Source organism: Eschrichtius robustus, chromosome 11 (genome assembly GCF_028021215.1).
Source record: "Eschrichtius robustus isolate mEscRob2 chromosome 11, mEscRob2.pri, whole genome shotgun sequence".
In the NCBI taxonomy this organism is placed as follows: Eukaryota; Metazoa; Chordata; class Mammalia; order Artiodactyla; family Eschrichtiidae; genus Eschrichtius; species Eschrichtius robustus.
The window spans coordinates 106,819,002-106,879,409 of record NC_090834.1 but is presented as its reverse complement, the minus strand read 5'-3'; the positions used below and the strand labels follow the sequence as shown (position 1 = coordinate 106,879,409).

At 54.4% G+C, this 60,408-nt stretch overlaps 4 protein-coding genes across 18 annotated transcripts; all 4 read left to right on the top strand.

Annotated features, from left to right (window-relative positions):
* Positions 1 to 2,703: 2,703 nt before the first annotated feature.
* Positions 2,704 to 9,016, top strand: MEN1 (menin 1). Of its 2 annotated transcripts, none has more exons than XM_068555929.1 (10): positions 2,704 to 2,774; positions 3,161 to 3,621; positions 4,603 to 4,811; positions 5,001 to 5,129; positions 5,416 to 5,456; positions 5,532 to 5,619; positions 6,182 to 6,318; positions 6,740 to 6,875; positions 7,327 to 7,491; positions 7,712 to 9,016. In XM_068555929.1, the coding sequence occupies exons 2-10, from the start codon at positions 3,177 to 3,179 to the stop codon at positions 8,192 to 8,194; spliced, it is 1,833 nt and encodes a 610-aa protein (XP_068412030.1). In that variant the 5' UTR covers positions 2,704 to 2,774; positions 3,161 to 3,176; the 3' UTR covers positions 8,195 to 9,016. The 2 variants fall into 2 exon arrangements, with proteins under 2 accessions (XP_068412030.1, XP_068412029.1); XM_068555928.1 differs by having other exon boundaries at positions 2,731 to 2,762.
* A 356-nt stretch (positions 9,017 to 9,372) lies between these two features.
* On the top strand, positions 9,373 to 21,577 carry MAP4K2 (mitogen-activated protein kinase kinase kinase kinase 2). 2 transcript variants are annotated; one of them, XM_068555522.1, is made up of 32 exons: positions 9,373 to 9,492; positions 9,616 to 9,673; positions 9,899 to 9,989; positions 10,075 to 10,139; positions 10,444 to 10,499; positions 10,818 to 10,865; positions 10,952 to 10,994; positions 11,395 to 11,467; positions 11,546 to 11,677; positions 11,753 to 11,815; positions 12,183 to 12,264; positions 12,356 to 12,463; positions 12,897 to 12,975; positions 13,095 to 13,153; positions 13,793 to 13,836; positions 13,922 to 13,960; positions 14,055 to 14,088; positions 14,215 to 14,320; positions 14,411 to 14,499; positions 14,576 to 14,617; positions 14,732 to 14,816; positions 14,911 to 14,990; positions 15,077 to 15,137; positions 15,226 to 15,343; positions 18,961 to 19,019; positions 19,099 to 19,202; positions 19,291 to 19,468; positions 20,218 to 20,286; positions 20,405 to 20,491; positions 20,738 to 20,808; positions 20,908 to 20,963; positions 21,067 to 21,577. In XM_068555522.1, the coding sequence occupies exons 1-32, from the start codon at positions 9,397 to 9,399 to the stop codon at positions 21,152 to 21,154; spliced, it is 2,463 nt and encodes an 820-aa protein (XP_068411623.1). In that variant the 5' UTR covers positions 9,373 to 9,396; the 3' UTR covers positions 21,155 to 21,577. The 2 variants fall into 2 exon arrangements, with proteins under 2 accessions (XP_068411623.1, XP_068411624.1); XM_068555523.1 differs by lacking the exons at positions 10,444 to 10,499; positions 10,818 to 10,865; positions 10,952 to 10,994.
* Positions 21,578 to 30,028: 8,451 nt separating this feature from the next.
* On the top strand, positions 30,029 to 43,998 carry SF1 (splicing factor 1). 11 transcript variants are annotated; one of them, XM_068554079.1, is made up of 14 exons: positions 30,029 to 30,806; positions 32,162 to 32,290; positions 35,034 to 35,109; positions 38,170 to 38,322; positions 38,524 to 38,613; positions 38,967 to 39,150; positions 39,239 to 39,354; positions 39,459 to 39,566; positions 40,292 to 40,472; positions 40,732 to 41,005; positions 41,340 to 41,399; positions 41,524 to 41,703; positions 42,451 to 42,655; positions 43,089 to 43,998. In XM_068554079.1, the coding sequence occupies exons 1-14, from the start codon at positions 30,422 to 30,424 to the stop codon at positions 43,216 to 43,218; spliced, it is 2,271 nt and encodes a 756-aa protein (XP_068410180.1). In that variant the 5' UTR covers positions 30,029 to 30,421; the 3' UTR covers positions 43,219 to 43,998. The 11 variants fall into 11 exon arrangements, with proteins under 11 accessions (XP_068410180.1, XP_068410170.1, XP_068410171.1 ...); XM_068554080.1 differs by having other exon boundaries at positions 30,033 to 30,452; XM_068554069.1 differs by having other exon boundaries at positions 42,451 to 43,133.
* Positions 43,999 to 48,902: 4,904 nt separating this feature from the next.
* Positions 48,903 to 60,085, top strand: PYGM (glycogen phosphorylase, muscle associated). Of its 3 annotated transcripts, XM_068554532.1 has the most exons (20): positions 48,903 to 49,145; positions 50,207 to 50,308; positions 50,397 to 50,475; positions 50,560 to 50,663; positions 51,040 to 51,171; positions 52,459 to 52,570; positions 52,657 to 52,739; positions 53,143 to 53,286; positions 53,621 to 53,713; positions 53,960 to 54,106; positions 54,267 to 54,430; positions 54,727 to 54,841; positions 55,400 to 55,501; positions 55,843 to 55,990; positions 56,292 to 56,350; positions 56,478 to 56,619; positions 57,062 to 57,269; positions 59,206 to 59,340; positions 59,551 to 59,617; positions 59,721 to 60,085. In XM_068554532.1, the coding sequence occupies exons 1-20, from the start codon at positions 48,903 to 48,905 to the stop codon at positions 59,868 to 59,870; spliced, it is 2,529 nt and encodes an 842-aa protein (XP_068410633.1). In that variant the 3' UTR covers positions 59,871 to 60,085. The 3 variants fall into 3 exon arrangements, with proteins under 3 accessions (XP_068410633.1, XP_068410634.1, XP_068410636.1); XM_068554533.1 differs by lacking the exon at positions 50,207 to 50,308; XM_068554535.1 differs by lacking the exons at positions 50,207 to 50,308; positions 50,397 to 50,475 and having other exon boundaries at positions 50,643 to 50,663.
* Positions 60,086 to 60,408: the final 323 nt, after the last annotated feature.

Below are 60,408 nucleotides of genomic sequence, written 5' to 3'. Positions count from 1 at the left end.
ACAAAACAGACACATTCCCTGTCCTCGTGGAGCTTATATTTTGATGGTAGGAGAGAAATAATAGACAAATAAGTAAATTATATTAGATGCTGGAATAGTGGTTCTCAACCGGGAGCAATTTTGCCCCCCAGGGACATTTGGCAATGTCCGGAGACATTTCTATTGTCACAACAGGGGGAGGGGCATCTAGAAGGGGTAGAAGCCAGGGTTGCTGCCAAGCATCCTACAGGGCACAAAACAGCCCCCAACTACAAAGAATTATCCAGCCCCAAATGTCAATAGTGCCTAGGTTGAGAATCCCTGTTCTAGAAGGTGTTAATGCTTTAGAAAGAAAAAAAAAAAAAAAAGTAGAGTGGGGTGGAGGGACTGAAAGAGGAATTTGGGTTGGAGAGTGTGATTTTAAGTAGGCTGGTCAGGTCTGGGTCAGCCTCATTGAGAAGGTGGCATTTGGGAAGGAGACCAACTGGGCTTCCTATTTCATTGAGAAAATGAAAGTACCCATGTATTCTGCCTTCTCTCCAATTATTATTATTATTTTTAAACTTTTTTTTTTTTGGCTGCGTTATGTCTTCGTTGCTGCGCGGGCTTTCTCTAGTTGTTGCGAGCGGGGGCTACTCTTCGTCGTGGGGCGTGGGCTCCTCATTGCGGTGGCTTCTCTTGTTGTGGAGAACAGGCTCTACGTGCGCAGGCTTCAGTAGTTGTGGCACACAGGCTCAGCAGTTGTGGCTCGTGGACTCTAGAACACAGGCTCAGTAGTTGTGGTGCACGGGCTTAGTTGCTCCGCGGCATGTGGGATCTTCCCGGACTAGGGATCGAACCTGTGTCCCCTGTATTGGCAGGCGGATTCTTAACCCCTGCACCACCAGGGAAGTCCCCTTCTCTCCAATTATTATGGCTAGACTGTGTTCACGCTCCTAGCAAAGTACAAGCCTGTCACTCAGGAACTCCCATCCTCTCTACTCGTTCAAGGTCATCAATCCTGCATTCTCTCCTATTAAACAACAGCCACAACACCATGACTTCCTTTGACCCTCTTCCCCCTCCAGCTGCCATCTTGATTTTTTTCCTTCCCTTTGCTGCAAAGCTCACTGAAAGAGTTGTGTATTATCACTGTCTCCAATTTCTTTCCTCTCATTTTTCTTGAGCCCAAGAACTCTGGGCTTTTGGTCTCAAACTGCTCCTAAGGTGGTCACCAGGGGTTCTCACAGAGCTAAATGCAGTCAGTCCTTGGTGCTCAGCTTGCTGACCTGTGGGCAGCACCCGACACTGTTGATCACCCCTCTGCCTTGGTCTTCTGAACCAGATGCCCATCTGGTTTTCCTCCTATCTCTCTGGCTGATCCCTCTCAGAATCCTTTTCTGGTTCCTCCTGGTCTCCCAACCTCTACATGAAGGGGTATCCTAGAACTCAGTCCTTGGTGATCTCATTTCCATATACCCCTCACTCAATTTCCCCTAATGTTAACATCTTACACAACATGGTACATTTATTAAAACTTACTGATGAAAACTATAAACGAAGCTACAGGTTTTATTTGAATTTCATAAGTAGGGCTCACAGTTGCCCAAGACTTGACTGGTTTAGTTTTAAAACTGAAAGTCCCGTTCCCCTGAAGTCCCCTCAGACTTGGGCAAGCTGGGACAGTCAGCCACCCTATTCACCAGTTTTTCCACTAATGTCCTTTTTTTCTGGTCCAGGATTCAACCCAGAACACCACGTTGCATTTAGTGGTCCTGCCTCCTTAGTGTCTTCTAATCTGCAACAGTTTCTCAGTCTTTCCTTGTCTTTCATGACCTTGACACTTTAGAGGGGAACTGTCAGGTATGAGCAGTCTGAAAGTCCCTCAGTTTGGGTTTGCTGGATGTTTTCTCATGAATAGGCTAGACTTATGGGTTTTTCTGGAAAAAACCCACAGAGGTGAAGTAGGGCAGGAATTTTATCTCTTTTATTCACTGCTACATAGCCAGTGCCTGGGATTGAGTGCTTGGCCCATTATGGGCACCAAAAATCTGTTTGTTAAATGAATAAGTGAATGAATGATTCTGTAGAAATTTAGTATTGTTTTGAAGTTTTAAAATGATAATATAAATACTACCCTATCATACATATCGCTCTGTAGCTTTTTCCCCTCTACAATTTGCCCTGAAGATCCATTTTAGGATGCATAGAGCTACTTTACTCTTCTTGTATACAAATAACTACAATGGTTCTTTAGATGTTCCTCTTTGCACACGTGTTAGATTTTCTCATGGACAGAAAACTAGACATAGAGTAGGCACATTTACGTGTTAATGGATACCGATAAATATCCAACTACAATGGCTGAACACGTTTACAGTACTCCAGCAGTGTTTAAAAGTACCCGTTTTCATCACATCTTGCCGACACGTGATAACCTACGGAAGCTCAGCAAGTGCTGAGGATGCCTGCTCACTCTCCGGACTACAACTCCCAGAATGCACTGCGGTTCCTCTGCCTACCTGGGTCTGCGTGAAATGGAATGACCAATCCCTGAGGACCTCAGGAAGGTGGCGCTGCCTCCGCTCCTCATCTACCTCTGGGTTCTGCAGCGCCCAGAGCAACGGGACTACCACTCCCATAAGCCACCGCGGACTGGCCGGCCCAGCCACCATTTCAAGACTTGGCAGGGACAGGGGCGGGCCCCGGACTCCACTTCCCGGCAGGCAGTGCGGTCCGAGGGGGCGGAACTCCATTTCCCAGCAGGCTCCAGGCGGCGGGCGCCGCTGTGCCTTGTGTGGGATGTAAGCGCGGAGGTGGGCGCGGGGGACCGAGGCCAGGACTCTCCTTGGGACTTGGGGGGCCTGGCCTAGGGGCGCCTTCCGGGCGGACTCTAGGGCCCTGGGGGTATGGGCGCAGAGAGGGGGCGGGGCGGCCATTGGGAGTCCTCAGTGGGGTCCTAGGGGCGCACCCCCATCGGGGCCGGGGCTCCTGGGGTTGTGGGGGACAAGAAGGCCCCGCAGCCTCGGCTGAGGGGTCTCTTCGACGAAAGAGGGGGAGCAGATGAGCGGAGCGTGAAGGGGCGGGGAAACAAGGGATTGTGTCTGTGAGTGTGTAGGGGGGTGTGGAAAGCTAGTCGAGCCTGGGAGGGGGACTCCTGGGCCGTGCCCACCCGACCCTCCCTCCCCACGCTCGCCCGCAGGCCGAGGCCCGCCGCCATGGGGCTGAAGGCCGCCCAGAAGACGCTGTTCCCGCTGCGCTCCATCGACGACGTGGTGCGCCTGTTCGCTGCCGAGCTGGGCCGAGAGGAGCCGGACCTGGTGCTCCTATCCTTGGTACTGGGCTTCGTGGAGCACTTCCTAGCTGTCAACCGCGTCATCCCCACCAACGTGCCCGAGCTCACTTTTCAGCCCAGCCCTGCGCCCGACCCTCCTGGCGGCCTCACCTACTTCCCCGTGGCCGACCTGTCCATCATCGCCGCGCTCTATGCCCGCTTCACCGCCCAGATCCGCGGCGCCGTCGACCTGTCTCTCTACCCGCGAGAGGGGGGCGTCTCCAGCCGCGAGCTGGTAAAGAAGGTCTCCGATGTCATCTGGAACAGCCTCAGCCGCTCCTACTTCAAGGATCGGGCCCACATCCAGTCCCTCTTCAGCTTCATCACAGGTTGGAGCCCGACAGGTGGCAAGGGGCGAGAATCCTGTCTCACGTGTGAACCTTGGCCCACTTTTTCACAACACTGTGTGGTTTACAGAGCCCTTTTGAGACCTGTAAGCCTTGTGAGGTGGGGCAAGTGTTATGTCCCCCTTTGCAGCTAGGGAAACTGAAGCCCAGAGAGGGAAAGTGATCTTCTAAAGTCACACAGAATGGCAAGGCTGGGACTGAACCCCAGTCACTTGACTCCAAATCCATTAGCCCACCCTCTGCCCCCTCAGCACCCCCCTCCCTGCCATTGAGCAGCTACAGGAGTCCTGCAGCCCAGCCTGAGGCACAGAGGGCAGCAGCAGATTTAGGGAGTGAGGAGCCAAAATCGGGCTACATTTGAGCCAATTCCATGAAATATCTATGAACATGTTTTGAAAGTGAACAGACCAGGGCTTCACCTCAAGAAACTGAAGGCTCAGGGCTTGCAAAGAGCTTTCCACTTTGATCCAAGCCCAGCTGACTGGCAGTCAGGTCCTGGAGTGCCATATTGAGAAGGAATCTGAGGCTGCTTCTGAGCTTAGCAGGAAAAGAATACAGAGAGAAATTGGGAGTGTCTGCCAGTGGGTGTGTAAAAAGAGTGTTGGCTAGTGTCCTGTTTTTGCCGTCCCCGGTTATAACCTAATAGGTACAATAAAACGAGGAAATTCTTTAATTAGCAGAAATATATAATACAGTTGCAGAGAAAGAGAAGAGACAGGGTCAAAAGCTGGGTGGAACTACAAAAGATCCAAGGTCTCCTGTTGAGGATGGGGAACGTAAAGGGGGAGGGAGAGTCTCTGAACACGTAGGAGGAAAGGGATAGAGGGAAGACGGGCAGGAGTGCCTGAGGTTTGAGCACAGGCTTGGAGGTGAGTGTGGGAGGGTGCATGGCCCATCACTACCTGGTCCCTTCCCCCAGGCCAGAGCTCAGAGGACCCTCTTTCATTACTTTCCCTTCCACAGGCACCAAACTGGACAGCTCTGGTGTGGCCTTTGCCGTGGTGGGGGCCTGCCAGGCTCTGGGTCTCCGGGATGTCCACCTGGCCTTGTCTGAGGACCATGCCTGGGTAGTGTTTGGGCCCAATGGAGAACAAACAGCTGAGGTCACCTGGCATGGCAAGGGCAACGAGGACCGCAGAGGCCAGACAGTCAACGCGGGTGTGGCTGAGCGGGTACTGCACCCCTCCCCATACTCTCCTAGCCCAAGCCACCCAAGAAGCTCTGCTTTCTTGGGCCATGCTCCCCTCTTCCTATCACCACCTACATATGTCAGGAAGGGGAGGGTCCCCTTCCTGGCTGTCATTCCCTAGAGCAGGCACAGGTAGGCCATCGTGAGACATCTGGTCTTGTCCTCTCCCAAGAGCTGGCTGTACCTGAAAGGATCATACATGCGCTGTGACCGCAAGATGGAGGTGGCATTTATGGTGTGCGCCATCAACCCTTCCATTGACCTGCACACTGACTCCCTGGAGCTGCTGCAGCTGCAGCAGGTGAGGGGTGCCTGTGGGACCCTGGGCCCGGGCGCTTTCCCTTCCTGAGCTTCAGCTCCCCCTTCTGTAATGTGGGTGAATCATTCCTGGCCTGGACTTTCCTCGGGCTCTTGGGAGGGGAGAATTGAGACATGAAAGCGCTTTGACTTCAATAAGGGGCTAGTTCTGAATTCTGGCTTTTCCCACCTGGTGGGAGGTCCCTACTGGTGCTAGACCTCCGTCTGCCTGGTAGACTGAGGACCCCCCTCTCTCCTGCCAGCTCACACTTCTCTCCTTTGGCCCCTAGAAGCTGCTCTGGCTGCTCTATGACCTGGGACATCTGGAAAGGTCAGTAGAGGGAAGTGGCCAGGCTGGGCTTCGGGGTGGGCTGGGGGGCAACTTGGACTCATGAGCCTTTCCCAGGTACCCTATGGCGCTGGGGAACCTGGCAGATCTGGAGGAGCTGGAGCCTACCCCTGGCCGGCCGGACCCACTCACCCTCTACCACAAGGTGGGGACATCTCAGGAGGGTACAGAAGGGAGGTGCAACGATGGCTGGGGTTCCCTTCTATCTGGGGACTGGGAGGGGGCAGGTGAGGTGAGAAGAACTTTGTGTGTATTGGGGGGTACCGCCCATCCAGTCCCCATTTTGTATTTACCGTGTGCATATTCAGGGCAGTCAGGGCTGTCTGAGGAGTGTTCTGGGTTACCTGCCTGGGAGTGGTAGGTCCCGGATTTGTCCCCTCGGCCCTACCTTTTCTACTGCCTATCATTGTCCTTCTTGGAGTATAATGGAGGTCAGACACTGTGAGAGCACTGAGGCGGGGGTGTTAACTTGGTGGGGCTGCGGGTAGGAGGGACATTGGGCTGGGCTTGGAAGGCCAGCCCAATGCAGACCTACAGACCCAGGGAGGAACACCTGGTAGAGAGGATGGCCCGGGGTGAGGTCACGTGGGAGATGAGACTCTCTGGCATCTTCCTATTGCTCCTCCTGGGTGTGATCCAATGGGACATTTGTGCCACCTGGGGCAGCTGGGAGCTGTCTCCCTGAGGCCCCTCTGCTCTATCCCCAGGGCATTGCCTCAGCCAAGACCTACTACCGGGATGAGCACATCTACCCCTACATGTACCTGGCTGGCTACCATTGTCGCAACCGCAATGTGCGTGAAGCCCTGCAGGCCTGGGCCGACACAGCTACTGTCATCCAGGAGTGAGGATCCCCCCACGGGGCCCCAGCCTGGCCTTTCTTCCCCTTCCACCCAATTTCCAAACACCCTCGTCCAGGAGGGAGGCCTGGGTCCCAAGCCCTATCCCCTCTCCATCCAGTCAGCAGGCAGCCAAGGCCACCATCACCCAAGAGGTAGGGACCCCTGATGAGAGCTTCACGCCTTTCCTTCCCTCCCCTCCTCCTAATTTCTAACCACTGTCATCCAGCTGTGGAACCTGCATTCCCCACCCCCCTCCTCACTCTTGCTCTGGGCTGACAGACACCACCATTTTGGAGTGAGGACCCCAACCGTTCACTCAGTCCCTGGATGACCCCGGAAAAGAAACCGGGGCTCCATCCCCTGCCAGGTCCCTGGGGGTACCCACCATGTCTGAGACCCCACAGTGCCCTGCTGCTCTCACAGCTACAACTACTGCCGTGAAGACGAGGAGATCTACAAGGAGTTCTTTGAAGTAGCCAATGATGTCATCCCCAACCTGCTGAAGGAGGCTGCCAGCCTGTTGGAGGCCGGCGAGGAGCGGCCAGGGGAGCAGACCCAGGTGAAGGGCTGGACCTCCAGCCTGTGTACACCTTCCCACCTGAGCAGGGCTCCCAGTCACAGGACGTGGGACTGCTGCATGGGACTGGGGATGGCACAAGACAGGTGGCCCAGCTCAGGCAGACAGCTGTGTTCTCGTATGCAGTAGCTGAGGGCCTGGGCTTGGGTTTGAGGAGTTGAGGTAAATGGGGTGGAAGCCCCTCTCTTTCTCTGTCAGGGTCACTCATTCAGCTGAGGGGATGAGATGGAGGTAAGGGATGGTTCCTTCCTCCTCCCAAGTCCTGGCTAAGGACTGGTTTTATAAAAGGAAGGCGGTTCTAAGAATTCTCTCCATCTATGCTCACATCTGCCAGAGCCAGGGCTCTTTGTCCAGGCGAGAGGTCTCGCCTGTGCCCTCTGATGAGGGGTGAGTAATGGGGTCTGAACTGTGCCCTCCTTTCCCCCTTTCCCAGGGCACCCAGAGCCAGGGTTCTGCCCTCCAGGACCCAGAGTGCTTCGCCCATCTGCTGCGATTCTACGATGGCATCTGCAAATGGGAAGAGGGCAGTCCCACGCCCGTGCTGCACGTGGGCTGGGCCACCTTCCTTGTGCAGTCCCTAGGCCGTTTTGAGGGACAGGTGAGGGACAGCTGTGCAGGGTGGCTGGGGAGGACAGGTGGTGACAGCAGCTACAGCGGAGTCAGAACCTTTGTAGCCCTGAAGGGGATCTGCCCATCCCCTTTGGGTGCGGGTGAGACCGAGGCTCCACGACAGGATGGTCTTGGCCGGGTCTTGGGGTTCCACCCACTGGCCTGCAACCTCTTCCTCCGCTTGCCCCCCCCCCCCAAATCCGGCCCAGGTGCGGCAGAAGGTACGCATAGTGAGCCGAGAGGCAGAGGCGGCCGAGGCAGAAGAGCCGTGGGGCGAGGAAGCCCGAGAAGGCCGGCGGCGGGGCCCGCGGCGGGAATCCAAGCCTGAGGAGCCTCCGCCGCCTAAGAAGCCGGCGCTGGACAAGGGCCCAGGCGCGGGCCAGGGTGCGGTGCCAGGACCCCCCCGGAAGCCCCCAGGCACCGTCCCGAGCACTGCCCGCGGCCCTGAAGGCGGCAGCGCGGCTCCGGCGCTGGCGCCCGCCGCCTCGCCGCCACCGGAGGGTCCGGTGCTCACTTTTCAGAGCGAGAAGATGAAGGGCATGAAGGAGCTGCTTGTGGCCACCAAGATCAATTCGAGCGCCATCAAGCTGCAGCTCACGGCGCAGTCACAAGTGCAGATGAAGAAGCAGAAGGTGTCTACGCCTAGTGACTACACTCTTTCATTCCTCAAGCGGCAGCGCAAGGGCCTCTGAAGTACCCGGGTCTCAGTATCGGCCCACTCGGAGCCCGCCCTCAATCAGGATGAGGCTCCACCCCAGCCCCCCTAGCGAGCCCAGGCTCCGCCCCTGGCCTAGGGGCCTAGGCCCCGCCTCCAGGCCGCACCCCTACCCGGAACTCAGGCTGCAGGTTCCCAGAGTAGGCTACCCAGCGCCCGAATCGAGGGCTCTGCTCAGTCACTGGAATATAGAGCCCATCCCCCAGGATCCCAGCCGGCCAATTGAAACCTTACCCTGAGTCCGTCACCCATCTTTAAAGGTCCAACTACGGGAAGCTCAGGCTCCATCTCAGAACCGAGGCTCCAACCTTCGGCCTAACCAGTGTTGGCTCGGGGTTGCTTCCAGCCCATAGGGCTGTTTCACCCTAAACTCTAGGAGCGCAGGTCCCACCCACAGCCCGGGAACCAAGGACCCCGCTCAGCCTCTAGGAGTACGTTTCCGCACTTCAAAATTCCATTCCTTGGGAATCCAAGCCCCCTACCGCTAAGCACCTAAGTAACGCTTCCAGAACTTGGAAATCCTAGCTTCCTCCCTTCCCTGTCGCGAGTCCGGGACACGAAACTCCGCTCCCGGCGTGTGCGAATCCTGAGCCCCACCCGCTTCCTGACCAAACTGGCCCCAGATCAGAGCAGACCTCTCTTCCGAACCTCTGGGAACCTCCCCGGGGTCCATCCCGTCTCGGGGGACTCTGGAGGAAATCTGCAGGGGTTTGCGAGTGGGTGAGGGGAGCCTGATCGCTTCCTGTTTTGTACATAGATTTATTTTTCAGTTCCAAGGAAGATGAATACATTTTGTAAAAAAAAAGTACTTGTCCGTGTTTCATCTGGGAATTTGGGAGTGGAGCTCCCCCTCTTTCCTCTGCCTTCCGGCCCTCCGGGCTTCGGGCTCCCCACCTGTAGAGCGCGAGGAACCGGTGGCTGGCAGAAGAGCTTCGGCACCATCAGCTCGTCCCGGGCTCGGGACTTTCCCTAGCCGCCGAGGGCCGGTCCCGCGGGCGCCTCCTCCCGGCCGGGCGGCGGGGCATCCCCGGCCTGGCCCCGCCCCGGGCCCCGGCCCCGCCCCCGCGGCCTCGGAGCCACCGGCGCCCGCCTCGGCGGTCCCACCCCGCCCCGCCCCGCCCCGCGCCGCCCCGCGCCGGCTCCGCGGCTCCGCAGCTCGCGCCCGCCCGGCGCCGGGCCATGGCGCTGCTGCAGAATGTGTCGCTGCAGGATCCGCGGGACCGCTTCGAGCTGCTGCAGCGCGTGGGGGCCGGGACCTATGGCGACGTCTACAAGGTGCGCCGGGCGGCGGGACGGGCGGGAGAGAGGAGAGGAGGGTACGCGCTCCGCGCCCTGCTGCGGGATCCGGCCCCCAGCCCCGCCCCTCCTCATCTCGCTTCACCCCCTCCGCCCCTGCAGGCCCGCGATACGGTCACGTCCGAACTGGCCGCGGTCAAGATAGTCAAGCTAGACCCAGGTGAGGGCCCGGAGCCAGGGCCTCAGCTCTGGAGGGAGGGCAGAGGGCCGCAGAGCGGGCGCGGTGTGAGAGTTGACATTTCCGAGACCCCCTGAGAGGCAGGCCCCGGGAGGTACTGTCCGCTGGCACCTGTCTGCCCTGGAGAGGAGAGGCACTCTGTGCCCATTTTGCAGATGGGGGCATTGAGTTAAGGCGGCCCCCTTCATGAAGCCCTGTGTTTCCCAGGGGACGACATCAGCTCCCTTCAGCAGGAAATCACCATCCTGCGTGAGTGCCGCCACCCCAATGTGGTGGCCTATATTGGCAGCTACCTCAGGTGAGGCTGCTTTATCCCCTTGCCTGCCCCCAGGCAGCCCCCATATGGCCCTGCCATGTGCCCACCCCAGCTCTGTGTCACCCAGGAATGACCGCTTGTGGATCTGCATGGAGTTCTGCGGAGGGGGATCCCTGCAGGAGATTTACCACGGTGAGGGCCAGGACTCCAGGCCACAGAGGGTCACAGCCTTCTTCCCATCCCCACCGCAACACAGGGCAAGAGGGGAGAGCTGGGGCCCTGGATTTGGGCCCCTCTCCACTTCTCACTAGCTGTGTGACCTTGAGAGAAATGCTATCCTTTTCTGGGCTGTATATCCCAGCCTATGTCGGGAGGGGATATGGCCAACTCCCCTTTCACCAGTAATGCCTGCTGCTTACCCCACACAGGGTGGAGACTGGGAGGGTCAACATATCCCCCCAGACCCCCCTGCCAGCCCTTACCCCTCCCATTTCAGCCACCGGGCCCCTGGAGGAACGGCAGATTGCCTATGTCTGCCGAGAGGCACTGAAGGTAGCTGGGCCCATAGGGCTACTTACACCCCCAGTCCCCTGGAGCAGGGCAGGGAGCCCAGCTGGCCAGTGTGTGTGTTGGGGGGTGGGGTGGGTGGAGTGCTCAGGCAAAGGTGCCTGAGGGGCTGTGGGTCCTGGGGGGAAGGGGCCCCAGCCGTGTGGCCGGAAGCAGCCCATTTCCCTTTTGGCTCAGTCATTTCCTGTTTGGGGAGAGGGGAGGAGGAAGCAGCTTGGGTGGGGGGCCCCCGTCCTGAGAGGGGGTTCAGGAGAGGTGGGATATACTGGGTAGCTGCTCTCAGGGGCTCCTCTTCGTCCCCAGGGGCTGCACCACTTGCATTCTCAGGGGAAGATCCACAGAGACATCAAGGTAGGGGTCTGGCCAAGGGCATCGTGGGAGGGAGGAGGAGGCTCTCGGGGGCACCAGACGGGATTCTCTCTCCTCCATTCCCACAGGGAGCCAACCTTCTCCTCACCCTCCAGGGAGATGTCAAGCTGGGTCAGTACCCTGGGGACACAATCAGGGTGAGGGTTCTATGGGAGCTCCTGGAGTCTTAGAGCCTACTTTCAAGTGCAGCTTGTCCTTGAGCAAGTCATTTTACCACTTGAGCCTCAGTTTCCCCATTTAGAAAGTGGAACAGTTCTCCCTTCCTGTTAGAAGTTGGATGTGGTTGGGTACGTAGGGAGTCTAACATGGGACCGGGCACGTGGTCATGGAGGGAAGGTGCTTGACCCCTCCCAGGAGGGGACCTGGCCTTGCCTTGTGCCTGTGGCAGTTGTGGCTGAACCTGGGCTGCCTATTTTCTGAGCCCTGCCAGGTGCATCCTGAGCCTGAGCCCTGGACGTGGGTGGGGAGTGGCAGCCAGAGGTCGGGTGAGAGCAGCTCTTTCTCCCTGCAGCTGACTTTGGGGTGTCAGGCGAGCTGACGGCATCTGTGGCGAAGAGGAGATCTTTCATTGGGACTCCATACTGGTGAGGCTGCACCTCTGACTGAGGGGGTGGGGGCCACAGTGGGGCACCCGGCCGTCTCATCTGTGACCCCGCCTCTAGGATGGCCCCGGAGGTGGCCGCCGTGGAGCGCAAAGGTGGCTACAATGAGCTGTGTGACATCTGGGCCCTGGGCATCACCGCCATCGAGCTGGGCGAGCTGCAGCCCCCTCTCTTCCACCTGCACCCCATGAGGTCAGCTGAATACTTGCCCCTTGCCTGACCCCAAGAGCCCTGTGACCCTCGACCCCTGACCTGTGGTCTCCATAGGGCCTTGATGCTGATGTCAAAGAGCAGCTTCCAGCCGCCGAAGCTGAGAGACAAGACTCGCTGGTGAGGGCCCACATCCCTTGCTGGGGCCCCCTTTTCAGCCCAGCCCCATGGGGGCGGAGGAGCCTTCTGCCACCCCCCGGGGTGCAGCCTCAAGGGCCCTGCCCTCTCTGGGCCTCCACAGACCATCCGCAGGAGGGGCCTGGGCCCTGCTTCTGGGCTGGGGACCAGTGTGGACAAAGAAGAAGGGCAGATGGTTGATGACGGAGGCGCTGCCGGGTCGCAATAGCAGTGTTGCTCAGGCCAGCTGCCCTCGGCCTCAGGCTGGCTCCTTCCTGGGCAGGCCCAGCAGACTCCTCTGGAGCAGTGGCAGGATGGCCTGCCTGAGGGCTAACCTGGGCCTGCGGGTGGGGTCTCTTGTACCCACTAGGACCCAGTATTTCCATCACTTCCTCAAGCTTGCCTTGACCAAGAACCCCAAGAAGAGGCCAACAGCAGAGAAACTCCTGCAGGTGGGAGGTAGAGGGGTGGGGCAGGGGGCTCGATGCTCAGAAGCAGGGACCCGGAGGCCAGGGACCAACCTGCACCCCCTCCATCCTCCAGCACCCCTTCACGACCCAGCAGTTGCCTCGGGCTCTCCTCACACAGCTGTTGGACAAGGCCAATGACCCCCACCTGGGAACCCCCTCCCCAGAAGACTGTGACCTGGAGGTAAGTGAGAGCAGCTGGGGACTGGGTCTTGGCCTGGTCTGGTCATAAGGCATGCAGAGATGACAGAAGTCAAGGTCCCTTCAGCTTGTATGTTTCCAGCACATGCAGCTTCAGTCTGGTCGAGCCCACCCGTTAGGAATCTTCCCTGAGCCGGTTTGCCTCCTTGTCGCCCCCCTGTGATAGGTTCTTGCCCTTGGCCCGGCATGACCGTGACCCCAGTTAAGCCATCTTCTGCTTTCTCTGTGATCTTTGGCGAGTTACTTGCCTCTCTGTGCTGGTTTTCTCATCTGTGAAACGAGGGTGCCATTTAATCTCGCAATAATCTCAGGGCGTTTTCGTGAAAACAAACACATCAGTGTGTGTAAAGCAGCTCAAGGAGTACCTGGTGTGAGGTGGGCGTGGACACGTGTCCACTGTCTGTGTTCTCTCGTAGACTTACGACATGTTTCCCGACACCATTCACTCCCGGGGGCAGCATGGCCCAGCCGAGAGAACCCCCTCGGAGATCCAGTGTGAGTCTGCTTTGGCGGGGGGCTGTGTGGATTGGGGGGCTGTGCGTGTGGATTTGGTGTGAGTTTCGGGGTCGGTCCTGAGGCTCTGGCGCCCTAACCCCTGGATCTGGGCCCTCCAGTTCACCAGGTGAAATTTGGTGCCCCACGAAGGAAGGAAACAGACCCACTGAACGAGCCGGTGAGGGGCTGGCGGCGTGGCAGGGTGGGGCGCAGGGCTGGGCTGGGGAGCTGTGCGGGTGACCGAGCACCGCAAACTCAGGAGCCTTGCAGCAGCAGCAGCCTGGCCCTCGGGCCCGGGAGAGCTGTCCAAGCAGGCCTGTCCGCCCAGGGACCCGGAAGCCTGGGGGCTCCTTCCTGGCGCAGGTTGTTTTGGACAGTCGGCTGGGGGTGGCAGGGTGACCACGCCTTTCTAAAACGTGGGCCTGTCACTCGTCTGAGGACGCCCCCGCCCCCTTCGGCACGTCCTTCTCTGCCTCGGTCGCTGTGACTGCTGGGCTGGCTGACTCACCATCTCTGCTCTCTCGCTGTCTCTCCTTATTGGCATCTCTCTTCACCCCCACGATCTCAGTCCCTCCCTGCCCTTCTCTCTCACTGTCTCTCTGTCTCCTTCTCTCTCGTTGTTTGTCTGTTTGGCCCTTTTTCACACTTTCTTGGCATCTTGTTGTCTCTCTCACAGTCTTCTTGCTTGTTACCGATCTCACTTTCCATCTCTGTCTGTCTGCCATCTCTCTCTCCCACAATCTCTCCAGCACTCTCTCATGTTGCCTGTCTGTCTCTCTGCCTCCCTCCCGGTCTTTCTGACTCGGTTTCCCCACAGTGGGAAGAGGAGTGGACGCTGCTGGGAAAGGAGGAGCTGAGCGCGTGAGTGAGGGGGAGGGAAGCTGCGGGGGGTGGGGGGGGCGGCAGGAGGAAAGGCTGACCTCTGATCCCTTCCCCTCCTACCCAGGAGCCTGCTGCAGTCAGTCCAGGAGGCCCTGGAGGAAAGGTGAGGGGCCAGGGCCCGGAGCAGGTGGGGGCCAGCTGGGCTCAGGACCCAGTCACATCTCACACCTCGTCTCCCTCTGATTTGTCCCCGACAGGAGCCTGACCATCCGGCCAGCCTTGGAACTCAAGGTACGGAGAGAAGGGGAACGGGGGATGGGGATGGGGGGCAGTGCGATAGCGGGTGCAGTTGGAGTGGGGGTAAGTTACAGGGTCCCCTGCTAACAGCTGGGCTGGGTCCCCTGACCCTCCTGCCAGGAGCTGGACTCCCCAGATGACACCATAGGAACCATCAAGAGGGCCCCATTCTTGGAGCCATCCCCCACTGCGCCTCCAGCTGAAGACCTTCAATCCAGCCTCCCAGGTGAGCCCCAGGCTCGGGGGACCAGGAGGCAGGCCCTGGGAGGTAGAGGGTGGTCCAGGACCGGAATTCATGGCAAGTCTGTGCCTGCAGGAACCGCACCTCCACCTCTCCCAGGCCCTGACAGCCCCCCACTGCTCTCCACTGCCTGGGCCACCATGAAGCACCGGGAAGATCATGAGGTGAGGCGGTGCTGTAGCGGGGGTCGGGGAGATGGGAGGCTGGGGCTGTGGCCCTGACTCCTTTCTTCCTTCCCAGAGGTCATCCTGCCATGGGCTCCCCCCGACCCCCAAGGTGCACGTAAGTGTTTGCGCATGGCTCCACCTCTGCACCGCCTGCTGCCCCACCGCCTGCGGCTTCCCCCGCCCCGTCCCCCCAACCTAGTGCTTCATCAGCCTCTTGCCTCCTCTCCAGATGGGTGCCTGCTTCTCCAAGGTCTTCAATGGCTGCCCCCTGCGGATCCACGCTGCTGTCACCTGGGTTCACCCTGTCACCCGGGGTAGGCTGGGGGCAGGGAGGAAGCAGGAGCCTGGGAATCCCCAGCTTGGGCCAGGGGACGTGGCTGACCTCTGACCCCATACCCAAACCTGCAGACCAGTTCCTGGTGGTGGGGGCCGAGGAAGGCATCTACACCCTCAACCTGCATGAACTGCATGAGGATACGCTGGAGAAGGTGAGGCCCGGCTGGCGGGGGAGGGCCGAGGGCCTTGGGCGTCTGGGGTGCTGACCCCTGTCCATCTGTGGCTCTGTGGCCTCCAGCTGATTTCGCACCGCTGCGCCTGGCTCTACTGCGTGAACAACGTGCTGCTGTCACTCTCAGGTACAGTTGGGGCAGGCGGGGGCAGGGCCAGCGCCCCACCCACCAACACTCTCTGAGCCCCTCTCCCCTCCGTCCCATCCCTCCGCAGGGAAATCCACGCACATCTGGGCCCACGACCTCCCAGGCTTGTTTGAGCAGCGGCGGCTACAGCAACAGGTCCCCCTCTCCATCCCCACCAATCGCCTCACTCAGCGCATCATCCCCAGGTCAGGGACCCTGGGGAGCCTGGCCCTGCGGGGATGAGGGAGGAGGGAGAGGCAAAGGGACAGAGCCAGGGCTGGAATGCAGCCTTTCCCGGTACTGAGACGGTTGGGATCTGAGACACGTCACTTGGCCTCTCTGAGGCCTGGTTTCCTCATAGGTCAATACAGTTGGTAGCCTCCCCTCCGCCTGCACCCAGGCCTGTCGGGAGGGAAGGAGACAGGGCATGTGAACGTGCCTGGCAAGCTCTGGGAGCTGCGGTGGGTAGGCTGTGGGGCAAATGTTTCCTGAGAACCTACTATGCGCCAGGTCTTAGGCTGGGCTTAGGGATGACAAATCAAATGAGTTCTTGACAGTCAGCTCCTGGGACTGAGGTGCGCCAGAGGGAGAGCTGGAAGGGGTGGGGAGGCCTCAGAGAGGCCAGGCGAGCTCGCGGAGTTTGACAGAGCGTTGGGGGTCTTCCAGGCAGATGAGCTAGGGAACAGCCTTCTAGCAGTGGGAGGAACAAGTGTGAATTCTCGTAGGCGATCGGGGGAGTCGCAAGGTGTTTGGCCCGAGCTAGGAGGGGGAGCAGCCCAAGAGGAAGCTGCACAGGTGGCAGAGCCCTGCCGTTGACGCCAGGCCCAGGATCTGGGCTTTGTCTGCCTGGCAGCGGACCTGGAGCATCTTAGAAGGGTCCCTCTGTACATCAATCAGGTTTCTTCCTGTTGCAGGTGATTCAACTTGCTGGCTTAAGGACAAAAGGGAATTTAACGGCTAGTGTAGGAGTAGGGTCAGCTGCATGCCCAGCTGGATCCAGGCTTAAATGGCATCTTCAGGCATCTTCCTGCATCTCCTGGCTCTATTTTCCTCTTGTCACCTTCATTCTCACTCAGGCTTTCTTGTCCAGTGATGGCTGCCTGCAGGTCCAGGCCAGCGTTCCACTAGCTAACAACCCAGTGGAACTGGAACCTCTGTTTCCAAGTAATCCCCACAAAAGTCCAGGGCCAGTTCTCACTGGCCTAGCTTAGGTCCATGCCTACCCCTGGGCTAGTCACTGTGGAAGGGGATGAGGAGCCAGGGCCCAGGCCTGCGTCCCGTGCCCTCTCCTGGAGCTGGGGGAAGGAGAGGGGGGCCTGCCTGGGCAGATGGAACCAGGAGCGTCTGCTGGCCGCTCTGGTGACAGTGGCAAGGATGAATGGAGGGGGAGGCTGACGAGAGGGCCTGGAAAGGAGGCCGGTGTAGTGACCCCAGGCAGTGTGAGAACTAGATGGACTCCAGCAATATTTAGGAAGTGGGATTGACAGGATTTGGGGACTAATCAGAGTGAGGTGGAGGGAAAGGGAGGGACTGGGAGACCCCCAGAGAGCAGACTGTGTGGTGCGTTTATGGGGCAGTAGAGTCCCTCATTCAGCCATTCAGCACCTAGCGTGCGCCAGGCAGTGTCCTGGGCGTGAGATACACCTGGGAACTGGAGACCCTCATATTCCCCAGACTCTCCTGTTGAGACAGACGACAGTGGACATGAGAAGGAGTCTATGCGGTGGTGACACAGAGGGGAAAGTGCCCGTGGAGAAGAGCAGGGTGGTCAGGAAGGACCTCGCTGAGAAGGTGCTTTTTGAGCAAAGACTCGGAGGGGTTGATAGAGCAAGTCCTGAGGGTATCTGGGGGGCTGGAGCCGGCCTGCCTGTATGAGGAACAGCAAGGAGGCCAGTGAGTCCAGGTGGATGGAGTGAGAGAGAGCTGGCCTCCGAGGGCTCTGTAGCCACAGTGAGGGCTTTGCCCCTGACTCAGAGCAGCCTGAGGGCCACTGCAGAGGAGTGGCGTGACTGAGGTTTTCACGGGTCACTCTGGCTGCTGCGCTGGGAGGAGACTGGAGGGGACGCGGGCGGACGCGGAGACCCGTCAGGAGGCTGTGGCACCATCAGGTGGGACGTGATGGCGGCTTGGGCCAGGGAGGCCGTGAAGGAGGAGAAAAGCGGTCAGAGTCCAGTTTTATTTTGAAAGCTGAACCAACAGGATTTCCGGACAGTTGGTGGATGGAAGAGAAAGAGGAGTCAAGAATGACTCCAAGGTTTTGGCCTAGACAATGGGAAGGATGGCGCTGTCATCAGCTGTGGGTGGAGCAGAATTCAGTGTTGTCACGTGGAGTTTGAAATGTGCAAGTGGGACCTCAGCCCTTGGCGGGGGCTGGGGGGTGGGGGGTGGCGCTGAGTTCTGAGGGGGAAGGTGGGCTGTGGGCTTAGACATCGTCATGACCAGGTGGGTGGTGGAAGCCGGTGGGGAGGGCGGGGGAGGCCGGGCCATGGGCAGATGAGGGGCCCAGGGCCATTATTCAGCGGGCTCGCTTGAGGACCACATCGGGAGCCCCGTGGCCTTGGGGCTTCCTGACCTCAGTCCCAAGCCAACGTCTGCTTTGGCCCAGGACCTGCAGGAAACAGGCCCATTACAGGCCCAAGTCACAGGCAGCTTTGGGCGTGTGTTTGGGAAATCACAGTATCACAGCAGAGATCTCGAATTGTTGGGAAAAAAAACAAAAAATATCCGCCTCTGTCCCATCTGAAGGCCAGCTGGGAAAGAGAGTGGAAGGAACAAGGAGAGAGAGAAGAGTGAGGACAGAGGCGGAGAGAGAGGTGCTGGCTTCCTTGGTGGGGCCCACATCCCAGCAGAGGGTGCAGACAGGGCTGGGTCACTGGGAGGAGGTGGCAGGGCTGCTGACATGTAGCCCTGTTCCCCAGAGGAAGAAACAGGTTTGGAAGGTCCCCTGAGGGTTTGGGGGACAGCCAGTAACCAAATGAGGGACCCCACTTCTCCCTCGGCACCAAGGTGAGCCACCCACTGGCCACCCCATGGAATAGCCTGAGCTGAAGCAGGAGAGGGCAGGGCGTTTGCCGTTTTGTGAGTCTTCATCTCCTCCGCCCGGCTTGCTCATCTGTGACTTGCAGCGTGTCGGGTGGGGACTGGCCCTGAGTGCTCTGGCCGCCGGAGGAGCTGGAGGCTGCATTAGCTTGCCGCCCTCCCACACCCTCGTTTTCTCAGTTATTTCTTTACTTACACCCTGCCTTTGCCTAAAAAGTATTTTCGATGACTGGAAATAGGTGGGAAAGTAATAACAACGGGATGAGAAAAGTTAGCCTTTTGTGAGGGCACCTGATGTGCCAGGCTCTGCTGCAAGCTCCTCCCCTGAGTTAACTCATTTAGGCCTCACTGCGACCCTGTGAGGGGGGGTACCACGGTTATCCCCAGGCTGCAGGTGAAGCAGCTGAGGCCCGGAGAGGTTAAGTCCCGAGGGTACTGCAGGTGAAGCTGCAGGTGAAGCAGGTGAAGCAGTCGAGGCCCAGAGAGGTTCAGTGCCCTGCCCCAAGTCGCACGGTGAGAGGTAGCTCTGTGATCCAAACCCCTGGACTGGATGTACACGCTCCAGGCTGTATAGGGGGTGCTGGAGCCACGAGCACTGCGTCACATCCTGCGCAATTCACAGCTTCATGGCTCCTTGGATACTCGGGCCAGGGGCTTGACCTCTCTGAGCCTCGGTCTGCCACCTGTGAGGCGGGGAAGGTGTTAGTACCCGCCCCTTAGGGCTCTGCAGGGGGCCTTGCCCAGGGTGGCACCCGTGACGCCTGCCCTGGTTGCCACCCCACAGGCGCTTTGCCCTGTCCACCAAGATTCCTGACACCAAAGGCTGCCTGCAGTGTCGCGTGGGTAAGAGCTGGGCGAGGTGGGCGGGGCCGGGTGGGCGCGGGTGGGCACAGCCCCGGGCCCACCACCCCCTCTCTCGCAGTGCGGAATCCCCACACAGGCAGCACCTTCCTGCTGGCCGCGCTGCCCACCAGTCTGCTTCTGCTGCAGTGGTATGAGCCGCTGCAGAAGTTCCTGCTGCTGAAGGTGCGGGGCCGGTGGGGGGGACCCCCGGGCGGGTGGCAGGGTTTCTGGGAGGAGAAATGGAGACCTGAGCGGCCCCTGCTGCCCCCAGAACTTCTCCAGCCCCTTGCCCAGCCCAGCAAGGATGCTGGAGCCGCTGGTGCTGGATGGGAAGGAGCTACCGCAGGTGTGCGTGGGGGCCGAGGGCCCCGAGGGGCCCGGCTGCCGCGTCCTGTTCCATGTCCTGCCGCTGGAGGCTGGCCTGACGCCGGACGTCCTCCTCCCACCCGGTGAGCTGGAGGGCCAGGCTGCTGTATGTGAGTGTGTGTGTGAGTGTGTGCATGTGCATGTGATATATATAGAGAAAGAGGGAGAGGGAGAAGTTCCTCACAGCTTACGGCGCCACAGAGACCTTGGGGACCCGAAGCTCCCAGCCTCTCTTCAGCTCAGCAGCTAAGAAAACCTGACCAACCCTGCAGGGGCTGCAGGGACAGAGCCAAGCTGGGGAAGGCGGGTGCCAGAGGCCTCCATTCTGAGCAAGGAAGCAGGACACTGGGTGTTGGGACAGCTCAGGGGAGCGGAGTGAGTGGCAGGGGGTAAAGAAAGGGGAAGGTGCCCTGGACCAAGTCCTTGCGGTGGCCCAGACCCCCAGCCAGGGGTCTCATGGGATTTTACTCTTGATCCTCACAATGGCCCTGCAAGGTAGGCATCGTCGTGCCTGGGTTACAGATGAAGAAACTGAGGCCCAGAGATTCGAGGTCACACAGTGACTGAGTCATGAAGCCTGGCTCTCCTGACTGCAGAGCCCCTGCCCTCCCAAGCCTCCCTGGGCCTCAGCCCTGCCCCTTGCGATGGGCCACTTTGCTGCCAAACATCAGTTCCCCTGCTGTGCAGTGAGACTGGCCATCGTGACCCCACCCGGCTGTTGTGCAATGCACTTGTGGTGAAAGCTGGCTGATGCACACCTCCAGCTTTTCCTCTTGGGGCCAGAGTAGGGCTGGTGGCTCAGCCAGGCCGTGTCTCCCTTCTCTGCCTGCAGAGGGGCTTCCGGGCTCAGCCCAGCAGGTGATCCAGGTGGACAGGGACACAGTCCTAGTCTGCTTTGACCGTGAGTGTTCCTGGTATCAGGGCTGGGGACTGGAAGCGGGTGGTGAGGGAGGCCAGGTGGGTCTGTCTCCCCAGAAGGGAGCCACCCCACCCCGCCCACCAGCCCGCCCCCTGTGCAGGCTGCGTGAGGATCGTCAACCTGCTGGGCGAGCCCACGGCGACGCTGGCGCCTGTGCTGACCTTTGACTTCCCCATTGAGACTGTGGGTGAGTGAGCAGACAGAGGTGGGGGCGGCAGTATCCCTGGCCTGGAGCACATGATGTGGCCCCGGGGCCCGGGGCTGGCAGCGGGACAAGGAGGCAGGTCCCCCAGCCCCTCTGGAGAGCCATCCTGCTCACCTGCGGCCCAGTCTGTGAGGACCTCTGTGGCCCAGACCTGGGCCCAGGCCGTAGCTGGGGGAGCCAGTGTCCCCAGGGCAGGTGCAGGGCTGATGGCCGCCTGGCCCCTCCTAGTGTGTCTGCAGGACAGTGTGCTGGCCTTCTGGAGCCACGGGATGCAAGGCCGCAGCCTGGACACTAATGAGGTGAGTGAGACTCAGGAACCTGGTGGCTCCCCACCCAGTTGTCCCCACCTTTTAGGAGAGGACCCGCTGGGGTGGCCTCAGTGCCCCTTTTCTTCCCAGGTGACCCAGGAGATCACAGACGAGACAAGGATCTTCCGAGTGCTTGGGGCCCACAGGTAGGACACGGTGCCCCGGCCTCCCCTTCAGATGCTCTCCAGGCCAGGTGGAGGTGCCCAAGTGTCTTCCCACCTTGCTCACCTCCGGTTCTCTCCCCTCCAGAGACATCATCCTTGAGAGCATTCCCACCGGCAAGCCGGGGGCTCACAGCAACCTCTACATTCTCACGGGCCATCAGAACAGTTACTGAGCCAGCGGGCCGGCCTGGCCAGGGGCATCCCCCGCCCGCCCCAGGCCTTAGCGGCAGTTCTTTTAGGCGGAGGGGCCCCTCCCAGATCAGAGGAGCCCAGGCCCCAGCTCTGCTGGTCTGAAGGGCAGAAATCCTGAGAAGAGTTTGGGGGCTGGGGAGGGTAGGGGTACCTACCCCACACCTCTGCAATAACTGGACCAGAGGAAGCTGCTGTCACCTCCCCCTCCCTGGCGGGCAGCCAGTCCCCAGTGCCCCCTGGCAGGGGCCCTGGGCTGGTTGGGGGCGGGCCCGGGGCTATCCATTCCATTTGGTTCCACATTTCCTTTCCACTCTTCCTGCCAAGAGCCTGCCCCTGTGCTCTGTCCTGGGGAACATGGTATTTAAAAGAGAGACTATATTGGTATTAAAGCCGGTTTGATTTTATTCCACTGGTTCCTCTGGTTTGGGGGGAGCTGAGCCCACCTGCCTCATCTCCCTCTACCTCTCCCTCCAGCACACCTTTCTTTCTGTAGCACCAGGTGCTGTGGATATAACATGGAAGGGAGGCCACCAGTGTTCTGGTGGCTCTCTCATGGGGAGCCAGGCAGAGGTGAGGGGGAGGCCATGGCCCCCCGTGGCATCTCAGGGTCGCTGTGTCTTCCTGGGCTCCCTTGCTCAGCATGAGCCCTCAGCCTTGCAGTGTGAGGTCTCTTTTGTGGCCAAGGAGTCATGCAGATGGGGCCGGGGGAGGCACTAAACGAGGGACTCATCCGAGCACCCCTGTCTCATACGAGATCTCACCAGGTAGCCTATGGAGAGGCCCGCCAAGGGCTGCTCCACCCAGCCCCGGAGAGGCTGCAGCCTTTGGAGACAGCCTGCCCTGACCTGTATCCCCCACCCAGGCCTGGGGCTGCCTCCCGGCCTCCCACCTGCTGCCTGGATATCAGTTGCTCTGTCAGGCCAGGATTCCTGAACATGGGTGTGCTCACCACGCTAGACTCTGGGAAGATTAGCCTGTGTCCATTTAACAAGAATTCCCAGAGGGTCTCTTCAGTGCCCATCCCTGGGCTCCCAGAGGGGTCCCTACCAAGATGTGGACCAGCCCCCAGTGAGGGGAGCTGTCCTTGCTGGAGCCTGCGTCTCGAGGGCACATTCGTCCACCCGTTGCTGGCCTTGTGCTTTGCATCGTCATTCTCCCACTTTTCCCTCGTAGCGGGCTCCACGCCCCCAGGCCAGGGAGCCCCCTGTGGCCCCAGGCACTGACCAGGCTGCTCTTGACCAGAGCCTTTGGGCAGGTGAGGCCAAGGAGGCAGGATGACAGCTGGCCTTAAAGGAGGGGTCAGTTGCACAGACAGGACCAGAGCTGCGGAGGGTGGGAAGGCCTGAGTCTGGGGGAGGAGCTTGAGCAAAGGTCCAGGGTCAGTTTGGCCCGATCATCTCCCTTCTGATGTTCAAGGCAAGTGTTTGAATAAGAACTCTACACCTGGTGGGCTGTTGGTAAATACTTGATAAATGAATGAAATGATAAGTGGGTGTGTGCTGGGTAGATGGCATGCCAGTCCCCAGTGCTCCTGGCAGGGGACCCCGGGCGATCTCATGGTTGTCATATTGTCCCCTTTTCCACCCTTCAGCAGAGCTCTGACTGCTCTCTTAGAGACAAGGGAGGGTTTTGAAATGGGGAGTCAGATTGGGGGCAGAGACACAGCTCCTGTGAACCAGGCATGCACGCCTGTGTTCTCCCTGAGACCCAAAGGAAGGAAAGAGGCACCTTCCAAGTTCTGAAGGTTTGTCTGCACCAGCCTGGGGAGGGGGGGGCATTTGATGGGCCAGATGGAGGGGGTGACTGGGATATGATTCCTAACTTCGTTTTTCCAGATTTCTTAGCAGAGGTGCAGGATTAAGGAGTGCCGGGGGTGGGGAGGTGAGCTCCTGCTCCTTGGACGGAGACCCCTGACCCTTGACCCCAGGTACCAGGAGAGGACTTTCAGCCCATGGAGCAGCAGGCGGCAGACAGTGCCACCTTGTGGCAGGTTGCCCCAACACTCTAAAGGAGGGTTGGGGGGTGTCAGAATGTAATGTGCCAAAGCAGGGGTGCCTGGGAGAAGCAGGGGCCCCTGATAAAATATTTGCTGCCAGCAAAGTCTGGCCACCAGCCGAAGAAAGGCCAAGAAGCCAGGGAATATGCACTGAAAGACCAAAATTGTTATTTTATCTGTGTGTTTTTAAATAGGTAGCCCTTGGCCATAGGTACACAATTTTTTTAAAAATACAAAGTAAATACAATGAGAAGTCTCCTATTCAGGTCCCAGTTTCTTATAAACCTTCTGGAAGTACTTATGCATATTTAAGCAGCAATGGTATGCTTTAGTCTTCCCTGTTTCTTACATACACGGTAATATATTCCATACACTGTTCTAATCTTGCCCTTTAAAATCTGTCCTGGAGGGAATTCCCTGGCGGTCCAGTGGTTAGGACTCCACGCTTTCACTGCCCAGGGCCCGGGTTCGATCCCTACTTGGGATACTAAGATCCCGCAAGCTGAGCGAATGGCCAAAAAAAAAAAAAAAAAAAATCTGTCCTTGAGAGTTTTCCATGATCAGTGCCTCCCACTTTGTTCTTTTATAGCTAGTGGTATTCCACTGTATGGGTTTCCCATAACTAATGTGAATTAACTGTAGTTAGATCCCTATTGACGGAAGTTTCAGTTGTTTCTACTAGTTTGCTATTACAAATGATGCAGCAATAAATACTCTTATGCCAGTGCCACTGTGTACGTATTCAAGTGTCCCGTAGGATAAATTCCTGGAAATGGCCTTGCTGGGTCAGAGCTGGCTGTCTTTGTCCTTGTGACAGCTACTGTCACACTGCCGTCCCTGGGCAGAAGCCTCTGGGATGGGTCAGATCAGCCTCCGTTAGCCATTCCGTGGGTAAGAGGAAGAGGCTAGGGCACCCCAGGATGTTCGGGTAGCTGGCCCATAGCCGAGTCAAGTGAGGGTCAAGGTGAGAGGTGACAACCAGAATGTGTGCTTCAAGACAGCAGGGCATCGGCCGTGCTCACAGCGGTATGTCCAGTGCCTGGTCACTGCCTGGTGCACAGAAGGCCCTCAATCATGCTTTCTGAGTGAAGGAATGAGCGTGATATTGTGAAGAGGAGGCCCTAGAGTTGGGCCCCTGGACTGGGTGAGCTTGCTGAGCTGTGTTTTCCCCAGGTAGACCATGTCCTGTCTATCTGCAGGGTATAGGGAGGATTGGAAGTATTGTAGTACACATAATGCAATGACACAGATGAATCATAGAGATGTAATGCTGAGTGAAAACAGCAAATTGCATAAAATGACACAGTGTGATAGCAAAAATAAGCAAAACTAAACCATCTATTGTTTGGTGATTTAAGCACATGTGATAAAACTCTTAGGAGATCAAGGGAAGAAAAAGCACAAAATTCACATGATGGCCCCTGTGAGGGGAGTGGGAATGGGGTAAGGAAGGAATTTGCAAAGGTGTTGGTAATACCTTGGTTCTCAGGCTGGGTGGTGGGTTCATGAGCATTCGATTTATAGCTCAGTTCCTAATGCACATAAGGTTCCACACAGCCTTTGGATGTATCAAATACTATGTGAGGGAATTCCCTGGTGGTCCAGTGGTTAGGACTCCGTGCCTCCACTGCAGGGGGCACCGGTTCACTTCCTGATCTCGGAACTAAGATCCCCCATGCCACGCTGCACAGCCAAAAAAAAAAAAGTAAGAAAACGTAAGTTTAGATATTTTAAAGTAAGCACTTAAAAAAACTGTAATCGGGCTTCCCTGGTGGCACAGTGGTTGAGAATCTGCCTGCCAATGCAGGGGACGTGGGTTCGAGCCCTGGTCTGGGAAGATCCCACGTCCCGCGGAGCAACTAGGCCCGTGAGCCACAACTACTGAGCCCGCGCGTCTGGAGCCTGCGCTCCGCAACAAGAGAGGCCACGATAGTGAGAGGCCCGCGCACCGCGATGAAGAGTGGCCCCCGCTTGCCGCAACTAGAGAAAGCCCTCGCACAGAAACGAAGACCCAACACAGCCAGAAATAAATAAATAAATCAATAAAAATTAAAAAAACAAAACAAAACAAAAAAACTCTGTAATGGCTTAAAAAACAAAACCAAAAAGGCAACATAATCCTTTCCCAGATGATAAAATCAAGTGGAGATAATGAAATCAACGTCCCAGTGACAAACTATGGGCAGGTCCCTCTGTAGCTGCTTTCTTCTGTTGCTTCTTTTAAAACAGCTTTACTGAGGTATAATTGGCACACAATGAACTGCATATATTAAAAATGTACTATTTGATGACTTTCACACATATACACCAGTGAAACCATTATTGCAATCAAGATAAACATTTCCATCACCCCCAAAGCTTCTTCCTCTTTCTAATCAGGGCCTCCTCCTCCACCTTGCCTCCCCATCCCGAAGTAACCACCGATCTGTTTTCTGTCACTATAGATGAATTTGCATTTTTCAGAATTTATATAAATAGAATCATATTGTATGTATTCCTTTTTTTATTTGGCTTCTTTCACTAAGCATCATTATTTTGAGGTTCATCCATGTTGTTGCATGTATTAATGGTCATTCCTTTTATTGCCAAGTAGTATTCCATCATATGGATATACCACCGTTTGTTTAGCTAGTTGCCTGTTGATACACATTTGAGCTGTTTCCAGTTTTGGACTATTTATTACAAATAAAGTTGCTATGAACATTCACGTACATGTCTTTGTGTGGATATATACTTTCATTTCTCTTGAGTAAATGCTTTCTAGTGGAAGGGCTGGGTCATATGGTAGGTGTTGTTTCATTTTTTTTTCTTTTTTGTTTAATTCTAATTAAAAAAATATTATTTTAAATCTTGTTTCACTTTTTAAGAAACTACCAAGCTGTGTTCCAAAGTGGTTGTACCAGTTTGCATTCCCACCGGCAGGGTAGTTGAGTTCTAGCTCCTCCAAGTCCTTGCGAACACTTGGTATTGTCAGTCTTGTTTAATTTTAGCCACTCAAACACATATGTAGTGGTATTTCATAGTGGTTTTAATTTGTATTTCCTTCATGACTAATGATGTGGAGTATCTTTTCCTGTGCTTATTTACCATCTACAGGTACACCTCAGAGGTACTGCAGGTTCCGTTCCAGGCCACCACAATAAAGGGAGTCCCGTGAATTGTTTGGTTTTCCAGTGCATGTGAAAGTTACGTTTACGCTATACCATAGTCTATTAAGTGTGCGATAGCATTATGTCTTTAATAAATATACACACCTTAACTGAAAAATACTTTATTGTTAAAAAAATTGCTAACCATCATCTGATCCTTCAGCGAGTTGTATCTTTTTGCTGGTTGAGTGTTTGAAATATTGTGAGAACTACCGAAATATGACAGATAGACACAAAGGGAGCGAATGCTGTTGGAAAAATGGCACCAACAGACTGGCTTGACACTGTTGCCACAAACCTTCAGTTTGTAAACACAATCTGCAAAGTGCAGTAAAGCAAAGCACAATAAAGTGAGTTCTTTGGTAAAGTGTCGATTCAAATTTTTTGCTTTTAAAAAATAGGGTTTTTTTTTCCAGCTTTATTGAGATATAATTGACATACAACATGGAAGTTTAAGGTATACAGTGTGATGATTTGATACACATATATACTGTGAAATGATTACAACTAGTTGACACCTCCATCACCACACAAGTTGTTTCTTTTCTTTTTAAAAAAATTATTTTATTTATTTATTTTTGGCTGTGTTGGGTCTTCGTTGCTGTGCGCGGGCTTTCTCTAGTTGCAGCGTGCGGGGGCTACTCTTTGTTGTGGTGCGCGGGCTTCTCATTGCGGTGGCTTCTCTTGTTGCAGAGCACAGGCTCCAGGCGTGCGGGTTTCAGTAGTTATGGCACCCAGGCTCAGTAGTTGTGGCTCGGAGGCTCTAGCGCACAGGTTCAGTAGCTGTGGCGCACGGGCTTAGCTGCTCTGTGGCATGTGGGATCTTCCTAGACCAGGGCTCAAACCTGTGTCCCCTGCATTGGCAGGCGGATTCTTAACCACTGCGCCACCAGGGAAGCCCACGAATTGTTTCTTATTGTTGAGTTTGGGGACCCTGGATAAAAGTCCTTTACCAGATATGTGATTTGTACATATCTACTTTGCTATTATTTCTGATTTGTAGCTAACTCACAAATTCCAATACCCATCCCCCCCACCTTGTTCAAATTACCTTTAATTGGGAGTTGTAAATAAACATGGTTTTCCAGAGGAAAAAAGTTATTAAAAGTACTTGGTGCATCATGTGTGCTCACTCCATTGTAGATATTATTATTCCTAATTCAGGCAATGGAATCATGTACGGGGCTCTCCAAAGGCTGGACGCGGGGCGGAGGGGGCGGTTGGTTGTGGTGAACAGCGATGGATTTGCTCCCTCTAGGCTCAGCTAGCTGCATGATACTACCTCCCGATCTTGCCAGGGGCCTGGGGTTTCTGAACTATCAGATTAGAGTTAAAAGATAGAAAACGCCAGGGATTAGTAGGTAGGGGTCAAAACCTTTTTTTTTTTTTGGCTGCACTCCGCAGCATGCAGGATCTTACTTCCCCAACCAGGGATCAAACCAGCGTCCCCAGCAGTGGAAGGGCAGAGTCTTAACCACTGGACCACCAGGGAAATCCTGAAACTTCTTACTCTTTATGTTCTGACACCAATTCTCTGATACCAACTGGATGTCCTACAATTCAATTCTTTTTTTAAAAAAAATTAATTTATTTATTTTTGGCTGTGTCAGGTCTTAGTTGTGGCTGGGGGCTCAGTAGTTGCGGCGCGTGGGCTTAGTTGTCCTGCTGCATGTGGGATCTTAGTTCCCCGACCAGGGATTGAACCCATGCCCCCTGCAGTGGAAGGCGGATTCTTAACCACTGGACCACCAGGGAAGTCCCCCGCAATTCACTTCTGACATGAATTACCTGAGTTGGGGAAGACCCCACAAGTTAAGGAGTTCAATCACAAGTCCCGGGTCACCAGGCTACCCACATCTCTAACTTGGCTACAAATTCAGGGGTTCCCACAGCCCCCCTTCAGGTTCAATGATTTGCTAGAATGACACACAGAACTCAGGAAAGTGCAATATTTATGATTACCAATTTATTTTAAAGGCTACTTTTAAATGAACAGCTAGATGAAGACATGCGTTGGGTGGCAAGGTCTGGAAGAGTCCTGAGCCCAGGAGCTTCACCCTGACCCGTGGAGTCAGGATGCATCACCCTCCTGTTACGTTAATATGTTCACCAACCTGGTGGATTAACTGCTTTCCAAGGCTGCCTACTAATCCCAGTTATGGGTGATCTCGTTTATTCAGCCATTCACATATTGATGGTAATCTACTTCGTTTCCAGGTTCTTGCCATTACAAACAAGGCTGCAGTAAATGCAGTAGAAGACTTTGAACTCATTACATTATATAATCACATGCCTTGCTTTGGGGCAGATTCCCAGGACTTGGACTGCTACATTGAAAGGTTTAATTTTTCCTGCAAGGGGTACAATTTTAACAGATAACAGCATGCTTTCCAAAAAAGAATTCATAGTAGGTGTTAGCACTTTTTTTTTTCTATTTGATTGTTATTTAAAGATTTCTCATTATCACCTTAATTTGCATTCCCCTGCTTGGGCTGTTAGTACCTTTCACGTTTTTTTGGCTGTTCGGATTTGCTCTTCTGAGACTTGCCTATTCAGTGTTTGCTCATTTTCTATTGTTTTTGTCTTTTTTCTAATTAGTTTTCAAGACTTCTTTGCATATTATAGATATTAGCTCTGTATCATATGTATGGTAAGTATATTTTCCTAATGTATTATTGTCTGTTGACTTCTATCATAGGTTTACTTTCTTTGGTAATCAAGTATATTTTTTCTTTATATTTTGAGTTTCCTGTCTTCATAAAGTCTCTACCCCTAGATGACCCTGATAATCTCCTAAATTGTATCGTGTCTGTTTTATTGTTTAGATTTAGGACTCTATACCATTTACTAGCTAAATCTTTTCCTTACTGAATTGAAATACCACCTTTTTGGTAGGTATTGTAGGGAATCTATTTCCAGACTCTATTCTGTTGCACTAATCTGTTTTTCCTACAACAATAACACATTGTTTCATTATTGTCTTTTATACTGTGTATTATCTGGAAAGGCAAGCTCCGCCATAATCTCGTTCACAAGTTTCCCCACTATTTTCAGTTATTTTATATGCCTTAAAGATGATTTAATCAACCCCAACCTCGTTGGGATTCTAATCAAAATTAACTAATTTTGGAATTGACAACTTCATACTGCTTTCCACGTAAGATATGTGTACCTCCATCGGCTCAGATATCGTTCTTAATCCGTCAACAAGACTATTTCATAGCTTTTGATTTTTCCACTTTTATTTTTTTCAAAAACAGTATCCCCTTTCACCTGAGTTGTCAACGGATCTGGTTTACCCAACCGCGCCAGCCCCTCCCCCGTCCCTCGGTTCTGGGTTACCAAGGGAATCGAGGATTGACGTCACCAAGGCCTTCCGCGTCGGACCCGAGGGTCGAAGGTGAAGCCAAGTGCTGAGAGGCGGTTTTGAGCCATCTACGCATGCGCGCTGCTGCTCCGTTCCCCGCGACCCTAAATCTCCTTCGGCCCGGGCTTTTGCGTCGCGACCTCTCGCTTAAACCCAGCGAAACTACTCCCCGGGGGCAGGGAGTAGAAAAAAGAATCGAACCAGCGACAGCCAATCCCATGACACTACGACGCAACCGAGTTTGACTCCATCAACTCCAGCCAATGGGAGAGCGCTTGGCCCCACACGTCACAGAGTTTGCCCCACCCTATCCCCGCCTTTCTGGACTCCGAGCTCAGTTCGCGCAGTAACAAATGAAGTGCGCGCTACGACACCTCCCAGCTCTCCAGGCTCAGCCGCCATTTCCTCGCCTGGCCTAACGGTCCGGCCAATCCCAGCGCGCATCGAGAAGGGCTAAGGCTCCGCCAATCGGAGGCCGCCGATTTCGACCCCTTGCCTCGGCCCGGCCCAATCCAGGCTCCGGCCCCGTCGCCCCCGGCCCGCCCCCGCGGCGCCCTCTCTCCTCCCTCTTTGTGCGTCTCGCGCCGCCGCCGCCGCCGCCGCCCGCCGCGTGAGAGGACGGGCTCCGCGCGCTCCGCGGCAGCACAGTCAGGTCCCCTCCCCCAGAAGATTCGCGAAGGAGAAACCGCCGCCGCCGCCGAAAAGGAGCCGCCGGTGCCGGTCCCTGGGGGGCGCCATGGCGACCGGAGCGAACGCCACGCCGCTGGGTAAGCTGGGCCTCCCTGGCCCCAAAGGGGGCTTCGAGCCGGGGCCACCGCCTGCTCCCGGGCCTGGGACGGGGCTGCTGGTGTCCGGGCCGCCGCCGCCCCCGCCCGTGGGCTCGGTGGGGGCCCTGACCGCGGCCTTCCCCTTCGCGGCGCTGCCGCCGCCGCCGCCACCGCCGCCGCCGCCCCCCCCACCTCCCCAGCAGCCGCCGCCGCCCTCCCCGGGCTCCTCGTACCCGCCGCCGCAGCCGCCCCCTCCGCCGCCGCTCTACCAGCGCGTGTCGCCACCGCAGCCGCCGCCGCCACCCCAGCCGCCGCGTCAGGACCAGCAGCCGGGCCCGGCCGGTGGCGGAGGAGGTGAGTCGGGCCGAGAGAGCGCGACAGGCGCTGCGCGGATGGGCCCGGCCGGCTGAGGGGCGCGCGGCGGCGGCGACGGCGGCTGCACGCGGCTGGGGCGCGCGCGCACGGGGAGACCCGGGCGGAGGCGCCACGGGGCGCGCGGCCGGCTTCTCGGGCCTCGAGTGCGCCCGCGCGTTAGGGGTGGGGGCCCGGCGGGAGGAAGTTTGTTGTGCGCAGGCGCAGTGTGGCGGCCGGACTTTGCGGCCAGCCTGAAAACCTAGGTGGGGGGGGGGGGACCCCCTGTTGCCCTCCGCCCCTGGTGTAGGGGAGAGGCGTGGAGGGGGTCGAGTGAGTGGATGTGGTGTTGGGTGTGCAAGTCTGGAAGGTGTGAAAGGGTCAGTTGATGACGTGGAGCGTCCTTTTTCTGGTTGTAGAAGAGTCTTAAAGGGAGAAGAGTACCCAGAGTAGCTCCTCGACTGCTACAGTAAGGCAGGGTTTTCACTACAGAGAACCAAAGAGGTTGAAAGTCTTCAGAGGATGGTTGGGTCTGATTTTTTTGTGGCTCTTTTTGTGGGAGGAAATTCTGTTCGTTTCCTAATCTCCCTTTATCTACCTAAGAAATGTGACATGCCTTCCCCTCTTGAGGCTTTCCCCCTGGGTCTGGCCCCTGAGGAGAACACTTTTGTGTACCAAATGCTAAGGAGTTTCTGCCTGTGTACTGGAGAAGGAGGATTTGGCTTTTATATACCTTGCTCTATGTTGAATTTTTGATACATCTTTTAGATACTAAGTGTCCAACTGGCCAGGAAAATTGAATGCTGATCTTGACTAAATTTCTGAGAAAAAAGTGATCTTGTTGAAGAATCCAGGTTTTTCACTTAGTAACTATAGGTTTAGTTGTGTTTTGGCCCCTTTAGACAGGTGACTGATGGGGAGGTGGGAGGAGCCAGCAGGTCCCAATATTGCTTTACAGGCTTGTCTGAATGTTTAGTCTACTCTTATCTCCCCTGGGGCTGTTAAGGTGTTTATGGACAACCACGTAGTATATTATCTTCTCAGTATTTTATTTTACTCCTTGAAACTTTATGCATTGAGATTTGTTACCTTGTTTACGTACTTCACAGAATTTCTGTGGACAAAAATTACAAATGTGAAATGTTAACTTTTCAGACCCAGGTCCAGGTCCCCTTCTAGTGGCCATGTCTCTTGACTTCTCAGGTTTGTGTTCCATTCTTTGCCATTTCCATTCTAGGTCAAGCTCTCAGTTTCACAGTCTGCTGAGGTTGTGTGTAATAATCATAAGTATCCTAAACTTCTTTTGGTAGTTACTCTGCTGGTTTATATTTGCATCTGATGAACTTTATTTCTTTTAGACTTTCCCAGTAAGAAGCGGAAGAGGAGCCGCTGGAACCAAGACACAATGGAACAGAAGACGGTGATTCCAGGAATGCCTACAGTTATCCCCCCTGGACTTACTCGGGAACAAGAAAGAGCTTATATAGGTAAATACACGTTCTGCACCCAAATGCATTTTCGGATTGTTACTATTCTGAGCAACATTTTATCTGTTGAAAGTTTGGGACTTTAAAGATTTCTCTTTTTTGAGAGGAGGTATGGTCAGGTGTACTTGCGACTTTGGTATAATCTATCAGTTTTTGCTCTGTGAGTCCTGCATTTGTAGCTCCTTGTTTTGGTCTGTTGGTAACAGCAGTGTTCTCCATGAGTGCCAGCAGGGTAGAGGGGCCCACTTAGTGAGACTAGTCTCCAGTCCAGCACCCCACCCCACCCTTTTCAGCTGCTGTTCATTGCCAGTTGATGAGGTGAGTGTTTTATGCCTCTCTGGACACGGCCCCAGTGGAGAACACTGCAGGTATTGTAAACCGAGTACCTTTTTCACAGCATGGCCTTTCACCATAATTTCATATTTCTCCCTTCCCTAAAATGTGGTCTTTTATTTTTTATAGGTACTTTCTAAAAGGGAAAAAAAAGCTCAGTTTAATCAAAAAGTGGTTCTGAAAGTGTGTTTACAGTGCACCCCATTTTTACCATTTTGACGAATTTAACCTTTCCTTTAGCATCTTTTCTGGTTTGGTCTTTTGTGGAGAGCTGTCTTGAAATGAGGGCTCTTGTGTTTACTACTAAAGAACTCTGCAGGGAAAGGGATACTGCTTGGATATGGAATAATGAGGTGGTTAGGATAAAAGATCTTAACTGTTGAGAAATTTTGAGAAGTAAGAATGTCCACAGTAGAAATGAAATTAACCTCAAAATTACCTTTTTTTTAAATACTAGGTTATTAATGCAAGTTTTACCTTTATTTATGTAATTGTGCAGCTGTCTCAAAAAAGTTCACTTGATAAACATTTCCTCCTAACCAAATAAACATCCCCTTTGGAGTAAATTAGGGCAGACGCCTCCTAGACCCGTGAGGTTGTGGCCTTCACGAATAAAAAAACTTCAAGGCCGTTGTTGTTCTTGAGGATCTTAATCTCTTGTGTTTCTAGATTGCTGAGAATTTTGAGGTGTTGGAATTGTCTATCTCTTTTTGACAATACTAATAATTCTTTCCCCACTGTTCAGTCTATTCCCACCCATCCCTTTATGTCTCATATTTGACTGGTCTGGGTCTTGATAACCTTATGAAAATGTTCCTGGTGGAGTGATATCCCAAGGACACAAGCAGATGTAGAAAATGGGAAAAACAAACTCATTCTTTACATCTCCAGCTCTCTTCCCTTGGAGGGAGTTAATGCTCTGGGCCCTAAGGGCTATTTATAGCTATAATCAAAGTAGAGAGAATCAGAGCCTAGGCTACTGTAGGTCTCTGCTCCAAGGAAGATAGCAGCCTTTTGATTTAAGTGCCAGCAATTTTCCTTAGATCAGATCCCACACCCCTACAGTCCAGTTAAGATGACTGCCTATCTCCATGAAGGTGACTTTCACCTTGAGCTGTTGAGCTAATACTTGACTGCCAAGTCAGAACTTTTCTGGCATAAAAGAGCTTAGGGGCCCATGTGTGTCTTACTGCATTTCTGTCTTTCATGGTACATACTGCCCTGTACATACTGCCCTGTACAGAATGCCCCCAATATCTTCTCTTGATATTAACGTGGATTTTCATTTCTTCAGAGTTTGAGTGGCTGTGTGATATATCCCTGTGGGATGTATTTAAAATTAGAAGGGTGTCTGGGGTTAGACATGCATTAATTCTCGGAGCCAACTCAACTTTAACCCAACCCAGTAAAACTTGCCCTTATTTAGAAGTATCTGTTTAGAACACTCAGATACTACAAAGGTAAGAAACAGGTGGTCTTCAGCATGCCGAAGAAAGTGGTTTGGCTCTGCAGTGCCATTGTCTTGAGAAATCATCTGGGTGTAATATTCCCCTGGAATCACTGAACTTTTGTGAAACCCTCATCTCTCTTTTTCACATACAGCCTCATTTGTCAAGGTCTGAGGGCCACACATACTGTCTTTGACCAATACTTTTCATCCTCTGCACCCCTCCTTTTACTCCCCACATAAGGAACAAGTCTAAAAACAGACTTCTTGCATCTTAACGGTTACTGGTTTATTAAGGTATATGGATTGTCATAAAATTTGAATAAAAAACAACAGGTATTGGGAGATCCTTTGGATCTGGTTTTACACAAAGAGTATGTACAAACTTACATGAGATTGTTGAATTGGTTATTAAATGTCTTATTTAAGGAATTTTAAGTCTGGTATCAATGAAAATGATCTTTGCTTAACTGGTGTTTTTCCTTGTCCCATGTTAATTGAGTCTCATTTTGGGTTATGTTTAATATTTAATGAAGGAAAAATAAACTCTAAGAGTCTTGCACTCAAGAATGTAATTTGATGGGAACAGGATATTGGTGATAACGTGCTTTAGTTCTGGGTACCAATTGTATAGCAAGCCTTGGTGGGGAGGGAGAGGTGAAACACCTCCTAATAATTGCTTTGATGTTAGCCTTAGCGAACAGTCTATACTGCTAACCCCTCTTCCAACAAATTGTTTGCTTCCTTAAGTGATAACCATTTTGAAGTGAAAGATACTTATAGATGTAAATGGACTCCTGCCAATAGGTGGTTGGGGGTTTTTGCCTCAATGTGTTCACTGATCAGTCGTCCCTTTCAAAGTCTCCGAGTTCTTCATGCTTGTTGTTAAGATTTGAGATGTTTTTTGGTAACATTGTCTTTTTTCCATCCTTTTTTTTTCTTTCCTAACCTGGTTTCTTCCAGTGCAACTGCAGATAGAAGACCTGACTCGTAAACTGCGCACAGGAGACCTGGGCATCCCCCCTAACCCTGAGGACAGGTTGGGAAACAGTTTTAACCAGCTGACAGTAACGCTTTTACCTTTTTCTCAATACATTTTACTGGTGGCAACATGTTGTGTCAGTTCAATAAAATCCTAGTAAGAAGACTGGTACTGTGACCATTCTGGCAACTAGAGTGTAAATTAGCAGTATATATGGTCAGTCATCAGTTAGAAAATTGGAATGAAGTTTAATTACTAGCAGAATCGAAAGTTAACAGGAAAACGGACAACCGGTTTTCATTTGGTAAGCATGTAGGTTTTTTAACCTGATTTACCCACCGGTAGGGACAGTGAGGTGGCCCGTTAACCAGCCATTTCATTACCTGTTTTGGCTGAGAGCCCAGGTGTAAAGTTTTCCTCACAGATACTACACAATGTAGGGAATAAGAATATTTTTGAGCATCACTGAATCTGAGTAGGCCAGAAATTCATTCTGGTCAGCTCATTGCTGCAGTCTCCTGCTCATGGTTTTGACATGGTTTTAAAATAGACTAAGATTCTAACCAACTTCCTTCACTGCCAGTTAATTTTCAGCCTTGGCCATTGCCTGGGGTGTTGGGAGGGGCCAGAATATTCTCACCTGTTTTGGGAAGGCAAGCAACCGACCCTAAATTACTTTTTTTTTTTTTTTTTTAAAGGGAGTGTGGTCTTCAAACAGCTGTGGTCTTGTCATTTCAGTTTATAATTTCTCTCACCTCTGAAAAGTAAAAAGTCTAAAAAGTCTGAGGGAAATGAACTTTTTAAACAGGAATTTTATTCGCAGGCTGATATTTGAGCAGCTAAAATCTGGTCCATTTAATAGAAGGGCAGTACTCCTCCCTCTCAGTGAAATTTCTCTTAGTGCATGCAGCATAGTTCAAAACACTTTGCTTTTAAAAAGTAGTGTTTTTGGCTTTTGTTACCCATTTTAATAACTTGTTAAATCAGGAAGATGATGTAATGGTTTTAGAAGCCACTCAATTAAGCATCTTTCTGCTGCCCTTTGTCAGGAAACAAATTAACTTATTTCTCCATATTGACGCTTTTAATTTTATTTAATTAAATTTATTATTTTTTCACCAGTAGATTTTGGTTGGAGGGTTGTATTATGTTTTATATTTTGACTTTTTTAAGATTTGAATTATAGGTTGTAGACCACAACTGTTAGTGCCTTTTTGGCCTTTTTCCCTTTAATGACATGTCTACAGGTTACCAGGCAATTCCTCAAAAAGTTGAATTTTTAACAAACCTTCTTTGCTTCCTGGAGAATTTGGATTAGAAACTAGATGATCTATAATAACAGTGCCTATTCAAAGCGAAGAAGTTGGGCCAATCTGACCTCTAGAATATTGGCTTTTGCCTTTCACTTCCACAATTTGGAAAGAGGTTCACTGTTGCAGGACCTTTAAATGACCAATTTGGTGCTGGTAAAACTGGTGATTAGCCAGAAATGATTAATTCTAGACAGCTATGAATGAGGTGGGAATTAGAAACGTCAAGCATGTTAGAAATAAAAACAGAGCAGAGTTTTTTTTTCTCCCTTGTATTCAGTTTGAAAGAGGCCCTAATTAATGCCTGATGGTTTTGCTTTGAAAGAACCCAGGTTGGAGGGAAATGCTATGAGTTTCTTACTTAAGATTATTTCTTAAGAAGGTGTATTCTCAATATGAAGCCACTTTATGCCATTTTGATTTTGCTCAAGTTGCACAGTTAAAAATGTTTTAAAATCTCTTATAGACTTAAATGTATAAGATGATAGTCTAATAAGTTGGGGTATGTTTGTTTTTGTTCACTATTATTGGATTGTGCTAACAGTTTATACAAATGCTAGAAACGGAGGTGTCATTTAGCCGTCATTAGCCATGAACAAACCTGACCTTTTATTCCATCGTGTGTGTAACGTGGTATGACATGGTTCCCTTTAGGCTGAAGACAGTGGGAGCAGCCGAGTTCAGTCCTTGCTCTCCAACTAGGCAAGGTTCTCTCAACTAAACCAAGGGTATAGGAGTCTTGACTACTTTCAGGATGTTTTTAAAATAACCTGATCCACATGGTCTCTTCCCTTCTTGCAGCTGCTACTAAATTTTCATTCAGAATATCAAGCTATGGTCCTTTTTGTAATCTTAACTCAGAATTCTAGGAGTGTAACTTTTCTTTTTTTTTTTTTTTTTTTTTTTTTAATTACCGCAAAATCCAGCTGTGGTAAACTGACCATTTTATCGTTACTATTTTTTACTTGTAGCAACAGCATTTTACTCCTTAAAAAAAGAGAGAGAGAAAATCTGCTTTCTGGACTTGTAAACTCTGGTGGAGAATCATAGGATTTCCCCTTGCTGTTTGCAGGTTCAGACCCTAGACAAGTACTTGACCAAATCTGCATTTGCAGCCTCTCACAGAAGCTGCTTTAGCAATTTAACGGTTTTCTCTACCCAGACTCCCCAACCTCGAACAGCCAGAAAACAGGTTGACTCCTGGGCCTTGGACACAGCCAGCCAGGCCATTGAAGGAAAAGCAGAGACGAAGCCTTGAACCATCTCTCTCCATTGTGGGGGCCAAGTAGCTGCAGTAGCCTTGAGTCCCAGTTGCATTGGGTTAAAGAGCTCATACTTACTATGTGGTAGGGGTACAGACTCTCTTCCTAATAGGGCATGAGCTCTGCAAGAGTAAACGTTTTGCCTAAACTTCGGGTTTCCGTGGTTCATAAAGTTGTAATGTTAATTTTTTTTCAAATGAAAGCAAATTCATATTTGGCAAGAAGACTCCAGAGGATGATAACTGTCCTTGCCATTTACAATCTAGATATTTCCCCCCAGAAGGACAGACTTTTTTTCCTCTCTTCACTTTTAGAAGCAAAACTACTTTTTTCTTTCTCACACACACCCCAGTCCCCCTAATGCTAAGCCAGCTTCCACCTCCCCATTCCACACGATCGTGAATAGCACACGTTATGGTCGGTTCCTCCGAAGAGTGTTGAGTTAGGGTCTGAGAGGCAGAGGGGCTGGGGAAGACTTATTTTAGCCCATGTGGGAATGAGAGAAAAGTGAAGGCAGAACAGTGATGGTGGTCTGTTTCCCACAGGTCCCCTTCCCCTGAGCCCATCTACAATAGCGAGGGGAAGCGGCTTAACACTCGTGAGTTCCGCACCCGCAAAAAGCTTGAAGAGGAGCGGCATAACCTCATCACGGAAATGGTTGCCCTCAACCCTGATTTCAAGCCACCTGCAGATTACAAGTAAGCAGGGGCCGGGTGATCTGGGACAAGGACACCTGCGGATTAGGTGTGGTCTGGTAGAGCAATTTTGGTACTAACCTCTTAACTCCTTACCCCCAGTCACCTGTAATTAACACGTGGTGTCAAGGTTTAGTTCTAGAAGAGCTCTCTATTTGTGTCATCTTGGAAGTGTGCAGAGTCTATGAGTCTTTTCTTTCTTAGACCTCCAGCAACACGTGTGAGCGATAAAGTAATGATTCCACAAGATGAGTATCCAGAAATCAACTTTGTGGGGCTGCTGATTGGGCCCAGGTGAGTAACTGCTATCCTCTGGAATATAGAATTCCTAAGGACCTGGGAGATGTATCTGTCTTCTGCCTATTTGGGTGCCACTGGTGGCTTATTTTTCTGTTTTGGGTAGGATGTTCACTTTGGCTGAGTGCATGCCTTTGTGTGAGAAAATCTCTTTTAACTTCCCGATTTCACCGCAGAGAAGTCAAATCTTAAGGGTTGCTGTGTCTGTGACCTTAACTTAGAGATCATGGAGCTCTTGGTGGGAAAATCCCATTCTCTGCACTCACGGTTTCCTTCCAGTGCCCAGCGAGCCACTCTGGCGTGTGAATTTGCGTGTCAGGTATGACAGCGGTCTTTTCTGCCTTTGACAGAGGGAACACCTTGAAGAACATAGAGAAGGAGTGTAATGCCAAGATCATGATCCGGGGGAAAGGCTCTGTGAAAGAAGGGAAAGTCGGGCGCAAAGATGGCCAGATGCTGCCAGGAGAAGATGAGCCGCTTCATGCCCTGGTTACTGCCAATACCATGGAGAATGTGAAGAAAGCAGTAGAACAGGTGAGGGAGCCAGAAAGGAAGTCTCTAGCCAGAATTCTAGGTGGTAGTCCCAGGACTTATATAACTGTGCCCGTTGCATCTCCACCAGATAAGAAACATCCTGAAGCAGGGTATCGAGACTCCTGAGGACCAGAACGATCTACGGAAGATGCAGCTTCGAGAGTTGGCTCGTTTGAATGGGACCCTTCGGGAAGACGATAACAGGTATGTATGTGATCAGTTTAGAGGGGAGTGCACAGAGACCTGAAGCACCTATGGAGGAAGGGTGATTGGCCATAGCCCTTCAGGTGACTTTTTTCTCTCAACAGGATCTTAAGACCCTGGCAGAGCTCGGAGACCCGCAGCATTACCAATACCACAGTGTGTACCAAGTGTGGAGGGGCTGGCCACATTGCTTCCGATTGCAAATTCCAAAGGTGAGGGTTTCCTGGTAGCCCGTGCAATACAGGACAGTTCCTGTTAACCTGCAGACCCAAGAGAAGCTTTCTTTCTGTGAATGTGGTCTGTAATGGTGTGATTTAAAGCCCAGGATGATTAGAAACAGCTGATGCAGAACATCCCTGTTTTATTGCTTAGCTTGAGCCCAGGGAAACTGGAAAACTTCCCTTCTGGGTATAGGTGTTTTCACAGTGGCTTAATGTTAACTGCCATTTGCTGCTTAAGATTGGTACAAGAAGACAGCAATCCTGTGGAGTTTTGACCAGTTGCGAACCAGATTTGATAGCAATGTTTTTCTACTTTGGGTGGCAAATGTAAAAAGCTTTGTTAAGGAAGTTCTGGCAGTTGCTCCGGTCTTGCATAGATTTTCCTTCCCTCAAACCTGGAATGTAGAAATTGATGAAACTTGCTGTTTTGGAAAAACCTGCGCTTTCCTGGCTGGCGTGGTTGGCTCTGGTCTGGTGCTTCCTGTCTCCTCTGTTCTTGCCCTAAGGGTCTCTGCTGTGGCAGAGGTACATATGGTAATCCCAGTTGCAGAGCTGGGCATGGAACTGAAGCGCAGATGAGACTCTTTTGAGGAAGGGGTCAGAAAGGGTGACTGAATTCCTCAGAACTTCCTCTGTGTAAATTTCTTACAGTAAAGGTTTCTATCTTAAGGAATTTTTTTCCTTTTCTCTCTTTGTGTCCCCCACCCCACCTTCAGGCCTGGTGACCCCCAGTCAGCTCAGGATAAAGCGCGGATGGATAAAGAATACTTGTCCCTCATGGCTGAACTGGGGGAGGCACCTGTGCCCGCATCTGTGGGCTCCACCTCTGGGCCCGCCACCACACCCCTGGCCAGTGCACCTCGGCCCGCTGCTCCCGCCAACAATCCACCTCCGCCGGTGAGCTTCAAGGGCTGGTTCTCGTAGCCTGGCCCCCCTTGTCTTTCGAAGAGACTGGGGGGACGTGGCCAGGTGCTTTGGGTAGAACAGGTGGACATGGGCGGCAACATTGTTCTTTCGGGACGTCAGGAATGTTTGGGGACCTCTCAGTTTGGGGAAGATCTTGTCCTTGTGTCCTGGTCCTGTGGCATAGCCGAAAGAACAGTGTTGCCACCAGGGGGAGCAGGCAGGGACGCTGGCGGGAAATGCTCTCACGTAGTCTCTCATGTCCACTACCCAGAGCCGCCCACCCTGGATGAATTCTGGCCCGTCAGAGAGTCGGCCCTACCATGGCATGCACGGAGGTGGCCCTGGTGGGCCCGGAGGTGGCCCGCACAGCTTCCCACACCCGTTACCCAGCCTGACGGGCGGGCACGGTGGACATCCCATGCAGCACAACCCGAATGGACCCCCTCCTCCTTGGATGCAGCCGCCGCCACCACCGATGAACCAGGGCCCCCACCCACCTGGGCACCATGGCCCTCCTCCAATGGGTAAGTAAGTGTCAGACCAGAAACCTTGGGGCTTTGGGATAAGCAAGGGTTTGTATCGTCACTGCACACTGGAAGCAGGTCTCGGAGCGGTCGGGTATTGGTACTGAGTCTCTTGCCGAGGCTTGGGCTCCAGGTCAGGAAGAAGGTTCCATCCTGGTTCAGGGAGGGACTTGTGTGTGGGGTAGGCACAAGCCTACTGCTTAGGGGCGGAGTCTCAGAACTGCCCTTGTGAGGGTAGTGATCGCAAGCTGTGCGGCTAAGCTCTTGGTGGGGCGGCGTCTTCCCTGGCCAGTTCCAATGTCCTGCTAAGTTCCTGCTCTTTCCTTCCATCAAGATCAGTACCTGGGAAGTACGCCTGTGGGCTCTGGGGTCTATCGCCTGCATCAAGGAAAAGGTAATGGAGCCTGGCCATTTGCTCACTCTGGGGTGTCCCGTCCCAGGCCTGGGAGTGAGTGGGGGCTCTGTCGCAAATCCCTCTCCTCTCCTGAGGCCTCACCCTTGTGTCCACCTGCCTGCAGGTATGATGCCGCCGCCGCCTATGGGCATGATGCCGCCGCCGCCGCCGCCTCCCAGTGGGCAGCCTCCACCCCCTCCCTCTGGTCCTCTTCCCCCATGGCAGCAGCAGCAGCAGCAGCCTCCGCCACCCCCTCCGCCCAGCAGCAGTATGGCTTCCAGTACCCCTTTGCCATGGCAGCAAAGTGAGTGGAATATTTTGGGCTTGTGGGGGTGGGTGGGATTGCGGGGGAGGGGGATGAGAGGAGTGAGAGACCCTTGCAGACGGGCAGGCAGACACCTTGGGGTGAGACTGGTCTCTGCTGCAGGGTAAACAGAAGGGCCTTGTGGCCCCTGGGGGCCTCGGGGAGGAGAGCTGATGTTCGGTGTGGTTGTGTCTGGGGAGAGGTTTGTGGGGGCCTGGAGGGGAGCTGCCATCATAGGTAGGGTGCCAGAAGTCCGGGCTCTCTGCCGAGTGAGCTGCTGGCTGGCCCAAGCCTATGCGTTAGGCCCGGGTTGGGGGTGGTGCATGCCTGCTCTGGAGAGGGATGTGATTGGGGCCTGAGAGACTGCGGGGATGGGATTGGGATCGGGCAGCGGGGAGAGTAACCGTGGCCTTGAGGTTGAATGTGCCGTTCGGTGGTGGCGGCGGATGGGCGGAGGGATGTCAGAGCCGGTTCTTGTGTCTGGTACCTTCCCCTCAGCCCTTCCAGGGGCATTGGTGACAAAGGGCTTACTCTGTTAAGCCTAGAGACCTTGAGGCTGACCCCAGGGTAGTCCTGCCCACCCCTCCACCCCCATCGCCAGGACAGCCCCGCCCGCCCGCCCCCCACCACCGTACCGCATGCCAAGCAAGGAGCAGGCGTCCCTCGCCCCCCCATCCCAAGGCAGCAGCCGCAGAGAGCCGCGGTGTGCCCCCGCGCGTGTGACCTTGGGCTTCTTTACCACCCCAGATACGACGACTACCACCACGAGCGCTGGCACAGGGTCCATCCCGCCATGGCAACAGCAGCAGGCGGCTGCCGCAGCTTCTCCAGGAGCCCCTCAGATGCAAGGCAACCCCACTATGGTGCCCCTGCCCCCAGGGGTCCAGCCGCCTCTGCCGCCCGGGGCCCCTCCCCCTCCGCCGCCTCCGCCGCCTGGTTCCGCCGGCATGATGTATGCCCCGCCCCCTCCTCCTCCGCCTCCCATGGACCCTTCTAACTTTGTCACCATGATGGGCATGGGGGTGGCGGGCATGCCACCCTTCGGGATGCCTCCAGCTCCCCCACCGCCTCCACCACAGAACTAGACTTGGTTTTTTAAGAAAATATATATTATATATAGAGAGAATTGGTCTCGTTTAAACACACGCCGAACCTCACCATATGGAGCCAGACATTGGGACGCACGCATGTGATTGTGTGCACGCATGTGTGTGTGTGCACGCACCGGGCTGGGCCAAGCGACTGAGGCCTCACTTAGGAACGGGCAGGTGGTAGTAGGGGCGCCAGCTTGGGCTCTCCTGGCGCCCCGTAGCATCGAGTGTCTTCTTTGTCTTCTTTCTCTCCTCACCCAAATCCCTTTGCCTCTCCCCAAACCGGGCCGCCAGGATCCCTCCCCGCGGCGGCGATGGCCCGAGCCATGAGAGTGAGGACTTTCCGCGCCCATTGGTGACCCTTCCAGGCAGACAGCCTCAGCAGCGCCCCTGGTGGACAGGATGGTTCGGCAAAGCAGCCTGAGTTATTTTTATGGACGGAATCGGAACACGCTGGCTCCATATTGTGAAATTTTTTATTAAATTTTTCTTTGTTATTTCCTTATCTTTTCCTTTCTTCAGACTCCGTCCAAGGAGATGCTCTCCCCGGTCTTCTGCTGCAATTAGATTTCTTTCCCTTTTCTCATTCCTCGTTCTTCTCTTTCTAAGGAGAGAGGAACAAATGGTTTTTTGGCAAAGGCTTTTGGCCATCAATGTCAGGCTAGTGGGGGGTTCCTTTGGTTCTAAGATTTTCAAGGTGCCATAGTCGCCCTGAGATTTTTTTTTTCCTGATTTTAAGCGTGGGGTTTTGTCTGCCACCTTTGTAGACTAGCAGGTTGACCCCCATGTCCAGGGTCCATATCCGTCCTGGCATCCCTGCCAGTAGTTGGGGCCGCCTACGCCGCCGTGGGCTTGTCTGCCAGCCAGGAGCGCCCTTTCCACGCCCCTGAGCACCTGAGCTGCCTCAGATTTCATTTGTTCCTCTCTTTCCTGGAAGGTTTCCTTTTCAAATTTATTTTAGTCCCAAATGTCAGTGTTTTGCAGTGTCTAGGGGTTTGAGCCCCTTGTTTTCCGTTCTGCTTCCTTTTTTTTCTCCTTCCTCTTCATGGAGTGATTATGTTGACAATAATGTATAATGCGCGTTCTCTTCACTGGTTTATCTGCAGAAATTTCTCTGGGCTTTTTTTTTTTTTTTTGGTGTATGATTCAACACTGCGTTAAAGGGGGATGTTCATTGAATAAAAGAGCAGTGTGGTTTTCTGGGTCTGTTTATTTCCTTTTCTTTTAAATCCCCTCTGCCACCATCAGCACCAGCACCAGTTACCTTACCTGCGTTCAGCTCCTGGCCGCACTTGTCGTTTTCTTCCTGGAGAGCCTCTGGGACCTTGCTGAAGGAAGCCCCCGTCTACCTCCCTGTGCAGTTTCGCTGGGGGAAGCTGGTGTGTGGGTGGCCCCACCTCCTCCCTCTGCCTTCGTAGTTAATGGCTGAGAACCTGGTGACCCCCTCCCTGGTCTCTGTCCTTTCAAAGGCCTTTCCTTGGGGTTTGGACCTCCACATGCGATGAGCTCCAGTTGTGATTTGTGCCTGGAAGCTGCCACCTGACTGTGAGGTCCTGGGCCTAGGGAGGCATCGGCACTAAAGGTCAAGCCAACTAATCCTGCCTGTCAGGCTCAGAGCTGCTAAAATTAAAACCACCAAGTGGCTTTTTCTGTCTCTGCTGGTGACTCGCCGCCTGCCAGCACTGCAGGCTTCGGGGAGAGGTGGGGCAGGAGAAGGGGCCCCACCTTGTGCTTTGTAAGCACTTCGCAGAGGGTCTCAGGCTGTTTTGGTCTTTCGTGTCTGGGGTAGTAGATAGGGCCCATGGTGGCACTAGAAAAATCTATCCATCTCAGGACATAACATGGGGCAGTGAGGGTCTTGTTCAGCTGCTGCTGCTTTGCTACAGTTCCCCTGGGGAGAGTTGTGCTGGGGCCTGCCTTTTCCCACTAGCTTTTCTTCCTTCCGGGAGGCTGAGGGACAGCAAGCTCCTGTTGCCCACGGCTCAGTTGGCCAGTGGGGACAACACAGTGCTGGCCCAGGCTGCTTTCCAGCTTCAGGCTGGGGCTGGCCGCTGCTGTTTTATCTGGAGCAGAGCCTGGGTATCTGGGCCCCGTCCAGGGTGCCTGTGTTTGCGGTAGGCCCGCGGGGGTTAATGAAGCCTCAGAACCCAGACCTGTTCCCTGGGTCTCCCTAAGCAAGCCCTAAACTTCAGTTGACTGAAAGGGAGCAGGGAGATCTTTTCTCTTTGTCCTTAGCTGACAGAATGGGGGCAGGGCCTGGGGCCTGGCAACCCTCTTTGACCTCGGCTTCATCTCATTGCTTCCCCCCCACAAGCTTGGTTTCCCTGGTGGGCTCATTGGGCAGTTAATTAGCTTTTTGAAGCTCTGGAAGAGGCAAAGTGGCGCTATGTGGGTTTTAGAAATAAAATCAATAAATGACTTAACCACAGCCCAGCTATCTCCGTTTCTCTCCCCTGGGGCCAGCTCCATTCCTGTGCTCGCTCCCTTTCTGCTCCCTGCCGTCAGCTTTTAAGGTTTTGGAGGGTAACGAAGTGGCTGAAGGAGGCGGAGGCATCAGTGTCGGCCTTTCTCCAAGCAGCTCAAGGCCCTGAAATGGACGAGAGACAGCAGGAAGGCTTGGCCCTCGGAACCACAGCAAGCACCTGCCTTTGTGGTGGAACCGGAGGGAGAAGTGCTCTCCCACCCGCCTTGGACACCTAGAGTAGAGAAGAGCCCTCTACTTGACCCTGTTTCTGTTCTGCTGCAGCAGCAGTGTCTCCCCACCCCCTCAAAGCTAGGTTGGGGAAAGGAATGTCGGTTGGGAAAGGTCACTGTTAGGGCTCTGTTACTGAGACCCAGCCAAGGGCTCTGGAGAAACCCAAGATTGGTCCCAGGAAGGAGGCAGGATTTCTGATTGGAAACCTAGTCGGACATAAACAACCTTGAGTTAGTTCAGGTTGGGAAAGTGTGCTCTCAGGGTTCTTTAAAATCTATACATGCAACACTAATGGGGGTGAAAGGGGAGAAGGACTTGGGGAAACAGGTAACGTTTCAGCCTTCAAGTTTCCATCATGCTGGGCTGGGGGATGCAAAATAAAAGGGGGGCTCCTGAGATGGCGTCACCTTTGGAAAAGACTGGAAAGTTTTGAGTGGGTGCCAATGACACAACAAAGACCAAAAGAACCCACAAGAAAGGTAGTTGGAGAAACCAGTTCAAAGTACATCTGTTTTCCAAGAGAAACAGGATGTGTCCCAGTTCAAGTGCCTTGAGTGCAGGGGCAGGGTGAGCACTAAGTTGATAAGCAGGGAGAGGGGCGTGGATTGAGTTGACTTGGGGAGCAGGATAAGAAGCTAGGAAAGCTCTGTTAGGAGCAGGTCCATAGTGGCAGGAAAATTAGGGGTCAGTGCAAAGGTTTGTGTGGCCAGAGCACGCAGCCACAGTTGGGGCATGAGGTGACAACATGGGTAACTGGCACTACCTTGTCGACAACTGTGCCAAGGAGCTTCTGAGCTCTCTGCGGCCCTCCACAAGGAACCACAGGCCAGGCAGCCCAAGATGCTGGCCAAGCCCAGAGACCAGGTGCTTGGTGGAGGGTGGGGTGAACCTCCCCAGAGGCACAGCCCAGGAGGAAAGGCTGAGGGTGGGAACTGTGAGACCTGAGGGCCACCAGGCATTCTTTTGAAATACAAGGTGTGAAAAACTTTTCAAATGCAAACAGGTTTTAAGAGGAAGTTTTCTACGTTCTCATGGCATCTGTGCAGCTGTGTTCTGGTGTTCTCTTCGTGGTCTTTTTTCTCTGCTTTGAAGCACGCACTATGGAAGGCCAGAACAGACGCTATTTGGGAGCAGGGGTAGAGCAGAGCTTGGCCTTTGGAAGACTTGGAGTTTGGCCCCCATACCAGGGTGGTACTTCCAGGGCTGGGTCTGCTGTGGCTCAGAGAGTCCTCAGAAACAGCTTGGCCTTCCTTGAACCAGACTCTAGCATCCTGCAGCTGTCCAGGTCTCTGACCTACTTCCTTGACCCTCAGACCAGAGCACCCAGTTCCCTTCCACCGGCCCACTGCCCTGCCCCGGGAAGCCCAGGCATCCTTTGAAATAGCACCAGGCCCTGGGCTCCTTTTGCTCAAAGAACAAAGCAGGATCTGAGGTCAGCCTCCACAAGAATAGGAGGCAGTGGCTGGAGGAAGCAGGGATTTATATTCTCACTTGAGCGTATACATTTCTTGAGGGAATTCAAGGCTCAGTAAAGTAAAGCAACCAGCCTAAGTTCCCACAGCAAATCAGTGCTGGGGCCAGGACACCAGCAGTGAATTGGGGGCAGCCAAAGCCGCAAAAGGAAGGATCTGTAGCTGCCAGGCCATGAGGAGGAGTGGTGTAACATTCCCGGGGTGCAGGAGCTCCCATTTTATGGGTGAAGTCACATTTGTGAACCTGGCCCACTCTTTTTTTTTTTTTTTTTTTTTAAATGTTGAGTTTCTTTAGGAGTTTTTGTTTAAATTCCTCTACTTTTTTTTTTTTTAATTTATTTATTATTTATGGGTGTGTTGGGTCTTCTTTTCTGTGCGAGGGCTTTCTCTAGTTGCAGCAAGTGGGGGCCACTCTTCATCGCGGTGCGCGGGCCTCTCACTATCGCGGCCTCTCTTGTTGCGGAGCACAGGCTCCAGACGCGCAGGCTTAGTAATTGTGGCTCACGGGCCTAGTTGCTCAGCGGCATATGGGATCTTCCCAGACCGGGGCACGAACCCGTGTCCCCTGCATTGGCAGGCAGATTCTCAACCACTGCACCACCAGGGAAGCCCCCACTCTTTTTTTTTTTTTTTTTATACAGCAGGTTCTTATTAGTCATCAACTTTATACACATCAGTGTATACATGTCAATCCCAATTGCCCAATTCAGCACACCACCATCCCCACCCCCCCGCAGTTTTCCCCCCCTGGTGTCCATACATTTCTGGCCCACTCTTTAGGCCTGTCCAGCATGTGGCCCTGTCTAGTGCATGGTCCCAGGTGGGAGAAATGAATGGGAGAAGGCTTCACTCACTCACCTGGCAGCTGCGTCATGGGGAGACCTAATGCCATTGGCCAATGTTGTGTGTATGTGTCTGTGTAGGGGGTGCTTCAGTTCTACCCCTGTGGGCCACAGGACTACAGTTCCCAGGGGCCCCTGCTCCAGGCTGGTGGCCTCTAGCCAAAGCTGGCCTGTAATCTGACCGTCCCTCTCAAAAGGTCACTTCAGAGGTCCTTGAGGGACAGCAACAGGGGGAGCTCAGAGTGACTTGACTTTGTGGGGGGTGGGGCGGGGAGGGGCCCTGCCTCAGGCGACCTCCCCATACCACCCCTGGAACCCGGGGTCCTGGTCCCCCTTCTCCCAGCCACCCAGTGTCCTCTGCTAGCTGCCCTTCTTCTGTTCGGGGTACCCTGATCCTCAGCGCCTGGGCCTTCAGCCTGTGGGGAGTCCTGGCCCCTCTTGCCACATGTGTCCTCCCCACCCGGATGCAGGGCCACCGTGGAAGCTTGACCAGAGGGCATCCCGCCTGTGGTTTGCAGCCTCTTGCGTGAAGGTCTAGAACCAAAGTCAAGCTGCTCTGATGGAGGCTGGGCCTCCTGCCACCTGTCCGCCTTTGGCAGCCCCCTCGGCCTCTCCAAGGAGCCCTGATTGAGGGCCCGCAATCAGGCTGCATCCTTCATCTATAACCCAGGAGAGGGGTCCAGATCAGGGTGACCTCAACCAAAGTCACAGCCCAGAGGCTCCAGTCAAGCCTCAGGCCTCTCAAGCCAGCGCTCTGCCTGCTGCATCTTGTCTCTGACCCTGCAAAAGGCAGGGACGGGGAAAGAAGACAGCAGACCCCAGTGTGTGAGGCCTGGCAGAAGTGGGTCAGCGCAGGGCTGCGAATGAGCCAGGGTGGCCCTCCCTGTCCTGTGTGGAGCTCGGCCCTGCCCTCCCTGCCCCTCCTCTCCTCCCCTCACCCCAAAATAGCTCCCCGAGCGGTCAAGCCAAGACCCTCCCATCGAGGGAGGAGGCGGGGCACGTTGCCCAGAGCCAGGCTTTAAAGCACCAGCCGGCTGGGGATCTCCACTCAGGCCGCCCGCCCGTCCACACAGTCAGTCCGGCCCGCCCTCCCGCAGCCATGTCCCGGCCCCTGACAGACCAGGAGAAGAGAAAGCAGATCAGCGTGCGTGGCCTGGCTGGCGTGGAGAATGTGACCGAGCTGAAGAAGAACTTCAACCGGCACCTACACTTCACCCTCGTGAAAGACCGCAATGTGGCCACCCCTCGAGACTACTACTTTGCGCTGGCCTACACCGTGCGTGACCACCTCGTGGGCCGCTGGATCCGCACGCAGCAGCACTACTACGAGAAGGACCCCAAGGTGCTGCTTGGGGCACCCCGGGAGGGGAATGGGCTGGGTCCCCCGCCTGGGGGCTGGGAGATCTTGACCAAGTGGCAGCCCCTCCCTGGGGTCAGGGCTCTCTGCAGCAAAATAAAGGGTCACTCCAGGTTCCTGAGGTTGGAGGATCCAGGGGTGCCAGGTGCAATGGGTTGCTGGGGCAACCCAGGGGGAGAAATCTGGGACGGGGACAGGTCAGGGGGCTCGGGTCAGGTAGGCTGGTTGCAAAGGCCCAGGGCTCACTCAGAGAATGGAGGGGCTTCTGGGGGGCATGAAGACCCCTCTGGCCTGGGTTGGACCCTAAGTGGAAGGACATATTGAATGCGTGCGTGGTGTGTGTGCTGGTGCAGCGCATGGGGCGCAGCTGGGGCAGCTGGGGTGGTGAGATCAAATGTCTGTTGGGGTCACTGGTAAATGTCAGCAACCTGACACTTCTGGGCAGGAGTGGGGGAGGGCCAGGGAGGGGACCCAGAGAACCAGGAGACCAGGCACCATCAGCATCCTGGATCCTGGCGGCTCTCCGTCCCCTTCTTGGGACTGAGGCTTGAGGGCCAAGGGGCCCTCTGCAAGGACGGGAGGTGGCCAACTCTAGCCCTGCGTCATGTGTGACCTTGAGCCAATGACTTCTTTCTCTGGGCCTGGCTTTCCCCTTTGGGGAGCACTTGGAGGGGCTTCCCTATGTCCTGACTCCCTGATGGGCTGTTGGCAGGATTGCATGCGATGGAAGGAGTTCCTACCTCTCCTAGGCACCTCTCCTAGCCCCTGAGGTAGATATGGCCAGCCCCATTTTCCAGATGAGGAAACTGAGGCTCAGAGAAGAAAAGTGATTTGTCCAAAGTCAGAAGAAATGCTGGGACCAGAATCTTGCCTGTTGGGTCACAAAGCCTGAGAAGGGGGAAGAAATGGAGGCAGGGCTGGAACATGCTGGGGCCTAGGAGTGGGGCAGGAAGTATGAGAGGTGCAGGCCCAGCTGGGCCTGGCTGAATGTCAGTGGGTGGCCTTGACGCCCTCCCCTCCACCTCCCCACCTGTCTCTCTGGGCAGAGGATCTACTACCTGTCTCTGGAATTCTACATGGGCCGGACGCTACAAAACACCATGGTGAACCTGGCCTTGGAGAATGCCTGTGATGAGGCCACCTACCAGGTGTGTAGGGGTGGGGCAAGCCTTGGGGCTTGGGAGATTGACCTGCTGGCCCTTGGCCCTGACGCCTGCCATACCCTCCCGCCTCTAGCTGGGCCTGGACATGGAGGAGCTGGAGGAAATCGAGGAGGACGCAGGGCTGGGCAACGGGGGCCTGGGCCGGCTGGCGGGTAAGTAAGCAGGGTGGCAGGGGATTGGACAGAAGGGTTCCTTTGTGCTGCGTCTCTGACACCCACCTCCATGCACACCCCTAGCCTGCTTTCTGGACTCCATGGCGACACTGGGCCTGGCTGCCTATGGCTATGGGATCCGCTATGAGTTTGGGATTTTTAACCAGAAGATCTCTGGGGGTTGGCAGGTGAGTGACCTTGGGCCCTGACCTTGTAGTTATGATGGAGAAGACCCCTATTTGTTCATTCATCTGCACATAGATCCAGAACCAGCCCCAGCCTTGGTGGAAAACATCCTTGCCCCTTCCCCCTGGCCCGAGCCAGTTGTTAGCTCCTGGGATAGGAGGTCCACACCTGTGGAATGTCTCAGACTCTCATACACACACCGTGTCCCCTTGGATATTCCACCAGACCAGGGGCCCACCTATCCCAAAGTCCTTCATTTACACCCTCCCTGTATAGGGCACATTAAGGCCACTGCTCCTGCCCTACTCACCACCTGCTGTGGTGTGAGCCTGGCTCTGACACTGCCTTCCTTTCTCCCCTGACCTGCCTTGGGCTCAGATGGAGGAGGCTGATGACTGGCTTCGCTACGGCAACCCCTGGGAGAAGGCCCGACCCGAGTTCACACTGCCTGTGCACTTCTATGGCCGAGTGGAGCATACCGACCAGGGGGCCAAGTGGGTGGACACGCAGGTGAGGGGGAAGCCAGGGAGCGGGGGGTGGTGGCGGGAAATCTAGTGAGGAAGAGGGGAGAAGGTTCTAGAGGAAACAGGGAGAAATAAGGAAAGAGCCTGGAGGCTACTGGACCTAGTGCTATTTTATAATGGATGCCACTGAGGCTCAGAGAGGTTAAGTGACTTATTCGAGGTCACACAGCTAGAACCAGGAGAGGCTGGAGACACGGTCACAGGGGAGCCAGACCAAGTGCAGAGCCTGGGAGGAGGAGAGAGGCCGCCCTACTCTACCAATGCTTCTCCCCTGACCTGGCTCCTTTCCATCACCCCACAAGACTCATCAAAGGATAATCACCGAGTCTTGGCCCCCCTGCACATCTGAACTGGGGGCTTGATGGGAAACAAAGCAACAGCCCAGAAAGGGGGACAGGGGAGAAACTTAAAGCCTGGAGAGGGCAATTGACTTGTTCAGGGTCACAGAGCAAGTTCGAGGCAACCTAAAGCTAAACTAGGTGTCCAAATCCCAGCTCAGCCAGTTCTCTTGCTGTGGCTGCAGGTCATCGGCCTCCAGATGGCTGCACAGCAACCTCTAGACTTTCAGAATCAGAGTTTGTTCTGCTGTCATCCTCGCTAAGGTCCAGCAGGGCTCTGGCTGCCCGCCTAGCTCTATGCTCTTGGGCCAATCCCTTCCCTCTCTGAGCCGCAGCTTTCACTCTGCTCCAATCAGAGGCTACTTAACGTTGGGGAGGGAGGCGTGGGTGTGCCCCCGCCCCGTGGTAGCAGGCAGCTATCAGCAGCAATTATTGATGTTTGCTAATTGTGGGAGGTGGGGCCAGCATTAGTCACTGCTAATTAGCCCTGTGGTCAACCAGGCGTAAGCCCTTTGGGTGGACTTGACCTCCGTGACCCCCTCAGCCAGGCCCCATGATTCCTCCCAGCCCTTCCATGAGTCCAGAGTGTCCTCTAGACTGTGCTCAGGCCGGCGGCCAGCTCATCCCCGTCATGGCAGAGTGGCCACCAACAGGGCCCCACCCTGGGCTCCGAGCTCCTCCCCGCCTCCTCCTGGAATCCTCACAGCAGCCCAGCAAGGAGGGGCATGGGGGTGTGGGGAGGCACTGGGAAGTCCTCTCTTTATGGACAAGGTCCAGAGAGGTTGGCGGGGTTGCTTGTGGTCACCCAGAGTTGGGACGAGAACCAGGTGTGGGGAGTTGGCGGAGTGCAGGGACAGAGCCCGGAGTTCCGGCTCTCAGGGCCTCTCGGGCACGGCAGATGCCCACCTCTTGACGCCACACCGGGTGCCCCGCAGGTGGTGTTGGCCATGCCTTACGACACACCCGTGCCCGGCTACCGCAACAACGTCGTCAATACCATGCGCCTGTGGTCTGCCAAGGCCCCCAATGACTTCAACCTCAAGGACTGTGAGTTCAGCCAAAGCCAGCAGCCCCTGCCCACCCCGGCCCACACTCGACCCAAGCCTGACCCTGTCCCCACGTTCGTTCCTCAGTCAACGTCGGTGGCTACATCCAGGCTGTGCTGGACCGCAACCTGGCTGAGAATATCTCCCGTGTCCTGTACCCCAACGACAACGTATGTTACCCCCTGGGCTGGGGACAGGAAGCCAGAGTGCATGGGAGAGGGCAGGAGAAGGGGAGTGACACTTGCCGGTGCCCTAGTCACACCCAGGGCATATTGCTGGCCCCTGTGTGTCCTGTTCTTCCCCCAAGTTCTTTAAGTGGGAGGATGCCTGAGTCCTGGGGGCAGCAGGTTAGGGTGGGGCACTTTGGATGAGCCGCTCCGTGGTAACACCCACAATACTCCTGGTCCTTATCCCTCCCTCCTGCTACCATCCACATTGCTGCTTCTTGGTGGGAGAAAGACCCCTGGGTCCCTGAGGTGGGGCACCTTGGTGTGGGTGGGAGTCTCCCCTGGCCACACCCACAGCAGTGTTAGGCCACCACCTTGACTCCACCCTACCTGGCACTGTCCCCAGTTCTTTGAGGGGAAAGAGCTGCGGCTGAAGCAAGAGTACTTCGTCGTGGCTGCCACGCTCCAGGACATCATCCGCCGCTTCAAATCCTCCAAGTTCGGCTGCCAAGACCCTGTGCGCACGAGCTTCGACGCCTTCCCGGATAAGGTACCAGGCCCCAGGGAAGGCCAGCCTCTACACCTCCTGTGATGGGTGTCATCCCTCCTCCCTCCAGTCTCAGCCTGAACTGTCCATTTTATAGATGAGGAAGTGGAGGCTGGGTGTTGGGGGTGGGTGTGGGGGGATCTGCTCTCGATCCTCAATATCACCTCGCTCCCCTCTTCCTCCTGCCCCATACCTGCCCCCATGAGGGCCTCCACCCCCAGCTCAACCCTAGAACCATGAGGGGCCCTGCGGGGGTGGTGCTCTGAAGGGGCAAAGGACAGCGATCATAGCCTTGGTTTGGAGCCCAGACTGACTCCAGCGGCCGCCCCCCCACCAGGTAGCCATCCAGCTCAACGATACCCACCCCTCCTTGGCCATCCCCGAGCTGATGAGGATTCTGGTGGACCAGGAGCGGCTGGACTGGGACAAGGTGGGCTTCAGGGCCCCTCCTCCACCCCTGCCTCACCCGCTGCGTCTCAGGGTTCCCCTCCCAGCCTGGGGAGTGGAAAGATGTGGGTGGAGCCCCCACTGCACAGACGGCAGTGTGAGGCCCAGAGGGCGGGTGTCCTAGAACCTGGCATGGCGGTGGCAGGGCCGGGGCTCTTGGCTGCACAGTGTGTGTAGAGAGTCATCCGGCTTCAGCCCGGGGGTCCTTCCTCCCCATCCCATCTGTCAGGCATGGGACGTGACTGTGAAGACCTGTGCCTATACCAACCACACGGTGCTGCCCGAGGCCCTGGAGCGCTGGCCCGTGCACCTCATAGAGACCCTGCTGCCCCGGCACCTCCAGATCATCTATGAGATCAACCAGCGCTTCCTTAACGTGAGTGGAGGAAGCGTGGGGTGGAGGGTGGGGCGTGGAGGGCATGGAAAGCATGGCTCCTGAGACTCTGGCAGGGAGGGCTGTGGGCAGAGATCTGGGGGTAGGGGCTGGGAACCTGGGTCCTGGGTCCCCGTCCTAGCTCTGGGCTCTCCTGGCACAGCGGGTGGCGGCTGCGTTCCCAGGGGATATAGACCGGCTGAGGCGCATGTCGCTGGTGGAGGAGGGCGCGGTGAAGCGCATCAACATGGCGCACCTGTGCATCGCCGGTTCACACGCTGTCAATGGCGTGGCTCGCATCCACTCCGAGATCCTCAAGAAGACCACGTAAGACCCGCTCCCCAGACCCCGCCCCTCCCGCTGGACCCCCGCTCACCCCCTCACTGCCTGGCACTGGCCATTCACAGTCGCCCTCAGCTGGCCCCTTCCACGGGTGGCACCGCTCTTACAAGCATCGTAGCCTTGCCATCCAGTCCAGTCCTGTCCCCAGATGACCCCTCTTACACACAGCACCCTCCCCCTCCCCTCCAGGCCCCTTTGATCAAGAAACCAGGGTAGGGGCCCCAGGGAGGAGGCCTTCATCCCACCGGGGTGACTGGTGATCCCCCGACCCCATCCTGTAGCTTCAAGGACTTCTATGAGCTAGAGCCTCATAAGTTCCAGAATAAGACCAATGGCATCACTCCTCGGCGCTGGCTGGTTATGTGTAACCCTGGGCTGGCAGAGGTCATTGCTGAGGTGAGCATTCACGTATGGCCAGTAGGGGTCAACGCGGTCACTGCAGGGAACTTCTGGGTGTGGTTGTGTATGTGGTTCACTGTAGGGCACCCATCTGAGGGCTGAAATCCATCCTGCACTGCGTTCCCCAAGCCTTGCATCTATCTGGAGGAGGGGAACCATTTTCTTGCTTGCATGAGGGTGCCTTTGGGCGAATGGAGGCCCTGGCTATGAAGGTCAACCTGGTGGAGTTCACAGTCTAATGGAGGGGTTATCAGCAGGTCACATCTGAAGTGAGACCAGAAATGGGCAGAGATTGGGAGCAGGGCCCTGAGGTCAATGCCTGTCAGAAGGAAAAGGCCAGGGGGAAGGCCTGTGGGGTCAGATGGGGGTCAGCCATCAGAGCTCAAGGTCAGGAGGGGAGGAAAGATGCACATACATGTACCACCCCCCAGCTGGGAGGCTGCAGAGGAAGGAGCTGTCTGCAGTGGACGGGGCTTGGTTGACCTGGAAAGGGACCCCTCTGTGAGGGAGGACGGAGGAGGGACATGGGCCTAACTGAGAGCTATCTTCCCACAGCGCATCGGGGAGGACTACATCGCAGACCTGGACCAGCTACGCAAAGTGCTCTCCTATGTGGACGATGAAGCCTTTATCCGGGATGTGGCCAAAGTGAAGCAGGTGAGGAGCGCTGCGACCTGGGACAGACCCCTATGCCAGGGCTTGAGTGGAGGGTGCTGGAGGGGCCGGATGTCTGAGTCAGGAATGGTCGATAGAGCTCATCTCTTCTGCAACCTCAGGCCATTGGTAGAAGTTGCCTGGAGTCAGTCCATGGTGGGAAGGCATCATCTGACCTCACTGGAAGAGTGCTGACATTGATTAGCAATGTCTGCCCTGATGCAGGAGTGGATGAAGGTGGCAAGGAAGACTTCTATCCTCACCTTCCTGGGAAAGAAATGAGACTGTAGGATTTCCTGAGGCTGAGGCCTATTGGTGAGCTCTCTCCACTCCCCTGCCTTCAGGAAAACAAGTTAAAGTTCTCTGCGTACCTAGAGAAGGAATACAAAGTCCACATCAACCCCAACTCGCTCTTTGACATCCAGGTGAAGCGGATTCACGAATATAAACGCCAGCTCCTCAACTGCCTCCATATCATCACAATGTACAACCGTGAGTGGCAGGGCTCCCTCTGGCTCCCGGTTCCCCCCTCTGTGTACCTCCCAGGATACTACATACTTCCTGATCAACATCTCCTTTGACCTCTTGGGACATGGAATTATCCCCATTTCACAAATGGGCAAACTGAGGCTCAGAGGGGGCGGAAGTGACAGATCTGAGGTCACAAAGCAAGTGATTGCCCAAGTCAGGGCTACTGTCTCCCAGCCCAGCCCTGGCTGGATGGGTGCTGTCAGGTGTTACTGCCCAGAGGGAAAGCCTGGCCCACTCACTGGATCCCTCTATTTCTCCACAGGCATCAAGAAGGATCCCAATAAGTTTTTTGTGCCTCGGACTGTGATAATTGGAGGGAAGGTGAGAAGCCGGGCTGCAGACCATGGCTGTGGTTCTTTGATATCCAGGTTGAGGTCAGCCTGGCTGGGTTGCAGGATGGGGGTAGGAGGTCAGGCTGTGGAGCTGACCCCAGACTGTGCTCCCACAGGCTGCACCCGGGTACCACATGGCCAAGATGATCATCAAACTCATTACAGCCATTGGGGATGTGGTCAACCACGACCCGGCGGTGGGAGACCGCCTCCGCGTGATCTTCCTGGAGAACTACCGAGTCTCACTGGCCGAGAAAGGTGGAATGCTGCCAGTGGGGACCCTAGGGAAGCTCTGATTAGTTCAGTCCCAGGAAGAGATATTAATCTCCTCTTGTTAGGGTGCTTGCACTTTGAGGAAGAATCTGGAGAGGACAATACTCAAATCATGAGGATGTCCCTTTAATGGTGGTATGGGGTGAAATTATAGGGGAGATGGGCCTCAGTGGTGCCCTTTAAATCACACAATGGAGCTGGGGGGTGGGGGGAGTCCAGGTTAGATCCCAGATGTTCAAGAATCAACAAGAGGTGGCGGGGCGGTGGGGGCAGTGAGAGGGAGACTTAGTTGGTTAAGACTGGAGGGTTGGGGTGGAGGGGACTCTGAATCTGGCTAGGCCTAGGGCCAGACTAACTCCAGAGTCTCTAGCTGGTCTGGGGCTCTTCCTGGAGCTGAGCTTGTCCCCTGCTGCCCCACCCCCCACAGTGATCCCGGCCGCTGACCTTTCTGAGCAGATCTCTACTGCGGGCACTGAGGCCTCAGGCACTGGCAACATGAAGTTCATGCTCAATGGGGCTCTGACCATTGGCACCATGGATGGGGCCAATGTGGAGATGGCAGAAGAGGCGGGAGAGGAGAACATCTTCATCTTCGGCATGCGGGTGGAGGACGTGGAAAGGCTTGACCAGAGAGGGTATGAGCTGCAATGTTCACAGTCTGTGGGCAGGAGGCACCAAGGTGCGACTGCTGGAGGGTAGAGCCGGGAGCAAGAGGCATGACTGGAAAGGCTGGTCCAGGCTGCACAAGGCCTTAGTTATGGCCATCACGAGTCTAGAAAACTTTTGGGGTAACTTATAACAAAAAAGGTTAATGAAATGGGAAAAGAAAGAAGTAACATAGAACTGAAGGAAAAGGAAGAGAAAATAATATCAACCCTAAGAGATAATATTATTTCTGGAATTGGAAGTAAAGTGAAATTCTTAGCTCCCTGGCAGCCATGGCAAAAAGGGAAATATGAGTACAGTAGTTATATCTGTGCTTGTGGTCAGAAACATAGATCTTCAGAGAAGACATTTTCCTGGCATTACATTTTTAACATTTTAAAATATGATTTTTTCTTATCATAAAAGCAGTACATGCTCACTGGTTAGAAAAATACAAAGCCACAAAGAATAAAACAACCGTCATCCATAATCTCATCACCCAGATTTAAAGCCACAGTTCTCTTTTTCTTCGTGTATTTATATGTGTGTGTATATAGTTTTTAAAAGTTGGGAATAATGTATGTACAATATTGAATCCTGTTATCTTAACACTGGTGAGGCATTTTCCATGTCATTAAATAGTCTTCAAGATATTTTAAATGTTTGTATAGCATTCTATCCTATGGACATGGCATAACTTATTTAACTAGTTCCATATGGTTGGACATTAAGGTTGATTTCCCCTGTCTGTTAGGATAAACGTCCCTGGTGATGACTAACCTTTTACATTGATGTCCACATCTCTGATTATTTCCTTAAGATAATTATTAGAAGGGGATATTTCTGAGTAAAAAGTATGAGTTCTTAAGGCTCCTGATACACATTGTCAAATTGTTTTCCAGAAATTTGGTACCAGTTTACACTCCCACCAACAGCTTACAAGAGCTGGCACTGAATATTGATAGGAATTTCTACTGTGGGGCTTGACTAGAAAGTTTAGACTTGGTCCTTTGTTGTTGTTGTTGTTGTTGTTTTGGTTGCACCGTGTGACATGTGGGATCTTAGTTCCTTGACTAGAGATTGAACCCGCGTCCCCTGCATTGGAAGCGCGGCAGACTTGGTCCTTTCGACAGGAAGGAAATGTGAAATGTTTTGAGCAAAGTCCAACACGTTCAGAACTAGGCTCCAGATGGACACTTTTGGCTGCAGGAGGGCAGCTTGACTGGAGGGGACAATGTCTAGGTGGGGGACCAGTGTGGGGCTGACGCCAGACGGCAGTGGGGGTCCCCTGCAGCAGGCCAGTGCTGGGGATGGGGATTAGGGGCAGTGTTGAGGAGGCGGACTTGGTTTCTGGTTGGAAGAGAGAAAGGAAGGAAAGAGATGAGACTGGTCTTGAGAGATATGAACCCAGGTGGCTCAGGAATGGATTGTGCTGCCTTAGGAAGTGGGACACTGGAGGAAAGTTGGTGCCAGGCACAGCGATGAGCTTGGCTGGACGGTTTGAGTTTAAGGGTGTTCCTCAGGATATACCTGTTCGCTCCTCCTGGGGCCTGAAGGCGGGGCCAGGGATGGGCTGTGGATGGTGATGCAGAAAAGCCATTCACCGAGGAAACAAACCTGTTGGGAGACAGTGGTGGTGTGTGGGAAGAAGAGCGCTTGGTTTGGGGCCTTTGGCTCTGACACTACTTTTCTCTCCTCTCTAGGCCTCAGTTTCCTCATCCACAAAGTGGGGGATGAAAAGCTGAGCTGAGAAGGGAGGGGGCCTCTTGGAAAGACCTCCGGAGGGAGTGTGGCAGCTGCGGGGAGGGCAGTAGCAGGCTGGGCCTGGGTTTTGACCCTGGGGCTTGGAACTTCCTGGATTTTTGCTGGAGGAGGAGGAGCCAGGAACCCATTTCCAGGGCGCTGACTACGGCTCTTCCCCCACAGGTACAATGCCCAGGAATATTATGACCGAATTCCAGAGCTTCGGCACATCATTGACCAGCTGGACAGTGGCTTCTTCTCCCCCAAACAGCCCGACCTGTTCAAGGCCATTGTCAACATGCTCATGCACCATGACCGGTGAGCTGGCCGGCCAGGAAACTGCGCACGTGGGGCTGCTGGGCTCAGTAGGGCTCAGGTGCGGTGGGGAGGCTGGACAGGGCTTCTGGGCAGTTGGGACTAGATTCCTTTGGAAGCAGCATCACTGTTCAGGGCCTCAGAAATCCAATGGGACAGGATGGGCTTGGCCCTTGACCTCATGAAACTTCCTGCTTCTCCATTCCCCTCCAGGTTTAAAGTCTTTGCAGATTATGAAGACTACATTAAATGCCAGGAGAGAGTCAGTGCCCTGTACAAGGTGAGGGGTCCTGGGCCAGGGGTTGGCAGGGCTTTGGTGGCCCTGGTTGGGATGAGGTGGTAGTTGGGGCAGAGCAAACCCAGAGCTCCCTTTTGGCTTGTAGAACCCGAGAGAGTGGACGCGGATGGTGATCCGGAACATAGCCGCCTCTGGCAAGTTCTCTAGCGACCGCACCATTGCCCAGTACGCCAGGGAGATCTGGGGCGTGGAGCCGAACCGCCAGCGCCTGCCAGCACCTGACGAGAAGATCTGAGCCTCTAGACCAGACCCAAACCTGCCCCTGAGTCTGTTGGCGATCCCTTGGGCCAGCTCCAGCTCCTCATCCAGAGGGTGGGGTACTGGAGTTAGATCTCTAAACCCCTTCCTGGAACCCCATTTCCCATCAGCCTCGAGATCCCAGTGTTCAGCGTGACTAAGGACACTGCTCCTGTCCCGTCCTCGGGCTCCCTGCCCGCTCCTATTTATGGGTCTGACCAACTTCACCCACTCCCCAATAAACTGGTTCTCCTTGGGAGCCTCCTTACTCCTCTCTCTGTTGGGAAATATTTTTAGCTCTGGGCGGCATAGCAGCTGCGCAGTCACCGTGCCTTACCCCCACCCGTGTCAGGTGCGTTCCCTCAGAAGGTGGGGGTGGCCTGTGGGGGCGGGGCCCGGACTCTCCTGCCCCTTTCCAAGCGTCACCCTCCACGCCTCTCTTCCCAGTGCTGTGTCCATACTAGGTCAGCGGCCTGCTAGGCTTGCCGGGGGCGTGGCATCCGCCCGGGTGGGGCCCACCCGGGCCGGGAGCTGGG

Excerpts from the sequence above, each read along its gene's own strand:
- MEN1 (XM_068555928.1), top strand. Across the intron at positions 4,812-5,000 it reads ACGCGGGTGTGGCTGAGCGG|AGCTGGCTGTACCTGAAAGG; the intron begins GTACTGCACCCC and ends TCCTCTCCCAAG. Across the intron at positions 6,319-6,739 it reads ACAGCTACTGTCATCCAGGA|CTACAACTACTGCCGTGAAG; the intron begins GTGAGGATCCCC and ends CTGCTCTCACAG.
- MAP4K2 (XM_068555522.1), top strand. The coding sequence starts at position 9,397 with ATGGCGCTGCTGCAGAATGTGTCGCTGCAGGATCCGCGGGACCGCTTC. Across the intron at positions 9,674-9,898 it reads GATAGTCAAGCTAGACCCAG|GGGACGACATCAGCTCCCTT; the intron begins GTGAGGGCCCGG and ends TGTGTTTCCCAG. Across the intron at positions 15,138-15,225 it reads CGTGCTGCTGTCACTCTCAG|GGAAATCCACGCACATCTGG; the intron begins GTACAGTTGGGG and ends ATCCCTCCGCAG.
- SF1 (XM_068554069.1), top strand. The coding sequence starts at position 30,422 with ATGGCGACCGGAGCGAACGCCACGCCGCTGGGTAAGCTGGGCCTCCCT. Across the intron at positions 32,291-35,033 it reads ACAAGAAAGAGCTTATATAG|TGCAACTGCAGATAGAAGAC; the intron begins GTAAATACACGT and ends GGTTTCTTCCAG. Across the intron at positions 38,323-38,523 it reads AAGCCACCTGCAGATTACAA|ACCTCCAGCAACACGTGTGA; the intron begins GTAAGCAGGGGC and ends TTTCTTTCTTAG.
- PYGM (XM_068554532.1), top strand. The coding sequence starts at position 48,903 with ATGTCCCGGCCCCTGACAGACCAGGAGAAGAGAAAGCAGATCAGCGTG. Across the intron at positions 49,146-50,206 it reads ACTACGAGAAGGACCCCAAG|AGGATCTACTACCTGTCTCT; the intron begins GTGCTGCTTGGG and ends CTCTCTGGGCAG. Across the intron at positions 52,571-52,656 it reads TGACTTCAACCTCAAGGACT|TCAACGTCGGTGGCTACATC; the intron begins GTGAGTTCAGCC and ends TTCGTTCCTCAG.